The sequence below is a fragment of the Nyctereutes procyonoides genome, unplaced genomic scaffold, assembly GCF_905146905.1.
Source record: "Nyctereutes procyonoides isolate TBG_1078 unplaced genomic scaffold, NYPRO_anot_genome, whole genome shotgun sequence".
NCBI classification, from domain to species: Eukaryota; Metazoa; Chordata; class Mammalia; order Carnivora; family Canidae; genus Nyctereutes; species Nyctereutes procyonoides.
In genome coordinates this window covers 25,601,317-25,673,405 of record NW_026575125.1, presented here as the reverse complement: position 1 = coordinate 25,673,405, position 72,089 = coordinate 25,601,317, and the positions used below count along the sequence as shown (strand labels likewise).

Here is a 72,089-nt window from a genome sequence, read left to right as displayed (position 1 = left end):
TGGTGGGATTAAAATTATATTTTTTAAAGGTTGGAATGTTCCTAGAAGCATGAGGTGGATATGGGGAGGCAATAAGAGGCCAGAATCAGACCTGGCCAAATCTCTGTGTGTTGAAACAGTATCCTGTTATGTGAAGTAAATAAAACAGAAAATACAAAGACCTTGATCATCCTTGCCTGTTATCTGAAATGAGTTCATTACTGGTTATCATTTACACAAATTAATTCACATCCTTAACTTTTTCTGGATACTGAAGGTTATTCCACACTTAACTACACTTCTGCTGAGATCTGGCAACACAAAGAAAGTTTTATGTTATTTTCCATTAGAAGACAATCATGAGCTTTGTAGATCCTTCTCTGTTTATAATTTATATTCTTTTAAAAGTTAACCTTAGCCTTGTACATGTTGTTTTGTTTAGTGTCCTTGTGCCTGGTTTTAATCTTAAATAAAGGGATAAGAAATGCTACTTTTTTTTCCCAACGGGGAAAGAAAATCTGAAAAGCCAATTCAGCAAACCCAAATACTGCAATAGTTTTATCCCACTTCACTAACCTCTCCCACTTGTTAGGAGCTTTGACTGGAGCTAACAAGGTTATCAGATTGTATGTCTATTGTCCTGTTATGACTTCCTTGGCTGGCTTCCTGCGGTAAACAGTGCTGATGTGATGTTTTGTTCAGGCGGCAGCACAAGAGGTAGCGGGAGGAGGAAGGTCTACAGAGGGGGGACTGGGACAGGGACGAGGTCAGAGAGCTGTCAAGGCCTCCCCAGCGGGGGAGCTGTAGCAACTGCTACCTACGGACAATTGTCATCAGTGCCGCAAATGTGCTGACCTTAGGGCCAGGTCCTCTTTGGCAGTCCAGAAATGGGGGAGTGAAACCGTGTGCTTTGTTCTCTTGAAGTGAATACAGAATACAGGCAGCAGTTAACAGAAGAAATAGAAGGAAAGAGGGTGAAGAAGAAGTAAGTGAAAGAAACACTGAATCTGGTTAAGGTAAAAGAGCTCAGCACTGACCTATTTTCTTCTTCTTCTTCTTCTTATTATTATTATTATTATTATTATTATTATTATTATTATCAATTCTCAGTTCACATAATCACTTGCCAAATTGCTCTGGCTAAATCCTCCAAGGGGTGAAGGTGATTGTATTTAGGAAAGGACTTTAAATAAAACATTGTATGAAACCTTATCTAATCAGCTCATGAAAAATAGAAAAGCATATTTGTTCATATCTCCCCAAGGTTCTTTGGTGTCCTATTGTGTCCCTATTGCCTTTGACAAAAATGCAGATGTTGCAGGATGAATAAAACAGTTGATTGAGTAGAAGCTAAGTGCTTTAGATTCCTTTTTATGCATCGATGTGAGTTTCAGCTAACAATGCTAAATGACATCTGTCACATACATTATGTGTCAATTTCAACTGCTGCTATAATGAATTACCACAAACATTGTTTTAGATCCACACAAATTTATTCTCTTCCAGGTCTGGAGGTCACAAGTCCAAAATGGGTGTCAGTGGACTAAAATCAAGGTGTTGGCAGGGCTGCATTCCTTTTGGAGCCCCCAGGGGAGAATCTAATTTCTCCCTTTTTTCCAGATTCTACAGATCACCTGCCTACCTTAACTGGTGGTACCTTTCCATCTTTAAAGCCCCTTGTGATCGTCTACCCAGATAGTCCAGGATAATCTCTTTATCTTAAAGTCAGATGAATGGAAACCTTATTTTCACCTGCAAACTTACGTTGCTCTTGTCATGTAACATAACACACTCACAGGTTCTAAGGATTAGCATCTTTGGGAGGCCAGCAATCTGCCTACCGTGCATGATATCAACAGAAGAAGTAATGAGCACTAATGGGCAGTTTATGTAGGATAAAGGTTAAATTAATGCTACTAAATACATTTCTTAGAGTAGATGTGGACAAGCCAAGTCAGGTACACTTCAAACACCCACGTATTATTCTAGGCATTCTCACTGTGCCTCCTGTTTTGTCCTTCAGTTTAGGATCCTCATAAGATGCAGTTTCTCACACAATTTTGGGGCTGTTGTTAAGCCAAATGTGTCAGTTGCTTATCAAGTTAAATAGCTACTATTTTCAGAAATCAGTTTTAAAATAGACACATAAAACCCACCATGTACCACTGAAGTGCTAGGTGTAAGGTATGTGATATGATCATGGCACACGCATACATGCCCTCACAAGATTGATGCGTCTATTCATAACTAGAAAGGTAACTTTTACATAAGCCTGTGCTACTTTAATCTTTACTCAAAATATCTAAGGAGGAGGAGGCAGCCGTTGTCCAAAGGTAGTCAGTCTTCTTTCTAGGACATATTATATAACTAAAGGGTTTGGTTGCATAACCAATGGGGCTGGTAAGCAGGCTTAAATTCTCCTTTTATGCCATCAGCTATTCCAAAGTATAATGCCATTTCTTTGTTCATATTTATCAATTATTGAATTGTTGGTGCAAAATTTTATCTCAAATTAAAGTTTAAATTCCAAAACAATGTGTTTATCCTCATTTTTGAGACAGCTCATTACATATGTTAATGAAATATTCTGAGACAGATTTATGCTGACAATTTTGAGGTAGAAGCATTTACCTGACTTCTAAGAAACACCCTGATTCTTGTCCTATGTCCCTCAAACTTATCTTCTATACTAAGCGACTTAACAAAACACAGCTTTTTAGCATGATATACACCTGCAGGATCTGATCTGTGCTAGAAATTTCTCTATGAACTTAGTTCTCATCACTTCCCACTTCCCACTTAATGCTTCTTGAATGCATACCAGACTTCTCATGATTTTCTGCACTAGCCATGTCGTGTCAAGCCTCAGAGCTTTTCCTTTCATTTCTTCTGTTTGGAAGACTTTCTCTAGTTTCTTTACTTAGCTCAATCCCAAACATATATCAAGACTTTTCTTAGGTATGGCTTCTCCTAACATTTCCCCTAACCCTACACTTAACCCATCCTGGGTGATGACTCCCCTCACCTTTTTAAATGTTCATCCCCTTCTCTTTTTTTAAAGGATTTTATTTATTTATTTTATAGTGAGTGAGAGCTTAAGCGGAAAGGGCAGATGGAAAGAATCCCAAGATGACTCTAAACTGAGCATGGAGCCCAATGTGGGGCTTGATTCCAGGACCATGAGATCATGACCTGAGCCGAAACCAAGAGTTGGACACTTAACTGGTGAGCCCCCCATGTGCCCCAGTGCTCATCCCCTTTTTGATGTCGGAAATGGTGTCTTAATCTCTTACTTTCCCATCAATTAGGAAGGAAGTTTAAGAGAAAATAGTCAAGACATCAGGGATGATTTAACAGAGCAAACACTATACCCTTGACCGGAGAGAAAATAAGTAAGAGTGAACTTCTGCAGTTAGATCAGTCATGAGTATCCAGTCTAGTCTCCAGGCTCTGAAGAACCAATGAGATGAAGCACGATCAGAAAGGTCAGAAATCCAATCTTCAGATTTCCAGGGGGTACTTCTTTAAGATTGTTATGGACCTTTATTATCAGTGAACTATATCTTTCAACTTTCAACTGGGTTCTACTATATTAGAATTAGGTCAGTAAATTCATCCTCACAGTTACTTAAAAACTGGGTTATATCTTCTTCTCTTAGCCTTACATTTTTTTTTAAAGTTGGCAATACTCGTTGTTTTAGTCTATCTAAAGTTTCCCCTGTAATTTATAGAATACAGGCTTCCTGACAAGGTATAAGTGGAAGTAGTTTCTAAATTCTTCTATCTAAACTCACCTCTTTTAGTAACTGGAGAAAATCCCCGAACATCTCTGTGGTCTTTGATTTTCTCCATGGCCATTAACATCAATTTTATAATGAGACTCCCTTTATGTGGTCACCCGACTACCAGCTAAATGAGATGAAAACTTAAATGCATGCTTGAAGGTTGGGACTTAGTGGAAAGTGGCTAAGCTAGACCTAATTGGTCACCATTATTCTTAGCTTCATTAAAATTCTCTTTTTTTGGCTTAACAGACACTCCCACACTTGTTGAAGCCAACTGAAGCAATTTCAGTCTCATGGCCATAGAGAACATACCAGCTTCCCAGAGAAACCAATGTACTGGGAGGAATACTTATTCACTTCTGTTAGTATGCACCAACCAGACTAGCAAGACTGTGCAGCAAAATTAGAGCCAGGATCTTCCTTTCTCTTGCTTTGTCAGCCAATTAGTGGGAGGAATAGCTATAAAGCTAGTGTGTGCGTTCACGCACGTGCACACGTGTGAATTCTTCTGTTTCACAAAAGCATGACCTGACATAAAAGAGTATGAAAGAGATCTATAACCAGCACCATAACCCAAATAATAGTTTTTAGTTCTATAAGACATAGGAAATAAAATAATAAAAACTGGTTTATGAAAACTGATTTATGTTAGGAGTGATATACAGAAAAATGCTTTGTGTTGAAAGAAACAAGTAAAAAGTGTGTGAAGTTGAAACTACTTTTATGAAATGGAGTTTTGTACAACTTTTCATCAAGCTTAGATGTGTGTGGGGATGAAGGTTGTAAGAAATCTCTTCCATTATTAAAAAGTATAATTCATGTATTTTTCTCATTCAAACATACCTTGTCTTTGCTGCAACTGTATGAGGTATTTTACAGTCTTTCAGCATACTCATGAGTGATGGGAACATTTCCCCTAAATCCAAAATAAAAGATTTTATTTAGTGGAAGCATTAAACCCTGCAGGACAGCTGAATGTTACAAAGCTCTTTTTTAGCCCCTGGCAGTGAAATAGAAGATCTTTAGAAGGATTGAGATTGTCACTGTGGACCTAAGAGATGTCTCTTTTATTCAAGCCTGCAGGTCAACTTCAGTCATCTTGGGAGAGCTTGAAAACTTTTTTTCCTCTTCACAGAATGGACTATGGGGAGCAGGATGAAGCAAGGACTTTTGAACACCAAGAACTAACTTTATGTAATAAGATTAGAGACTTTTAAGTATAAAGGTCAACAGGCCACATTCCAGTTACTTCAATGAGAACCAACCATAATAAAATAAAGTCTACTTTTTTTGATATTTTATCAACTAGAAATTCCTTTTAATGCTTTCTCTCACACGGATAATTGAAAACTGATATTCTCACTAGTGACCCTGAGGCCCTAAAACATCTTGAAAGCTTTCTCAAATTATCAAAGAAAGATGGAATGACTTCAGTATCATTTCAATATTAGGCATATTTCATACAGTGTAAGGATTCAATATTTGTATATACTGCAGAATGATCACAACAATAATTACAGTTAACATCTTTAAATGCTTTTAAGATTGAGGATCCAAAAAAAAAAAAAAAAGATTGAGGATCCAAGTGTGGCACAGAAGTATAGTACTTTCTTTTTTTTTTTTTTTTGGATTCAAATAGTTTATTACATATAGACAGCAAAAGCAAATCATTAATGGTGTCAGCTTTCAGGGCAACCTTGAAACCAGAGGGCCAAAATGACATGCAGCATACATACACAGCATACTATTAAGTAAGGTGCCTTGTTGTCAAGGATTCAGTTCCACACTTCATCTAAACAGTTACATAGATTACAGCTGTACATTGAAAGGAGTAAGTGGAAACTCCATATCTTACTTGAATGAGGGATGCTGATGAGAAAATGTCTCCTAGCAGTCAACAGAAGGTGAGAATTCTAGAAACTCTTTGCAAGATTCCCTCCCTGTCTTTTCATGTTCTAAGAGAGTCACAGGATGTTCTCCCAAGGCTTAGGTCTGCTATGATTGCATCTTGCTTTTGTGGTCTATATGGATTTGTTTAAGATTGTCAGGGTGCTGGCACAGAGCTGTTCCCTTACAGTACTACCTACCTCTTAAAATCATTTTTTAAAAAATTAATTTTTTTTATTTATGATAGTCACAGAGAGAGAGAGAGAGAGAGAGAGAGAGAGAGAGAGAGAGAGAGAGGTAGAGACATAGGCAGAGGGAGAAGCAGGCTCCATGCACCGGGAGCCTGACATGGGATTCGATCCCGGGTCTCCAGGATCGCGCCCTGGGTCAAAGTCAGGCGCCAAACCGCTGCGCCACCCAGGGATCCCAATAAATTAATTTTTATTGGTGTTCAATTTACCAACATACAGAATAACACCCAGTGCTCATCCCGTCAAGTGTCCCCCTCAGTGCCCGTCACCCTTTCACCCCCACCCCCCGCCCTCCTCCCCCTCCACCACCCCTAGTTCATTTCCCAGAGTTAGAAGTCTTTATGTTCTGTCTCCCTTTCTGATATTTCCCACACATTTAGTATAGTACTTTCAATTCAACAAATTGACTAACAACAAATAGAATTTTTCCTTTCAGCATTTGATATAGATTTTCTGAGCAGCTACAATATACAAAAAAGTGTACGAGTTCATGTAAAAACTACAGAAACAATAAGACAAAGCCTTTAAGGTCTTCACAATCTGATGGGGCAGAAAGGTATACATATAAGCAAGTATAATGAAAATATGGGCAGCCGGGTGGCTCAGCTGTTTAACGTCTGCCTTCAGCCCAGGGCATGATCCTGCAGACCCGGGATCGAGTCCCATGTCAGGCTCCCTGCATGGAGCCTGTTTCTCCCTCTGCCTGTATCTCTGCTTCTCTCTCTCTCTCTCTGTGTCTCTCATGAATAAATAAATAAAATCTTAAAAAAAAGTATAATGAAAATATTTTTAAACAAATGTCTTCACGTTATGTGTAAACCACTGCTGCAGAGTCTCAGAGATGAATGATGAGAAACATTTTAATTTTTAAAATTTTTTTTAAAGATTTAATTTATTTATTTGAGAGAGAGAGAGAGAGAGAGAGAGTGCAAGCAGGGGGGATGAGCAGAGGGAGAGGGACAAGAAGAGTCTGTGATGAACTTGGAGCCCAGTGCAGGGCTCGATCCCACGATCCTGAGGTCATGACCTGAGTGGATATCAAGAGTTGGATGCTTAATGGATTGAGCCACCCAGGCACCCTTGATGAGGAACATTTTTAAATATCAACAGTCAGTATACACAATAGTAATGATGCAATTCTTCATATGAAGGATCCAGTCTCACCCACCCCAGTGGCTCAGTTTTACCCTGACTTGTAGGCTAATAAAAAGATTGAATTTATAATTTAACATTTGATAATTGAAGAAGGGTGGAGTGAGGGAAAATAGTAGTCTGGTTCATGGGAAGAGGGTTCCTGTTTTATTGCCCGGGGATGTGTTGTTGTCAGTCTACCATGATTTTCCTTAGGCATCTACTGAATATTGGAGGGAGGTCATATCTAAGATCTTTTTGCTATGAAATCATGTTCATCCACAGGCTTGTTCTTCTCCATTGGCCTTTGGATGCATTCTCTGTCCTTTTCTGACCTTCGTGATGCTCCCAGGAGTCTGACCACTCTGAATGAAATAACCTGTGCTTTCTTATGAATGGCTTCAAGTTGGGTTTGGCCAATGGGAGTCATTGGTAGGTCAGAGGTTGGGGGAAGAAAGAGAACAAGGTCCACACCTGCTGGCAGCGTCTCTTCCTCAATTCTGGTTCTCACTAGTGTCTGCTTCGCCCTCTTCCCCTTGAGCCTTTGAAGTGGCAATGACTTTCCACTGCTGCTAGACTCTGGGTGCCTCAGCATGCCTCATTTTCCCCTCAACTCTGTATTAAGATCTCTTAGTTTTGAACTACATGGGGATAAGTTATACTTCCTATTGGGATCCTTGCTGATCCCCAGGAACAAAGCATTAGGCTTCGAAAAGAATTTTGTTTCTGAAAAACAGAAGAAAGCTTTACCATGACTGGCAAGAATTCAAGTGCAAGATATTGTGATAACCACGAATCTCTAGGAGACTTCTTCGGGAGTCAGAAAGAGTCATGCTTGCTCTCTTGCAGTTTTGTTAGAGACTTGGGTCTCGCCTTGCTGCATCTGGTCTCCCCAGGCTCTTAAATCCACATCGACACCAGAGACAAGTGAGTTAGACACAGAGGTAATTGCGTCATTAACCTGCTCAAAACTTTTCAAGGGCTGCCCATCATTCTCAATACCGACGAGATCCTTTAGGACCTGCCTGCTGCCTACATACCCAGCATTATCTCCAAACAGTTTAACCACCTGGAGTTTTGAAACACTCTATGCTCTCCTATGCTTCTACAACTGGAATGCTCACCTCATTTGTCTGCCTGCCTTACTCTCTGAAATGTTTGTCCTGACTTTTCAAGACAGAGTAAAGGGTTCCTTTTCCTGTGCTTCTCTACAGTTTTTTTGTAGAGTCCTCCATTATAATATTTATTTTAGGTTCCCCAAACTGTTCCTTCATTTGTCTATCCCTCCACAAGAATTAAGGTTCTTGGGGCATTCTACATCTTCTTGTCATTTCTATGCCAAGCAATGTCAGGTACATCATAGAAATCTGATGAATCAGTGTTTTTTCAATCTTGATTGTACATTAGAGTTATCTAGGAAGAATACTTAAAAAAAATCTTGATGCCGTGGCATCTTGGTGGCTCAGTTGGTTAAGTGTCTGATTCCTGATTGCAGCACAGGTCATGATCTGAGGGTCCTGAAATTGAGCTCCACATCAGGCTCTGTGCTCACAGGGAGTCTGTTGGGATTCTCTCCTTCTGTCCCTCCCCAGTCTCAAATAAAAAAAATCTTTTATAAAAATCTTGATGCTGGGACACCTGGATGGCTCAGTAATTGAGCGTCTGCCTTTGGTTCAGGGCGTGGTCCTGGAGTTGGGGATCGAGTCCCACATCGGGCTCCCTGCGAGGAGCCTGCTTCTCCCTCTGCCTGTGTCTCTGTCTTCTGTGTCTTTCATGAATAAATAAATAAAATCTTTTAAAAAATCTTGATGCCTAGGGGTGTCTGGGTGGCTCAGTCAGTTAAGCATCCAACTCTTGATCTCAGCTCAGTTCTTGATCTCAGGGTCATGAGTCCAAGTCCCATGTAGAGTTCTATGCTGGGCTAAGAGCTTACTTAAAAAAATCTTGAAGCTCATGCCCTATCCCAAGCAACTGAATTAGAATCAGGAGAGTGGACCCCCCACATCAGCATTTTTCAAATTCCCCAGGTGATCCAAATGTGTAGCTCAGGTTGAAAACTGTGATAGTTGATGAATGAATGAATTAACGTGTTAAAGGAAATTTAGAACAACAACAACAAAAGGAATATGCTAGAATATTAAAGGTGATTTTCTGTGGTTAAATGGATAATATGCTAGCTTCGCATTCTCTGTATGTTTCCGAATTTCCCAGATTTCCTGGAACAAATATATATCATTTTACCATTAGAAAAAATAAAAATACTGGTAGGTGACCTTTACCTGCTAGCAGTGTGAAAACTAAATGTTTTATAAATCATGGCACACAGAACATAAAGACTTCTAACTCTGGGAAATGAACTAGGGGTGGGGGAAGGGGAGGAGGGCGGGGGGTGGGGGTGAATGGGTGACGGGCACGGAGGGGGACACTTGACGGGATGAGCACTGGGTGTTATTCTGTATGTTGGTAAATTGAACACCAATAAAAATTAATTTATAAAAAAATAAATAAATCATGGCAGTTGAGGATTAAACCAAAGATTTTACTTCTAAACCTCAAGCACATCACCCACTGTGTGTCTGTGTGTTCAAGAGGTTAAAGGGACAAGTCCCTGCAGTCAGTGACATGGTATTGCTCCATTCACCGTATTTACAGTTTGGGTTCTGTCAATCCTTTACAAAAGAAACTTATTCCAGGGTGAGGAGACAGTTGTTAAGTAATGGACACCATCTCACTACTTTCACATATTATTTCACAAATAGGAGACTTTAAACATAGGTCTTCTGCTAGACAGGACTGTGGGGTTTGGGCACAAGTACTGAGCCAGAGAGCAAAACAGTTTAGCAGCAACAACAAAGTTTCACCCACATTTAGATCACAGGTAACTACAAATACCACTTTCTTCTAATCTGAGGAAGAGGGGAGACGTAGTAAGAAGTGTTGAGGGTGAAGGTTGCTGTGACTTTATGGGATAAGGATTGCTGGTCTTTGTGCCAGGCTCTAGGGCCTGGGTACAGCTGCTGCTCAACTTCCGGAGGAGGGGTATGGTCTGGTTCACAGAACCCACTCTTTGCACATAGGATACAGTTGCAGAATGAGGGCCACCATTACTTTCTTAAATCTGCCTGCATTTGTAGGGCTATAGTGTCTTAGTTTCTTTTCTGACTGGAATCACCTTAGAGGTTATGGTGTTAGTAGTGATGATATATTTAGTGAAACAATTTCTCAGAGTTTTGTTCATGGATTGTTTAGTTTGAAGAGAAGCCTAGATGAATCCTTCCATTTTTAAAAAGATTTTATTTATTTGAGAGAGAGAGAGAGACAGAGAGAGAGAGAGAGCGAGAAAGCGAGAGAGAGCAAGAGCACTAGCAGGGGGGAGGAGCAGAGGGAGAAGCAGAGAGCCTGATATGGGGCTCCATCCCAGGACCCTGAGATCGTGACCTGAGCTGAAGGCAGGTGCTTAACCCACTTAACCCACTGAGCCACCCAGGCACCCTGCATCCCTTTGTTTTTATGTATTGCCAAATAGTGGCCCCCTAAAAGGGAGCCAACATCCCGAGGTGACCCAGTACATTTGTGGCAGTACTCTGGGTGCTAAAGCACTAGACCAGGCAATCTCAACAACACCAACATTCTTTCCAGGAAGGAAGTGATCCCACTGGGGTTCACATGCCCCTTGCAATGCTATGGCACATACACGGGCGGTATGTGACCATACCCTCTGTCACATAGTGAACTGTGTAAGGAAGGAAGACATCCACTGAGGCTCCATCTATTCCTTCCCTGGGGCAGGGATTTACTAAACAATAACCCCTTCTCGACTTTCAATATTACAATCTTTATAACCTTCCCTAGGGGTCCATCTTAGAGCTAGAATAAAGAATAAAACTGAGGCCTCAGGCCACTGGTGACAGCACACATGAGGCTTTTCTTTCCATAGTTGTGAAATGTGTGTGTCCTGGTCTGTGGATGGAGGAGCAAACAAAACCAGTTACAAAGCTGTGAAATCTTAACCTCAAGTATTTACGGATTCTTACATGTTGGGCCAGATAACCTACTGCAGAACAAAGGTGTACATACTTCTACTGAATAAAATGACTGCTCTCTATCATTAAGAAACATGTATAGAATGCCTACTACTGTACTAGAACAAATTAGGCATGCAATAATGGTAGCTACTCTTACTATTTTACAATTGATCAGCTGGCTTCTGAAGAGTTCTTCAAGAGTAGAAGTGAGCTGGTTTCTCTTAATAAACTTCATATTGGCAATATGATGACTTGTAGGCATTCACAGAAGAATCTAGAAATTTGGGGAGAGGGCAACCAAATGACCAGGCATCAATAAGGAAAAGTTCTAATAAAGGGCTTTGCCAGAACGTGAATACAAAGTATTTAAAGTTCCAAGACAAAATGTCAGCTAGACTCCCTCAGGGATCAAAAATTCAAGGATGGACCTGGGAGCACCCTTGTCAAAGACAAGGGTTTTTTTTTTTCTCTGGAGCTCTTGAGTTGAACATGTTGGTTAAGCAGTTTTGTTTCCCCCCAGAATCTTAAGTAATCACAGTTGCCTTTTTTTCCTATTACCATTTCAACTGATCAGAACTAGACAACTAACATTTTCCCCTCCCTCCTGTGCTTATCTTTCTTGAAATTTTTAAATGCTTTATGAGTAAAAGGGTATATTGTCCCAAATAAGCAGTCAAAACTGACATGATGAACTTTATTGTGCAACTGGCCAACTAAAGAGTGCAATTTTCCCCCCTGAGGACACATTCCACATTTTGTCCACATTTTAAGACTCACTTTAATCTCCAATTCACATATCTGTACACCTATTTCCTTTGTGCTGATTTCACTTAAATGCATGGTTTGTCAAATGAAGACTGTAAACCAATATTTACGCTATTACATGTAACACAAAGGAATGGCTTTTAACAGAAATTCATCAACCTCCTCCACAACATTTTTTCTTATAAAATACAGGCATCAAAACAATTCTGAACATATTTATGATACTACTAGTAGTCAGCACTCATACCGCTTCAAACATTCACAATTTGTGGCAATATTCATTGTACCTGCTACTTTAGACAATCTCAACTGAAGCTCTTTCACAAAGCAAGATGGATAAAGCATGCCTATTTTCCCTTCTTGAGATTTTTTTTTTTACTTTTCTATAGTAATCTGACTCTTCTCCCAGGCTTTCATTTTGTAAACCTGAATTCTATTTTGAGTACTCCGAGTTTATGCTTAAGTGATGGTGTCTCAACAAGAGGAAGGAAAATTGTGCTGCATTTTTCCTCCTGTAAACTGAAAACATAATGGTGTATATATTTTAAATATATTCTTACCAATGTCCAGGTCATGTTTACCAGCTGGAATTCTTTTACTTAATGTGTGGGTACTCTGCACTGTGAAATATATATATATTTAAATATTTTATTTATTTATTCATGAGACACACACACACAGAGGCAGAGACACAGGCAGAGAGAGAAGCAGGCTCCATGCAGGGAGCCTGACGTGAGACTCAATCCCGGGTCTCCAGGATCACGCCCTGGGCCAAAGGTGGTGCTAAACCGCTGAGCCACCCAGGCTGCCCTGCACTGTGATATTTAATCAAGACATTAACACAAGTAGAAGATTGTTGGTTTAAGACAAGTTTGAGATCCACTAAAATTAGTTGTTCTGTGTTTGTCCTTCTGGTGGCTGTGGAAACTTCCTATATTTGGACATCACTAGACATCTTATCTCCTGAAGTACAACTTTAATGTTATATTTTGCTTTTTTGCCAACACTGGTATGCTCTGTGCATCCACCATTCTATTGGAATTATTAATTCCATTCATATTAATTTTGGTTACAAATCTAACTGATAGAGGGGCTCCTGGATATTTAGGTCCACATTCTACTTTCAGGCTATGTATTCTGTTTTCATAATTTGTCTGTGGAGATTGCCATCTTCTCCTACCCCCAACACCAAGAGTGCAATTTTCAAAAAATAATTTGAACCAAGAATCTTGATTACTGTAACTAACGTTAAAAGTGGCTGGCTTCCGGGATGCCTGGGTGGCTCAGTGGTTGAGCGCCTGCCTTCAGCCAAGCATGTGATCCTGGGGTCCCGGGATCAAGTCTCACATTGGGCTCCCTGCAAGGAGCCTGCTTCTCTCTCTGCCTATCTCTCTCTCTCTCTCTCTCCCTCCCTCTCTCTCTCTCTCTCTCATGAATAAATAAATAAAATCTTAAAAAAAAGTGGCTGGCTTCCAAGGGTGGAAAGGAACTAGAAAGTGCTTTTATAGATTCAGAATATTTTCATAACAATGGTTTTGAAGGAAACAATGCATATGTATGGGTCTTCATTAAAGCACACAAAAGCCACAAAAGGCTAGAAAATCATGAGAGGTCACCACATGAGTAAGATAACTTTTTTTTTTTAACAGAAAACAGCTGAGAGTCAGTCTCTTCTGTTTTATGTAGAGGAATTTAGCTGATTATAAGGGATAGAAGGGACAAGCAGGGCAGTTTAGAGAAATCATAATCATGGGAGTCTTTCTTACCAGGATTTACACTAAATTGTCAAGAAGAAAAAGTCTGTTTTTTGTTCCTTCATCTGTTCACATTCTGAATCCAGGATTCAGTGATACCAGTTATGAAGAATAAGGAGTTGAATAAGAACCAATCCCAGATCCTAAGTAGTTTATAGTTTAGAAGGAAAGATTAAGCATGATTATGTCATCAATATATCCTGCTTGACTAGCCTACTTACAAAATAAGGTTACATTTCCTTTAAATGTCTAATAATTGCCTTGTACTCATCAACTTCTGCCACAGTGCTAGGCTTTGAGTAAATGATAAAGTATTTGTGATTCAGTTATTATCTGCTTCCCTGATAGTATAACTGGCCATATACGACTAGGTTTTCTCAGACTGGATGAATTGACTTTAAGGGTTTATCCCATTCCTTCTAATATATTACAGTGTTTGCTCTTCTTGAGTAAAGCAACGGTAGTGAAATATTTAAGGGAAAGTTTCTTAATTTGAAAAGAATCAGACCAAGATATGGAAACAACTAAATGCCTACCTATCCTATCCTAAATGGATAAAAAAAATGTGGTATCTATACACAATGGGATATTATTCAGCCACGAGAAAGGAGGATACTCTGCCATTTGTGACAACATGGATGGACAGAGAGCTCATTATGCTAAATGAGGTAAGTCAGACAGAGAAAAACAAATACTGTATGATATCACTTATACGTGGAATCTAAAAAACTCAAACTTGTAAAAACAGAGTAGAATAATAGTTACCCTAAGGAGAGGGGTGGGGGATATGACTGATATTATTTAAGGATACAAACATGGAATGAATAGTAAATAAGCTACAGAGATCTAATGCACACTATCATGAATATAAACAATATTTTACTGTTATTATATAATGTGATAAATGTCACTACAATAGCAATCATATTACAATCTATAAATGTATGAAAGTAACACATACCTTAAATTTAGTGTTACATGTTAAATATATTCAGTGAAAATATAAAGAATCAAAAGTTATATACAGCTCAAAAACAGAGATAACAAACTCTCAGTGTATCACCTCTTCAATAAAACCTGACAAGGCAAAGGCTATTTATTATCTTTTCAGTATGTGAAAACACAATTTCAATTATATTATCAGATTATTTCTTACATTTTAGAACTTTTCCAAGCATTGCTCCTTTCCAAATGTTTTTACATTTTCCTATGTCACAGTTAATATTTTTATTCTATTTAAGGCAGCTTTATTTGACAACAATCTATGTGATCTTAATTGAATTTTGAACCTAGTTTTAAAAAACCGAAGGGTTAGGTGATGAAATAAAGCTTCATGACATTTGGCTGCCCTTTTAGAATTTCATTAACATAAGTGAGACAAAACAAACTACAAATAAGCAGAAAAAAAACCCCCAGCTAAAATGGGGAAACACCAAAGAAGTTATTTTTACCTAGACAAACCTGAATATGCAACTATGAAAAAATGCACTCAATTCTTTGTCTTACAGCTTTTTATTCTGTTGATTCTGTTTTCAAACTTTACATTGTTCACAGTGGACTTCAACAAACAAAATATTTCTTTTTGCCGGCTTTATTAATGAGATGCAACTGACATATAGCATTGTGTAAGCTTAAGGTAGACAATGTGTTGATTTGATACACTTACATATTGCAAAATGATTATTACCATGGCATTAGCTAACACCTCCATGTGTCACATAATTACTAATTCTTTTTTTGTGGTAAGAACATTTAAGATTTATTCTCTTAGCAACTTTCAAGTACATAATACAGGATTATTAGCTACAAAATGTTTCTTGAAAAGTATTATGACTTAAAGTAACCTCCAACTTCTAATCTTACACTGTTCATTAGTTATCCTAAAGTGCCATGCAAATTGGTATTCTTATAATCATGAATACAGAAATGGGGTATTCACTAACATTGAATTTTCAATGACAAGCTTTTCTGCAGTAAGCAAAACATTCATTTGTTTTTCAACACTTTTAAATCAACTACAACATAACTGGATGTTAATAATCTAGTACAAAATATGCATAGGGTGGATAATTTCTCCACTCTTCAAAGTTTAGATTGCCACAGGGAAATAATAAAAGTTAGTTTTAATAAAGCAAACTTTAAATGAGAAGTTACATAAGTAAATAAATCACTGAATTGACTATAGTGCTAGTTTAGCATTTTAACTATTACAGGGCTAAACTGGAAAGCACACTATCGCTTTAGAGAAAATATTTTATTCGGAGTCATTTTATTAACCCCTTTGATGAATTCAATATGAACTTGATATAACTGGCAAGAATCAGAAATATTTTTAAAATAGAATCTAAGTAAATAAGGTCAAGTTTAAGGATACCTGAAGTTCACTAAACTGAAAGTAAATAAATTAAAAACAAATTTTTTTAAGTCATCTCTAACCCAATGTGGGGCTTGAACTCACAAACTCAAGGTCAAAACTCACATGCTCTGCTGACTGAGCCAGCCAGATGCCCCTGAAAGTAAATACATTTCAGAGCTCCCAAGAACTACTTAATCTCCAAGAACAAGAAGAACTTTAGAAGAAGAAGGAATTCACCACCACAAATATCAAGATTTATGTGTTTGGGCGGCGGGTGGCAGAGGAGGGGGTTTGCAAATGGTTGAACACTACCATGATTTTAGATACTGGCATTTTCTTGGATCAGATTTATTATATGTACATTATCTCAAATGTTTCTTAAGTATATACATTGTTAAACAGAGAGATCATCTGCTGTCAGTATATTAGATTTTGTTAATATTTAATTTATCTGCTCAAATTTACATTTGTCTTACTATTAATTTGGGTTCTTTGGAAAAGACTAACTCTCTTCACCGTATTTTTTTTTCCTTTCAGTGAGTGCCGTGAGTAAATTTGACTAGTAGCTGATTCTTAGACACACCAGGTAGCACATCTGCCTTCCCACTGTAATGATGGGTATGAGAGGAATACACTAGATTCCTGGCTACAACTTCTCATTCTCAACATGAGGACAGAAAATTCTACTTTGCACATGTGAATTTATACACCATGATTAATGGCAAAAAAGGCAAAAAGACTGTCCATTTCTATCCTCAAGACATCCTCTTTGCCTTGATTTATACCCGGGATATTCTTTTTTTAAAAGATTTTATTTATTTATTCATGAGAGACAGAGAGAGAGACAGAGACATGGGAAGAGGGAAGAGAAGCAGGCTCCATGCAGAGAGCCCAATGTGGGACTCGATCCCCGGCCTCCAGGATCACGCCCTGAGCCAAAGGCAGATACTCAACCACTGAGCCACCCAGGCGTCCCTACACCAGGAATATCTTTGTGGGGCTGTCTGGGTAAATGAAAGGATGTCCTCTCTTTTGAGCACCATTTGGATGACTACACAGATTCTGACTCAGGCTGTGAGTATCTGGCAAAAGGGGCAAATGAGTGGTTTACTGCAGGCATCAATAAAGATATCTGACTTGTACTATTATGTTATTCTAAAAACAGAATCAATGATACCTGAGCTGAAGGGAAGTGCAGCAAAAAGCTCCTTTAAAAAAAAAAAACAAAAAATAAAATGGTAACAGATTCATTCAAACAACCATTGTTCTTTTGGGAAAAGGCCAAGTTTGAGGTTAATGTGACATTATCTGTGAAATACTGAAAAATCTGTTGGCCTTGAAAGGTATGTCAACATATTGCCAGCTTTGAGTTACCTTAGTAACTAATAGACTAAGACCTTGCGAGTATTTAGTGACCAAGGAAAGTGGAAAGCCATTTAGATGTTCTAAGTGCACCCGAAATTTTTTTTCATTGCATTAAACTGGTTTGTGTTCTTTCTTTTCCTCATTTCTGAGCTTTCAGAACAGGTAAATGAAAAACAGCCTGAAAATAATTTAGTTAAAGAATAAGAACAAAATTGGGATTAGGAAAACTAAGGCAAATAATTGGGCTTCCGATCTAAGTGGTAGTTTGCATGAAATCCTGATCTCACATTAGCATTAAACTTAAGACAAGTAACACAGAAAAGGTACTGTGAAATGTTTGAGGTCATTCTCGGTCACACTTTTGGATTAAATGAATTCTTTCATTTAAAGAAGATAAGAACATTTTTCAGTGATATCTTGGCATACTTGGATACTTCAAATGTCATTTTAGTGATTATCTTTGTATAAATCATTAGGCTGAACAGAACATTTAGAATTGTGAGTGACTGGGAATTTATCCAGTCCAAGTCAGAGAGGTTCCCAAGCTAGTGAGAAAATGGGCAAAGATAAGCAAACTCACTGTTTCATGAGTGTGGCTTCTCCCTCTGCCGTGCTGCCTTTCCAACACCATCAGAAAGCATATAAAATCTGGTCACTGACTTATGCCTATCACGGGACTGGCTTTTTTTTCCCTTTTTTTGGGTTTCATTATTATAGAACCCTTGCTCTCCTAGCATGACCCCAGCAAAACAAAGGAGAAACTAGCCTCAATAAAAACAGCTTAGTGAAATATAATGTACATGCCATAAAATTCATTTAAGTGTACAGCTCAACAATTTTTACTATATTTACAGAGATAAGCAATCATCATGACAATCTAATTTTAGAATATTTCCATTTTTCTCAAAAGAATCTCTATACTTTTAATAGCCATGCCCCTTTCCCATCCCTCACCCCAACTAAACAATGATGTATTTTCTATTTATATAGATTTGCCTCTTCTGGACTTTTCATATAAACAGAATCATAAAATATGTGGTCTTTTTTATTTTCTATTTTTTTAAGTGGGCTCCAGGCCCAGAGTGGAACCCAACATGGGGCTCAAACACATGACCCTGAGATCAAGACTTGAGCTGGGATCAAGAGTCGGATGCTTAACTGCCTGAGTCACCCAGGTGCCCCAATATGTGATATTTATTTATTTATTTTTAGAGTGGGAGTGGGAGTGGGTAGGGTGGGGGAGGGGCAGAGACAGAGAGGGGGAAACTTAAGCAGGCTCCACACTCAGCACAGAGCCCCACTCAGGGCTTGATCCCATGACCTTGAGATCATGACCTGAGATGAAACCAAGAGTCAGATGCTTAGCTGACTGAGACTGAGGTGCCCCAATATATGGCCTTTTGTTTTTTTTAAAGGTGTTATTTATTTATTCATGAGAGACACACAGAGAGAGAGGCAGAGACATAGGCAGAAGGAGAAGCAGGCTCCATGCAGGGAGCCCGATGGGGGACTCGATCCTGGAACTCCAGGATCACGCCCTGAACCAAAGGCAGACACTCAACCGCTGAGCCACCCAGGTGTCCCTATGTGGCCTTTTATGATAGGCTTCTTTCACTTAGCATGTTGTAGCAGGCAGCAGTACTTTATTCCTTTTTATTGCTAAATACTAGTTCATTGTATGGATAGACCCCAATTTACTCATCAGCTGATGGATATTTGGACTGTTTCCATTTTTTGTTATTATGAATAATGCTGCTATGAACATGCATGTACTAGTTTTTGTGTGGACAGGTTTTCATCTGTCTTGTGTAGATTCCTCGGAGTGGGATTTCTGAGGGCCTACCAGACTGTTTGCCAAAACGGCTGCACCATTTTACACGTTCACCAGCAGTATAGGAGGGTTCAAATGTCTCTGTCCTCTTTTTATTAGAGGTCTCCCAGCAGATAGTGAAGTCTCATTGTGTTTTTGATTTGCATCTTCCTGATGATTAATAATGTCATGCAGCATTTCGTTTACTTACTGGCCTTCCGTCTATCTTCTTTGGAATAATATCTCTTCAGACTCTGCACATTTTTTATTGGGTTACTGGGCTTTTTATTATTGAAGTGTTCTAGAGTTCTTTAAATCTTCTGGGTACAAGTCCCTTTGAGTCATATGATTTGCAAATATTTCCCCCCTCAGTTTGTAGGTTGTCTTTTCATTCTCTTGATGGTGTCTTTTGAGGTGCAAAAAATTTATGCAGGGGATTACAGGCCTTTAATATAATAGACTGACCCTGGAAATCAATTTCAAAGGAAATTTTGTGCATTGGTTATATATTGCTACTTAACAAATGACCTCAAACTTGGCAGCTTAAAGTAGCACACATTTATTACCTCCTAGTTTCCCCAGGTCAGGAATCGGGCACATTTTAGCTGGGGTCCTCTGCTCAGGGTCTTCAAAGGCTGAGACCAGGACGTTGGCGAGCTATGTCCCCATGTGAAAGCTTGATGGGGGAAGGTTTCTCTTTGAATCTTTGCCAAGTTGTTGGAAAAATTCATTTCTTTACTGAGATCTCTGTTTTCTTGCTTTCTGTCAGCCAGGGATGGTTCTCAGGTTCTACAGACCACTCAGGTTCTTATCACGTCACCTCCTCCACAGGCCACTTCACAACAGGACTCGTAGCTTCTTTGAGGGCAGAAGAACAATCTTTCTCACACTTTAAATCTCTAGGACTTCAGGAAGGACCAGATCTTTCCTGTAAAGACTCACCTGATTAGGTCAGGCCCACCAGAGATAATTTCCCTTTTGATTAATTCAAAGTCAACTGAATCATGGGGGTTCAGTCTCCTAACCAGGGGAGTCACATCCCATTATATTCACAGATTCCACGCACACTCAAGGATTATAAAGCTGTATACACCAACAGGTGGGACTCTTGGAAGCCATTTTAGGGTTCTGCTTACCACATCTCGAAATGGTAACTTTTCTACTCTATTTATACATGGAGAGATTTATGTGGGGAGCATTTTAATAATTTAATTTGTGATTTTCCCTTCTATTTAGAAGTTTAAAAATAACATGGAGTTTTTTGTACCTAAATTATATTTGCCTGATTTTTCATTTTTGAGGAAAGGTTAAGAGTGAACAAGTAAATGAGAGGCTTTCAAATCGACCATGTTTCAAATAATTACACTATATGAAATTACACATATGAAAACACATATGAAAAAACACATATAAAAACTACCAAGGCTATGGGTATTGAAAGAATAGTGTTCTCCTGAAATGTCTTTATTTGAAAGTCCATTTTTTTAAAGATTTTATTTATTCATGAGAGACAGAGAGAGAGAGAGAGAGAGAGAGAGAGAGGCAGAGACACAGGCAGAGGGAGGAGAAGCAGGCTCCACACAGAGAGCCCGATGTGGGACTGGATCCTGGGACTCCAGGATCACACCCTGGGCTGAAGGTAGGCGCTAAACTGCTGAGCCACCCAGGGATCCCCCACAAAAGTCCATTTTTAAGGTAAAATACTTTTCATTTTTCAAATATTTATTTGAAAATCAAACCTCTCTCATTCCTAAAACCCCTATCTAATGCCCAGTAAGCAAGCAAGGAACAAAGTTTACTTACATGGGATCAGAATAAATAGTCAAGAGAAAAATATTTGTGGAAATCATAATTTTGGATAATGACTATTTCTATCATTGCTGCCTTCCATAGTACATTATTTTCACTTCTCAATGCTCTGGGGCTTTGAACAACTATAGAAGATCCTAATAACTGAATTGTCATTGCAAACTAAAAATCCTTTTGTTACTTCTTGCTTAAAGCAATTTGATTGATAACACCATTGTGTAAATGAAATTTGCTAAGAGAGTAGAACTTAAATATTTTCTTCAAAATGAAAATAGATCAATCTATGAGGCAATGGATGAGCTACTTAATGAGATGGGGGGGGAGATCCTTGCACAATAGTTACATATATCAAAATCACCACGACGTGCACTTTAAATACCTTCCAATTTTGTCAGTTATATTTCAATAAAGCCAAAATTTAATAAAAAGCAATTTGGGCTGCAGTATAGGTAAAGGAGGATGAGTTATGGCTTGAGTTGAGGAAGAATTCAATCATGACTGGTGAACTGGTGGGGTCATCCTGCCATGGAAGTGTCCTGGGAAGGATCTCAGTGTGTGCCTACTGTTGTGGCACAGACATATCTGAATGCTTCTAATGAGTTGGGATGACCAAAGAGTCATTTATTTGTAGGAGTTGCTAGAAACTTCTTGGGAGAGAATTTATTTGAAGATTCTTGTCTCAGTATTTTTCCAGATTCAGGACCTGAGGGAAGGATCCAAATTCAAGGAGCTTAATTGGGAGGTACAGATAACGTTGGTAGAAGAATGGGGTCATGAGACAGGGCAGGGAAGGTAACCAATACATGAAGCCAACTGCCCCAGGGGAATTCCGGAGCAGAATTCCTCTGGAAAATAGTACACAACACATGAAGTATGAGAGCTAAGAAGTTTACACACCTATCTTGAGAATCAAGGGCTGAGGGCTGCTCCCAGGAGGTGTGCATTCCTTAGCACTGGGCACATCCTTAGGCACAGGGATATGGATTTGGGTAGCTGGACGTCTACAGCAACATACAGAAAGTTCCAGGGACACTAAAAGACAGGGCACTGACAGTATCTGTTACAAGCTTATTCTCATCTTATGTCCTCTGAGGGAAGAGAAACATTCTGCCTTTTGCTTGAATCCATTTCTCCAGTCACTTGGACACTTAGGTAAATGCTGAAGTGAAAGAACGCTCTAAGTAAAAGCTGAGAAAGCTATTTCATTAAACTCAAAACATATGGACCGGGAATAACCCTGCTGCAGAACCCAATTCAACAGAGGGGAAGGAGCCCCATGCTCTTTTCCACCCAGAATATCATGTTCCTGGCAAAGCTTTGTGATAACCTGGGAATGAACTTGCTCTTGAGTACATTACTCTCCTGGGTTTTCCTAAACGTCCTGGAAAAGTGGGTCAGGGCTAGAAAATCCATTATTATTGTCAAGGCAACCACATTTCTGCAGACTAGTGAGGCGTGGGAAGATGACGTAGGCCATGAAATTCCCAGCAGCCTCCCTCCTCACCTAGTTCTCTTCCGTGTTCATTGTGCTCTGTTTATCATCTTTCATCTTCTTGTGGATCAGATCAGAAATAATTGGACAAGAAGCAGCTCTCAAGTTGTATTGTAAGATTCGTGATCAGAAACCATCTGAGAGTGAAGAGACTCTCCATCTGCCCACTTATAGACTCATCCTTTCAAGAACACAAAGAACTGGGTTTAACCACTCTATATTTTCTGTTTCTTTGGAGTTTTTGGTTTCCTGGGGCTCAAATGGAGAGAACCGGGTAGATCTCCGTCTTGCTGTTCATTTGTCTGCAATGGTCTATCAGGATGTCCTCCATGCTATGTGACAAATACATTGTCTCCATGTGTTCTTTCTCCTGCCTCAGATGAGCTCTTTTCTGACTGGTCCTTTTGTCCTCCATTCCCACATTTTCCATTATTAGAGGCTTTCCAACAGATTGCAGCCCTTCTACTGCAATGTCCCTCCCAACAGGCTCTACCACTCAAGGTCCTTGATGATGCTCATGTCCTTGGCATTTACCGTCTAGCTTCCATAGATTACGAGAGTCATCCTCTCCAGCAGGGCCCCTGTGGAGAACAACCCAGGTGGCTGGCATTCTGAAGATCCATGCCTGTTACTCTCAGCTGGGTGAGGAGAACCCACACTTCCAGGAGCTTGGACTTCACTGCTCTCTTTAGGGTGGGGTAGACTAGAAAAGGAAAAACCTTATTTGCTTATCCATGATGACTCTGTTGTGGGAATGAGACTCAGGTTATCCTTCAGCAAAGTCAATCTGTCTCACATGCTCCATATCCTTGGATTTTCACTGAGGCAAGTTTTAATCTTTCCCCTTCACAGATTAGGCAATAAGGCCAAGTGTGGTGAGACAGGTACCCCAGTGTGCCCATCTAGGAAGTAGCAGTGCTCAGCTGAGAAATGGACTGCAACTAGGGCACACATTCTCTGCACTGCTGCACCCTATCTTTCCCAGAACAAGACCTAGCTATCACCTTAAAAAGTTTGGTTTTTAGGAGAAATAGGTAAAAATGACCTGTATAAGAAATAAAGCCAAAAAAAAAAAAAAAACCAAAATGAAAGGAAACCCGAATAAATATCTGTACTGCTATGAGTAGGAAACAGATCAACAAGGATCCACATTCATGAGGTTTTGGATCTGAGGCACTGCTGGTCAACTGCTATTGAAAGTCAGATCATTTGTTGACAATATCTTTCAGCCCACAAGAAAGATTACATTGACAATGACTGCTTTTGGGACACAGAGTAAAATGAACTTCTAGGTTATCCCCGTCAAGGACCATTAAGTCCTGAACTATGAGGGACACTGTGAACGAGTCATATTTTAACCTCCCATGAGCACGCGGCCGGCAGGCTTCGCCCCCTCTCCTCCCTTCAACAAATCTGACCTTCACTGAAATTTATGTGAAAATGAAAAGGGAAAGGAAAGCTGTGGCCCTGCCAAATTCTGACGATGTTACTCATTTTAATTACTGGTATTTGGAAATTAAATGGCCTAGGGCTTGTTCGGCAATTTGTTTCTGGAAAAAAAATGATTTAAGCAAGCCACAGAGTTCCAGCATCTTTTTACAGCAGGTGTTGAACAAGGCGTTCATTCATTTTTCTTTTTTACAGAATGTCCTTGTAAGCATAATAACAATTAGGAAGCAAGGCCTTCACATGGAAACCTCAGGCTCGTTCTGACATTCTTCCTCCGGCTACTTCATTGCCTATAGTTCCCTCGGCCAGCTTTGCCAACGCCTGCACTTGAAAATTCCTTTTAAATAACATTCCACTTTGAAGACTTTTTTCTTCCTTGTAGAAGTAAAGATTTTAAAGGATAATACGAAGAGTACTTTAAAGTTAATTCAACTGCTTTTCCTGTCCTCCGGTTCTATTCTTTAGCTTTGGCTTTAGTTACAATGCCATTAATACAACAAGTTGAGGCAGTTTAAAGGAAAAGAAGGAGGGGCTATAAATGAAGTTGACTTTGAATCTGGGTTTCCAGCCATTGAAGTTGGTCATCTGCTCATAGTTTCATGAGCAGGACTATAATTTAAAACCTGCTTTTTTTTTTTAGCAACTTGGAAAGTTGCATGGGAAATCCCCTGAACACCAATTGGTTTTAGGTCCTTTTTAAAAAATACCTTTCAATCAATTTTTCTCATTTGTTCTAAAAAGGTGCTCAATCAAACTCAAAACTGGGTTTGTCGCTATCCTGTTTGCTTTAAGATCCACTAATAGACAACAGTGTGTTTCTGAAATGAAACATGACCATGAGCTAAAACAGAATCTTATCTGTATATGCTATACTAGCATATATCTGCTCATAGAAATTCCCCAGGCAACATGAAAATAGTTTACTTTTGTGCATGCAGTGTATATGGTACAGTGAAGCCATTAGATATTATACTCTAATTCATGTTATGTAGTCTAATATAAAATTATGATAAGTGGTGGTTGTTGATGATAACCAGCCAGGAAAAAGTATTAGGACAAAATGGCATCCGATCAGATGATAAGAGACTAGCTCAATTGACTGAAATGGGGAAGAAACTCAGTATAAAACTGTATGAGGGGGCTCCTATGTTCTGGATTGACTTTTCTAACCACAAACTGAAATTATGGTGTCATGTCTCAGATCCTATAGTTGTATCTTTGCAATTCTAAAAGCAGAAACTGAAATTAAAACAATAATAGTATCACTTTGTGTTAAGTTTAGGATTACCTTTTGCCAGTTCAGTTATTATCACTTTTTAAGATGGTTAACACATTTCAAAGAAGCTGATGTGCTAGAGAATTTGGCATGTGAAATGATTTGATTTGAAATGGTTAATCAACATTAGACTTGTGACTTTGACTTGAGAGGTATAAAGGAATCTTAAAGTTGATAAAAGTATTTAAATGTGTAAGTGGACCTGATTTACTTTATTAATGTTTCTGCTCTATTAGATTCACAGGAGCTGCTTAAGTGAAGAAGATTGCGTCATACTGGGAGCTGTGTAAAGAATTTTAATAATCAGATATATTAAATTGGTAGATATGTTGAAATTCTTTTTTTTAAATTTTTATTTATTTATGATAGTCACACAGAGAGAGAGAGAGGCAGAGACACAGGCAGAGGGAGAAGCAGGCTCCATGCACCGGGAGCCCGATGTGGGATTCGATCCGGGGTCTCCAGGATCACGCCCTGGGCCAAAGGCAGGCGCTAAACCGCTGCGCCACCCAGGGATCCCGATATGTTGAAATTCTTAAGGGAATTTAAGTATTTGAGGTTAATTGTTTAGGGGAATTTAACCCGCTAAATGTGAGCTAATGAACACCAATCAAAGAGTAAGTATAAATGATCCTTTATAATTTTAGAACTGTAAGGAGTATAAGATTTGTAATTGAACTTAAATGCTTGAGAAAATCTGGGTTTTAAATTTCTTTAATTTTACCAAAATACTCATTTAAAAATACATAGTAGCAAAAATTTTCTTTGGAAACAAAAAAATAATACGCTTAGATGTTTTAAAAACTCAAGTAAGATTGCTTGTTTGATGAGCACTGATTTTTATATGCATAATTATATTCTGAGTTTTGGTAAAGACACAGGCTATAATCTAAACTTTATTGGCAACCTCTGCTTTTACTCTCAGTACGTACCACCTGTGAGGATGTAAGAGCTGGTCTGTGTAGATATTTGTTGAGGCTTGAAATTAGTCAAATAATCAAATGACAATTGTCACTTTTTGTAGTGTATGATAGAGAAAATCAGTTGAAGAGCTGTTTCACTGAAAAGCTGATGTGAGGGGCACCTGGGCGGCTCAGTTGGTTGTCTGCCTTTGGCTCAGGTCATGATCCCGGGGTCCTGGGATCGAGTCCCACATCAGGCTCGGGGCTTCTCCTTGTCCCTCTGCCTGCCACTCTGCCTACTTGTGTTCTCTCTCTCCCTCTGTCAAATAAATAAATAAAATCTTTTTTAAAAAAAGGAAAGAAAAGCAGATGTGAGGTGAAATTAAGATCACTGAGATTTTCTACCTAAGAGTCTCATAAAAAGGACATACACAAGATGGCGAAAAGCTCTGAAGGTGATTCTTCCTCCTCGCCCTTCTGAGACTGAGTAATAAGAAACAGATAAAATTAAGAGAGAAGAGGAGATGCAGGAGAAGAAGAGAGGAGCAAATATTATTTTCTTTGACAGAAAGTTGGAGTAAATAGTCTCTCAAGTGCTTTCTCCGTAGGCCATATCTTCATGCCAAGGAAGATGGGGCAGCAGCACTCTGAAGGAGATACAATGAAATGTTAAGCAACTGCCGAAGGTCGCCAGGTAGGAAGGCACAGCACTGGACTCAAGCCCAGGTTGCCCACCCTTAACCATCTCAATATGTTATTGATAAAGACTTTATTGGATAAGTACTCCAACACATAGCAGGGGGCAGTAAGCTCTCTGAAGAGAAGTAGAGCTGGCTCAAGGCTATGGAGAATGACAGAATGGGGGAGAGGGAAGCACATGTTTAGATATGTTGGCCTTAGAGAGACCTCCCTGAGGAGATGAATTGAGGTCTGAAAGGAGAAAAGGCAGGGTTAAGTGAGGATCAGGAGGAACGCGTCCTGGCAGATGGATCTACTGGGCAGGGTCCCTCCAGTGGGAGCAAACTGGCAGTAATTACAAGGCGGCCGGGGCACAAAAGGGAAAGCAAAGAGCTAAGGAGTAGGAAATCGTCTCAGAGCTGGCTAGGGACCAAGGCACACCGAACCCACAGGACCTAATACAGAGGTTATGGCGAAACAGTGACGGCATTTGTAGCTATTAGTTCGTGACTGTTTTTTTAAAAATATTTTATTTATTTATTCATGAGACACACAGAGAGAGAGAGAGAAAGAGAGGCAGAGACACAGGCAGAGGAAGAAGTAGGCTCCATGCAGGATGCTGGATGTGGGACTCGATCCTGGGTCTCCAGGATCACGCCCTGAGCCAAAGGCAGATGCTTAATGGCAGAGCCACCCAGGCTGCCCGTGACTGTGTGTTTTAAGGAAAGGGTGAGACATTTCTTAGCTAGTCTATAAATATGTGGAGAAGAATCCAACAGGAAACTTCCTTGAGTCCAAGCCATGTGAGGACAGGGTGATGTGTATTAGGAGCTGCAGCACCAGAGCCGGGGCTCTTGGGGGAATTCAAACAAATTGTATTTACTGAGAAAATTTAAGTCAATGGTAGAAAACTGTCAATTTACAAATAAAATTGATGATTGCTTTGTGGAGTAAAGGGCATTTTATCATCAATAACTGAAAGGGGCAAAGTGATTAACAAGAATTATGCAAAGGTTGGTTTCAACAAAAGCTACTCATCTCTAAGTGATAAAGTACTATTAAAATTGCTTTCTTCTGAAAGAAATTGAGGAAGACACAAAAGATGGAAAAATATTCCATGCTCATTGATTGGCAGAATTAATATTGTGAAAATGTCAATGTTACCCAGGGCAAGTTACACGTTTAATGCAATCCCTATCAAAATATCATGGACTTTCTTCAGAGAGTTAGAACAAATTATTTTAAGATTTGTGTGGAATCAGAAAAGACCCCGAATAGCCAGGGGAACTTTAAAAAAGAAAACTGTATCTGGGGGCATCACAATGCCAGATTTCAGGTTGTACTACAAAGCTGTGGTCATCAAGACAGTGTGGTACTGGCACAAAAACAGACACATAGATCAATGGAACAGAACAGAGAACCCAGAAGTGGACCCTGAACTTTATGGTCAACTAATATTTGACAAAGGAGTAAAGACTATCTATCCATTGGAAGAAAGAGTCTCTTCAATAGATGGTGCTGGGAACATTGGACATCCACATGCAGAAGAATGAAGCTAGACCACTCTCTTGCACCATACACAAAGATAAATTCAAAATGGATGAAAGATCTAAATGTGAGACAAGATTCCATCAAAATCCTAGAGAAGAACACAGGCAACACCCTTTTTGAACTTGGCCACAGTAACTTCTTGCAAGATACATCATGAAGGCAAAAGAAACAAAAGCAAAAATGAACTGTTGGGACTTTGTCAAGATAAGAAGCTTCTGCATAGCAAAGGATACAGTCAACAAAACTAAAAGACAACCTACAGAATGGGAGAAGATATTTGCAAATGACGTATCAGATAAAGGGCTAGTTTCCGAGATCTATAAAGAACTTATTAAACTCAACACCCAAGAAACAAACAATCCAATCATGAAATGGGCAAAAGACATGAACAGAAATCTCACAGAGGAAGACATAGACGTGGCCAACAAGCAGGAGAAAATGCTCCGCATCACTTGCCATCAGGGAAATACAAATCAAAACCACAATGAGATACCACCTCACACCAGTGAGAATGGGGAAAATTAACAAGGCAGGAAACCACAAATGTTGGAGAGGATGCGGAGAAAAGGAAACCCTCTTGCACTGTTGGTGGGAATGTGAACTGGTGCAGCCACTCTGGAAAACTGTGGAGGTTCCTCAAAGAGTTAAAAATAGACCTGCCCTACGACCCAGCAATTGCACTGTTAGGGATTTACCCCGAAGATTCAGATGCAATGAAACGCCGGGACACCTGCACCCCAATGTTTCTAGCAGCAATGTCCACAATAGCCAAACTGTGGAAGGAGCCTCGGTGTCCATGGAAAGATGAATGGATAAAGAAGATGTGGTTTATGTATACAATGGAATATTACTCAGCCATTAGAAATGACAAATACCCACCATTTGCTTCGACGTGGATGAAACTGGAGGGTATTATGCTGAATGAAATAAGTCAATCGGAAAAGGACAAACATTATATGGTCTCATTCATTTGGGGAATATAAATAATAGTGAAAGGGAATATAGGGAAGGGAGAAGAAATGTGTGGGAAACATCAGAAAGGGAGACAGAACATGAAGACTCCTAACTCTGGGAAACGAACTAGGGGTGGTGGAAGGGGAGGAGGGCGGGGGTTGGGGGTGAATGGGTGACAGGCACTGAGGGGGGCACTTGACGGGATGAGCACTGGGTGTTATTCTGTATGTTGGCAAATTGAACATCAATAAAAATAAATTTATTATTAAAAATTGCTTTCTTCACAATTGTTAATTAAAATTATCTTCAAAATTTCATTTGTCATTTTTAATCATTCTTTCTCTGTGCTTCTAGGCTCTACTCTCTGACAAAAGTTTAGTTTTCTGTCTGTCCTACCTTAACATGTAGAATTTTCCTTCCAGTGGAATTTTCCTTCCAGTAGCTCTCGATAGTGGGATATTTATCACCCTAACAGCCTTTTGTCACAATGACTATGGGTAAGGTCATTACAGAGCAAGAGCCTGACTGCTAAATGTCCTGCCCTCTGAGGGATGGGCCCCCTCGATGAACTGTTCTTTCCCAAATGACAATACTACCCTGGTTGAAAGCACTGCACATATTTGAGTGCAGTGCTTTATGAATACGGAAATTAAATTTATTGATTTTTAAATGATATATAAATTTAAAATTTTTTATGAATTTTAAAAGAATAAAGAATTTATAAATAACTTATAAATAAATAATTTATAGAAAAATAATTTATAGATTTTAAATTTATAATGAATATGGATTTTCCCACCTAATGAATTTCTAAAGATGAAGATTTCCTGCCCAACATCTTAATAATTTCCCCACAGTCCACTTTAAGTGGACTCACATCAGTAGCTACTTTTAGTTTTCTATTTTATCAGTTAGACAATGGAGTAGTTTTTCTTGACCAGATTATAGGGACAGTATTATAGGAACTATTTGATCTGATTGAACAGCCATTTTTATGTATGCATATATTACACAGCTCCATACAGAAAGGGGAATCCATTCTATATACAAAAGTGAAGTAAATATTCACAATGTTATTTCATTACAGGCAATATGTTTTTATCAAAAATGAAGGATTCAGGCATATGGGTAGCTACATATGTGTGGCCATTTGTTTTCTAATGGCTGGGTTCTGTGTTTTCTGCCTGATTGATTAGTAGTTGGAACAGACTGGCAGGTAAGAAATGGATGATTAGACAAATTCTATATAGGAATTAATATTCAACATCCTCCAGCATCTAACCATTAACATAATTAGCCAACTTGGCTCCCCCAGGTTTTACAACTTATAGGGCCATAATGGGTACCATTTTCACTTATTAACATGCAGAAGAATAACTCATAGGCATATTTTTCTTGACCTTGATTCTTTTTTTCTTTCCCAAGTTTACAATGGCAGACAAAGTAATTTATAGAGAGACATTTCATGCCAAGGAAAGTAGCAAGGCCGAGCTGCAGCTATATTCTCATTTGGTATATGATATTTGTTTGGGGTTTTAGACTTTAGAAAGCACTTTTGCCTACATTGCCTGCATTGATTCTCACTATAGCTCTATAGGTAGGCAGGGCAAATATCACTGCTACTAAATAGTGTTTCGAGGGGGTGATATATAACTAATGTACTAGCAGGTTAAGCGATTTTCCAGAGGTCACTTGGCTGGTAAAGATGAGCTCAAAATAAAGTGTTTTGATTCTCAATTTATTCCCTCTGTACTTTTTAATCCCATCATTGAAAGAAAGAAAACTGGGAGAGGAAGCTCTATACCCTGTATTTGGACACAATGTGGATGAGATCGGATGTATCCAAGCCTACAGATTACTGGTAATTTCCCCCAAGTGTATGAAAAATATTTAAGTAAACTTTCCCACTCTTGGAACTTTTAATACCTTTGTCTCTGTCTTAAATAAAAATCAAAGCCCATTTGGATATATTTCAGAAAATACAAAGGACTATTTTAAGTTTCTGTATCTGAAGAGATTTAAAAATTAAAAGCCATACAAAGAATTAGTGATTTCAGAGGGGGTGACAAATTAAACCAAAAGGCCAATAAAAGTCCACGGAAGGTTTCTTTGGATGAAAAAGTAAGGTCTGCAGGAAGATGGTCTTATATTCAGCCTGCCTCAGTCAAATCATTAAACACCACAGAAACAACAAAATTATGTTATTTTTCCCAGCTGATGGTTAAGTGTCTTTTTTCCCCTAAGTTTTTAGCTGGATTTGGCAACCTAGTAATCCTAGTAGACCCATCAGATATAAATATATAGTTTGACTAAAGCTATCAGTTACAGACACTCCATTTCAGAATACCACGCTTGATTCCTTTAGTTAAGGGAATTATATAAATGTGTCACTTGAAAATGAGTATTAGTTTCTAAGCGTGGGACTCAATATATAAAAAGAAAGTAAAATTTAAGTTTTAAAGATATATATATAAAAAAGCATACCAACATATATGAGGAATGAAGACACAGCAAAAAGGCAAGGACAGGTTTAATTTTAAGAATGAGCAACTTACAATGATGTTTAATTTTTCTGAACATTATAACATGGGTTTTATTAGCAATAAAATCTCAGAAGAGGGCATTACCCAGGGAAATTATTGACCATGTGAAGTTAATGGACCTCTCCCTTGCCTTGGGCTATGAAACCTTTTAGCTAGTCGTCCATCAATCTTGGAAAATGCCTATACCAGGATCATTAATGCACAAGAAAGTTGAGAAAAGGGTGATGCGGGAATAAAAAAGATACAAGAAGGATACAAACTTTACATCTAAGGAATCATCACAAAAAATGTTTATAGAAATGGGCTACCAAGCTAGTATGGGGATATTCTCCACCCCACTCTCTCCATACACACACACATGCCCGCTTGCACAAACATGTTTATGTATATATGGATATATATAGCTTTCTTCTTTTATACCTTTGATATACATAACTTATGTACTTATTTATCAAGCTAGTATGGGGGATATTCTCTCTCTACACACATGTATATACTTCTTTTATACCTTTGAGACCTATACCAATTAAGAGAAAGATTTATCCAAAGAACCATAACTTCTGAATGTCACTTTACCAAAATTCAAATGAAATTACTTAGACTAAATTAGTCCTACAAAATGTTTCAACACTTGGCTGGGCAGGGAGGGAGGGAGGGAGGGAGGGGTGCAAAACAGAGGTGAAGGGCCTGGGAGAGAAATACAGCTCTCCATAAAGAAAGAAGCAGCAAGCTGGTGTGCACGCACTAGCCAGTACTGTATTAGAGTGGTCTCCCCACCTGTACATTGTTTAGACAGTATTATGTGACACTAGCAACTAAAGGGGTTAATCTTACTTTGCCTACTACATTTTTCTGGGTCTAAATGATCTGTTTGTTTTTAATAAATGATTAAACATCTCACTTCATAGACCATTTTAGAAGCATAAAAATGCAGGACACACCCTCATTTTCAAATTATTTATTCAGGTCAGTCTGAGAACTCCAAATGGTGCTCAGAATACTCCTTAAAGTAATTTGTTATTTCCCATGTTTCACATTTACTATTTTATGTTGAATGGAAAAAAAATGAGCCCAATAACAATTACTGTTATTATATTACAAAACTAAAATGCAGAATGGCTGATAGCTAAAGTTCAATTACAGGCTTTAACAAATCCTTTTTATTCTCATTGAGAAAAGGCCAAAAAAGGAAAGGCTCATTTAAAGCAAAATAACAGTTAAACAGCCAGCATTTATTATCATTTACAATGGGCTTATGACTGTGCCAAGAAATACTAAAGGCATGTAAAACATGGTCTTGCCCTCGGGCAGCTCACAATATGTTTTGGTAGGAATGATTAATGTCCACAAAATAATGATGACAGTATGCTAATACTGGGAATTTTTAATATGCTATAGAAGGGAAATGAGGGGTGCCTGGCTGGCCCAGTTGGAAGAGTGACCGGCTCTTGAGTTTGGCTCAGGTAGTGATCTTAAGGTCCTGGGATCAAGGCTTGCATTGGGGTCTACGCTCAGTGCAGGAGTCTGCTCCTCCCCCTCCTTCTGCTCCTCTCCTTGCTCTCTCTCTCTCTCCCTAAAATGGGCAAATAAAATCTTAAAAAAAAAAAAGAAAGTGAAAGGAGACGGAGGTCAATGAAGACAGAGGAGCTGGGGCTTGTGTTGCCCTGGAAGATGCGTAGAATTTGAGTCTCTAAAGGGAAGAGAAAGGGCATTCCAATAAAAGATCAGGATGAACAAAAGTACAAGCATACTGTATTTGTGGAGAGCGTGTGGACAGCAGAATAACCACTGCTAATTTTATGTATAGCAAAGTAAGGAGGAATAATGTTAGAAAGGTAAATTGAGGCAACAGGACTTAGCTGAAGTCACATCCAGACTCTGCCAAATACAGGTTGGTTGCGATTATATTCAAGTCATCTCCCACTCTAAACCTCAGTTTCCCTATATGTAAAATTACCTGTTTGCTGAGGATTAAATATAAACAGGTAAGCTTTTTTTTTATTTTTTTTTATTTTTTTTATTTATTTATGACAGTCACAGAGAGAGAGAGAGAGGCAGAGACACAGGCAGAGGGAGAAGCAGGCTCCATGCACCGGGAGCCTGACGTGGGATTCGATCCCGGGTCTCCAGGATCGCGCCCTGGGCCAAAGACCGGCGCTAAACCACTGCGCCACCCAGGGATCCCCCTTTTTTTTTTTTTTTTTATTTATTTATTTATTTATTTTTTATTTTTTTTAAGCTTTTTTTTTTTAAAGATTTATTTATTTATGATAGACATAGAGAGAGAGAGAGGCAGAGACACAGGAGGAGGGAGAAGCAGGCTCCATGCCGGGAGCCCGACGTGGGACTCGATCCGGGGACTCCAGGATCGCGCCCTGGGCCAAAGGCAGGCGCTAAACCGCTGCGCCACCCAAGGATCCCAACAGGTAAGCTTTTTAGCACAATAACGATGATTATGGAAAACTGGCATTAGGGCAGAAGTATTGAGACTCTATGGGATAAGACATGTTGAGCAATAAAGTAGCATAATTACAATAGCCTCTAAGAAAATTTACTCCTATTTTATTTTTAATTGCTCCTATTAATGACAGTCAAGGCAACCTGGCTGGCTGAAGATCAGATTCAAGAAAGCTAGCCATGAAGCCACTGTAGAAGTCTCAGGTTGACATTGTAAACTGTGGATTAGAGTGATAACAAAGGAATTGTGAGGAAGGGTTGGACTCATTATATATGTTTTAATCACATATGACACCTACCTTGTGCAAAGATTGTACACTTGACACTAACATAATACTGTATGTTCATTATACTGCAGTAAAAAAAGATTATACTTAAAAGTAGATGGATAGGTACCTTCTCTGGTGCTATAAATTGATGATACTATTTATTCTTAAATTGTCAATAATAATTCAAATTACAAAAAAACCCCAAAAAACAAAAAAATAATTCAAATTAAATAAATGTGTTTCATTGGGTCTGTATATATAGGACAGGATCATAGGCACTAACTTACACAGAATACAGGGAAGATAATATTTTCCAATCTCAGGGTAAGCAATCAGCATTTAGTTCATGTTAACATACACGAACCACAATATATATATATATATATATATATATATATATATATATATATATATATATATACACTACCCGGTATATAATAGTATTGACAGTTCTAAAGCCTAGTTGTAGATATGAAATGCAGAATTCTCACTCAGACAGGAAACAAAAAATGGTGTGCTGTAATACATATTAGTAATAGCCATGAATAATTTTCCTTTGTTTTGTTGAACCAACAGCTGAAATCGTTTTACTAATTATCAATGGTCAACCAGTACATCAATTACTGCCCAGTGAAATGACAGAATGTGACAATCATCTGCCTTCTTGGAAATGCACAGTTGTGAAGAATGCTTAGAGCAACATCTAATATTGTGAGTAGTGAAATCCCTTTAGATATTTAAAAACAACTAGCTACATTGAAGAATATTTATGTCATAATTCCCCGTTAGCACTCCCAATTTAGGTCACTAGTAATAAAGTGTAATGGATAATGGTGGCTTATTTTGGAATTCTGAGTCTTAAAAAACATTAGATGTGGAATCATAAGACTCACATTCAAGTCCTTGTTCCACCACTTACTGGCTCTGTGACTGCTCTGTTTTTGCAGTTGAGAGTTTTACATTTGCCACAAAGCAAGTATTATTATATATTTTTTAAGATTTTACTTATATGAGAGAAAAAGAGAGAGAGAACATGAGCAGAAGGAGGGGAGAGGGAGAGGGAGAGGGAGAAGCAGACTCCCCACTGATCAGGGAGCCAAATGTGAACCTCGATCCCAGGTCCCTGGGATCATAACCTGAGCTGAAGGTAGACCCTTAACCAACTGAGTCACTCAGGCACCCCTGGGATTACATCTTGATAAGCTGCCTAGTATTATTATATTTAATAGCTCTGGGTATACTTCATGAAAATTATCCACACACATGATATATCCCTTATTTTCCTTATTTTAGTTTATAGGTATTTACTCCAATTTCCCTAAAACAGATTCCACAGATAAATGGAGTAGGAATAACCTCAAAGAGGATTAGAAAGGTCTTTTAAGAAATTTGCTTTGGTGACTGTCATCACCAGTGACTCACAATCCTTTTTATATAAAGCATCTCAGAATAGACATATTTCCAAAGACAATATACACTTGGCCAAAAAAATAAATGAAAAGGTTCTTAACATCACTAACTGTCAGGGAAATGCAAATCAAAACCACAATGAGATAGGATATCACCCATGTTAGGATGAACTTCACCAAAAAGACAAGAAATAACGAGTACTGGTGAGAGTGTAGAGAAAAGGGGAACCCTTGTACACTGTTGGTGGGAATGCAAACTGGTACAACCACTATGGAAAATAGTATGAAGGTTGCCCAAAAAATTAAAAATGGAAATACCATGTGATCCAGCAGTTCCATCTCTGGGTATATGACCAGAGGAAATAAAATCAGTATCTCAAAGAGGTATGTGCACTCCCATGCTCAGTGTAGCATTACTCACAAGAGCCAAGATATGAAAACAACATAAATGAGTGGATAAGAAAAATGTGGTGTATATATACAATGAAATATTTTTCAGCCATGAAAAAGGAGGAAATTCTGCCATTTGTGATAACATGAATAAACCTGGAGCACTGTTAAGTGATGTAGGACAAAAACTGTATGATCCCACTCATACATGGAATCTAAAAAAACTGAACTCACTGAAACAGAGGGTAGAATGGTGGGACTGGGGGCAGACTGGAGGAAATGGGGAGATGTTGCTTAATGGGTACAAACTTTTAGTTATAAGATGTATAAGTTCTCAGAATGTAATGTACAGCATGATGACCATAGTTAATAATACTGTATTATATACCTGAAACATGCTGAGAGTAGATCTCAAGTGTTCTCATCACACACAAAGAATGGTAAGTATGTGGGGGTGATGGATGTGTTAATTAACTTCATTCTAAGGAGCTTGGGAAGATGGCAGAGTAGGAGGACCCTGAGCTCACCCTGTCCCAGTTTACAACTAGATAGCATCCACATCCAAGTCAGTGACCAGGAAAGCGATCAGAAGACTGGCAAAACAAACTTCACAACTAAATATAGAGAAGAAGCTGCATATGAAGGGTTAGGAAGGTCAGAATGGTGGAAAGAGGCTATCCCCAGGAGGGAGGGAGCTGCGTGCACGCACCGTAGGTGGGCAAACAGGCCCTCACACTAAGGATTTCACATGGGGAAGACTAATCCACATAACATTTGGCCTTAAAAACCAGAGTGGCTGAATTCCACGAGTTTGTAAAACCAGTAGGGCTTGGAACCTGGAGCTTGCAAAGTCAGCTGACTCAGCACTGGGCCAGCCAAGAAGATGAGTGATAGCTGGGTTGTCATCCTTAAAGACACAGTGGCCTGCATGGAGAAACCACATAAAAATGGCACTTTACATAAGACATGGGACAAACCGGAGACTCTGTTCATACTGGTTTCAGTATGTTGGGGGACCGCTTTAGAAATGAAGGAGCTGGCAGGCATCATTTTCTTCTTTCACTCCCAGCATAAACACAGAGCCACCTGAAGAAGATGGGGCTACACAGACATTTGTAACTTAACCTGCTAGTAGTGCACCACACTCACAAGATTTCCTGAGGACCCACCCACTCCAAGACTGCTGGCCTTGGGCCTGGGCTTAGGGCAAATTTTGTTAAAGCCCCACATATGCCCCACCTAGCTTCCACAAGTCTCAAGCCCCCATCACCGTGTCGTGACAGCCACCAGGTGCACAGCCACTGCCATGTGCACAGCTGCACATCTCCAGCCACCATCACATGCCAGGCCCAGCCACACCCAGCCATCATCAGTGCTGTGCCCATCCATGTGCCCCCAGCTGCCCCAGGGCAGAGCCCCAGCCACCATAGTGCTTTGGGGGATCTGGTACAGGACTAGTGGCCCAGCACAAATTTTCCTAGCACCACACTTTCTGGCTCTCAAATTCACTGGCAGGCAATCCCCCTCAGAGCTGGCCTGTCTGGGTCCCACTAACACCACAGACAGCAAGGATAGCCCATAGCAGGCAGAGAGTCAGTAGAGACATCTCTAAAGAAAGGAAAAGTGACTTAGACACAACAGTAGAGCAATAAATAACACATATGGGAGACTCTCCTAAAGTGTCAGGCTCTGGTGAACAGGGGATACTGCATTGCAGGGCACTCCAGGACCTACTCTCACAAAGACACTACTTCCAAGAGCAGAAGACAGTTGACTCTCATCACAGAAGCAGACAGAGAGGCAGAAAAGATGAGTAGACAGAGAAATTTACCCCAAATGAAAGAACAGGACAAGGCCATGGCCAGAAATCTAAGCAAAACAGATAAAAGTAACATGCCTGATAAAGAATTTAAAGCAATGATTATAAGGATACTCACTGGACGTGAGAAAAGAGGGGAAGACATGAGTGAGACCCTTACCACAGAGATAAGAAATAACATAGCAGAGATAAAGGGCTCAATACATGAAATGAGAAACACACTTGATGGAATGAACAGGATGGAAGAAGCAGAGGAACAAATTAGTAACCTAGAAGACAGAGTAATGGAAAGTAAGCTGAACAGAAGAGAGGAAAAAGAATTATGCAACACAAGAATAGACTTAGGGAACTCAGTGACTCCGTTAAACATAATAACATTCATATTGCAGAAGTCCCAGAAGAAGATAAGAGACAAAAGGGGGCAGAAAATTTATTTGAAGAAATAATGGCTGAAAACTTCCCTAATCTGGGGAAGGAAACAGACATCCAGATCCAGGAGGCACAGAGAACTTCCATCAAAATCAACAAAAGCAGACCCGCACCAAGACATACTATAATTAAATTCACAAACTATAGTGATGAAGAAAAAAAATCTTAAAAGCAACAAGAAAAAAGAAGTCATTAACTTACACGGGAAGACCCATCAGGCTAGCAAGATTTTTCAACAGAAACTTGACAAGCCAGAAGGCAGTGCAATGGTATATTCAACATGCTAAATGGGAAAAATGTTCAGCCAAAAATATTCTAACCAGCAAGCCTATTGTTCAGAATAGAAGGAGAGATATTTTCCCAGACAAACAAAAAATAAAGGAGTTTGTGACCACTCAACCAGCAAGAAATAGTAAAGAGGAGTCTTTGAATGGAAAGAAGTCAAAAGTGACAGTATAAAGGTAGGGAACACAAAAGAAGTAAAAATGACTATTTCTACAAAAAAATCAGTGAAGGAATTCACAAATAAAAGGATATAAAAATATAATAACATATACCTAAAATGTGGGGAGGAAAGGAGGAAAAAATAGGTTCAAACTTAAACGACTATCAACTTAATATTGACAGCTATATGCAGAACAGGTTATATGCAAACTGAATGGCAATTATATATGAAAAGCCACTAATAATTATGCAGAAAATAAAGAGAAAGAAATCCAGCAAACCATGAAAGAGAGAAAAAGAAGAATTAGAGAAGAACTTCAGAAACAACAATAATAAAATGGCAATAAATTAATATCTATTAATAGCTACTTTGAACGTAAATGGCCTAAATGCCCCAATCAAAAGACACAGCATGACACAATGGATTAAAACAAAACAAAACAAAACTTATCTATATGCTGTCTACAAGGGACTCGCTTTGGACCTAAAGACACTTGCAGATTCAAAGTGAGGGGATAGAGAAACATCAATCATGCAAATAAATGTCAAAAGAAAGCTGGAGTAGTAATACTTTTTTTTAATTTGTCTATGTTTATTTATTTATTTTTTTACATATTTTTTTTAAAAATTGGAGTTCAATTTGCCAACATATAGCATAACACCCAGTGCTCATCCCATCAAGTGCCCCCCTCAGTGCCCATCACCCAGTCACCCCCCCCACCTCCCTTTCCACCACCCCTTGTTCGTTTTCCAGAGTTAGGAGTCTTCCATGTTCTGTTTCCCTTTCTGATAATTCCCACTCATTTTTTCTCCTTTCCCCCTTTTTCCCTTTCACTGTTTTTTATATTCCCCAAATGAATGAGACCATATAATGTTTGTCCTTCTCTGATTGACTTATTTACTCAGCATAATACCCTCCAGTTCCATCCTCGTTGAAGCAAATGGTGGGTATTTGTCATTTCTAATGGCTGACTAATATTCCATTGTATACATAGACCACATCTTCTTTATCCATTCATCTTTCGATGGACACCGAGGCTCCTTCCACAGTTTGGCTATTGTGGACATTGCTGCTAGAAACATTGGGGTGCAGGTGTCCTGGCATTTCACTGCATCTGAATCTTTGGGGTAAATCCCCAGCAGTGCAATTGCTGGGTGGTAGGGTAGATCTATTTTTAACTCTGAGGAACCTCCACGCAGTTTTCCAGAGTGGCTGCACCAGTTCACATTTCACCAACAGTGCAAGAGGGTTCCCCTTTCTCCACATCCTCTCCAACATCTGTTCTTTCCTGTCTTGTTAATTTTCCCCATTCTCACTGGTGTGAGGTGGGATCTCATTGTGGTTTGGATTTGTATTTCCCTGATGGCAAGTGATGCGGAGCATTTTCTCATGTGCTTGTTGGCCATGTCTATGTCTTCCTCTGTGAGATTTCTGTTCATGTCTTTTGCCCATTTCATGATTGGATTGTTTGTTTCTTTGCTGTTGAGTAGTAATACTTAATATCAGACAAAACAGACATTAAACCAAAGACTGCAACAAGAGACAAAAGAAGGACACTATATCATACTAAAGGGGACAATCCAACAGGAAAACATAACAATTTTAAGTATTTATGCACCCAACATGGAAGCAAACACATATAACAATTAATATTGAACATAAAGTAACTAATTGATAATTATACAGTAATAGTAGGGGACTTTAACACCCCACTTACATCAACGGAGAGAGCATCTAAGCAGATAATCAACAAGGAAACAATGGTTTTGGATGTCATTCTGGAATAGATGGACTTAACATATATATTCAGAATGTTCCATCCTAAAAGAGTGGAATACACATTCTTTTCAAGTACACACAAAACATTCTTCAGAACAGATAATGTATTTTCCCATAAAACGAGCCTCAACAAATTCAAGATTTTTTCTGACCACAACTCTATGAAACCTGAAGTCAACCACAAGAAAAAATCTGGCAAGATCACAACACATGAAGATTAAAGCTACTAAACAATGAATGGGTCAACCAGGAAATCAAAGAAGAAATAAAAAGGTACATAGAAAAAATGAAAATGGAAACACAACAGTCCAAAACCTTTGGGATGCAGTAAAAGCAGTCCTAAGAGGGAAGTTTATAGCAATACTGGCTTATCTCCAAAAGCAAGGAAAATCTCAAATTAGCAACCTAAGCTTGCTAAAAAGAACAACAAACAAAACCTAAAACCAGCAGAAGGAAGGAAATAATAAAGATGAGAATACAAATAAATTATATAGAAACTAAATATATATATAATAGATCAATGAAACCAGGAGCTGGTTCTTCTTTTTTTTTAAAGTTTTATTTTACTTTACTTTATTTTATTTTATTTTAGAGAGAGAAAGGGAAAGAGAATGATTGTGTGCACAAGCAGGTGGAGGTGCAGGCAGAGGGAGAGGGAGAGAATTCTCAAGCAGACGCCCTGCTGATCATGGAGCCCAACAAGAGGCTGGATCCCTGGACCTTGAGATCATAACTTTAGCTGAAATAAAAGAGTTGACACTTAATCGACTAAGCCACTGGACATCCCAGGAGCTTGTTCTTTGAAAAAAAAATCATAAGCCTCTAGCCAGACTTCTCAATAAAAAAAAGAATAGGACTCAAATAAATGAAATCACAAATTAGAGGAGACAAATAACAACCATCACTCCAGAAATACAAACAATTATGAGAGAATATTATGAAAACCTATATGCCAACAAATTGGACAACCTAGAAGAAATGGGTAAATTTTTAGAAACATAAATTACCAAAACTGAAACAAGAAAAGATAGAAAATTTGAACAGACTGATAACCAGCAAAGAAACTGAATCAGTAATAAAAAACTCCCAAAGTTCAGGACCAGATGGCTTCATGGGTAAATTCTACCAAACATTTAAAGATGCATTACTACCTATTCTCCTCAAATTATTCCAAAAAATAGAAGAGAAAGGAAAACTTCCAAATTCTTCCTATGAGGCCAACATTATCCTGCTACCCAGATTGACATCACAAAAAAAGAGAACTACAGGTCAATATCCCTGATGAACATGAATGCAAAAATCCTCAAGAAAATACTAGCAAACCAAATTCAAGAATACATTTTAAAAAATCATTCACAATCAACTGGGATTTGTTCCCAGGATGCAACTGTAATTCAATATTTGCAAATCAATCAATGTGATACATCATGTTAATGGTTAAGAACCATATGATCATTTCAATAGATGAAGAAAAAGCATTTGACAAAGTACAACATCCATTCATGATAAAAGAGCTCAACAAAGTAGGTTTAGAGGGAACGTACTTTTAAAAAAAAGATTTTATTTATTTATTCATGAAAGAGAGAGAGGGAGAGAGAGAGAGAGAGGCAGAGACATAGGCAGAGGGAGAAGCAGGCTCCATGCAGGGAGCCTGATGTGGGACTTGAACCCAGGTCTCCAGGATCAGGCCCTGGGCTGAAAGCAGCACTAAACCGCTGAGCCACCTGGGCTGCCTGAGAACATGCTTTAATATAACAAAGGGAAGGGCATAGAGTATAGAAAACTCATAAGTTACATAAAATAAAATCTTCTTTTAATAACAGGAATTCCTAACCTGATATGTTTTTCCTTTAGTCTTTTAAACATTTCCTTTTACTTTTAGTTGCAATTCTCATTTTACCAGTTCTTACTTTTTTCAGACTAATAGTGACATTAAATAGTGATTATATAATTCACAATTCCCACTACTGTCTTCAAATTGCATTTAAAACCTGAATGTCCAGCTTTGTCTGATCTGCAGTTTAGACACAAACCCAGACACACAAAAACAATAGCAAAAGAGCAACCTTTCGATCACAGCAGTTTGTCCATTTGCCATGAATGAATGTAAAGGCAACACTAGAAATAAAATTGCCCCCTCCCCCGATAAAAGGTGCCTGACTTGTGAGAAAATACCACGAAAGTCACATTAGAATAGGTGCGAGTTCAAAATTTATCTATTTAAAGGAAGACACTGCAGTCTGATGCCTTGATTGGATCATTTATAAAGAGGGTGACTGAGTGAGGGAGAGAGGAGTCCTGTCATACTTGCCTCCTATATTACACATTGCCATTCTGTCAAGTCAAATCTAATATAAATGAATCACATTAATCAGAAAATGTGAATTTTTACATGACAAGCTAAAGGGGCATGCCATTTCCAATTAGAATAGTGATCTAAAATTAGCTACTGACACAAGCAAGTATACATGGTCAATTTGCCTGCCTGAAACTGAAAATTAAATAAGACATATTGGATAATAGATAGCCCTAGAGGGGACATGCAGCTGTAATTCACTCATGTTGCTCAGCTGATGTCACAAGCCACCAAAGGATATTCAATCTTGTGCTCATTTTGAGATGGTTGGATTTAACTCAAGAAAATACTTGGATCAATTGTCCATTGATTTGCTTCTGTGAATACTAGGGGGTGTGCACAAGAGAAGATATTCACTATTGTTCCAAAAGAGGAGTAAATTGAGATGGCAAAGGAGAACCGTACATTGGAAGATCAGTATCTCATTATTAATATGTATCAGTACTTTTGAAATGGAGAAACATGTTTTCATACAAACACATTTAAGCTTTCTGTCCATTACTTTGCTCAATTTCACACTGTAAATAAGATAACCTTCACCCTTTTCACCAGTCACTGCCAATCTTGGTGAAAACAATGTACATAAATGGGTTTTGAAGAATTAAAAATCTTTTTCATGCTGTAAGTACCATTATTATTACTTCACAATGTAAGATTCATTTTTGTAAAGTTTACTTTGTAAATTTTATATATTTCTATCTTCTACATATCTGCTCAGGCAAGAATGCACCATTAATAGGCATGTGGCAGTGTTTCTGTTAGTTGCTCTAATTTGAATAATGATTATTTACCAAATTAAGGTTTTATTTTCTTAATTTTTAAAAATTTAAATTCAATTTGCCAACATATAGTATAACACCCATCAAGTGCTCATCCCATCAAGCACCCTCCTTAGTGCCTGTCACAAGGTTTTATGTCTTGATCACAGACTCTAAAGTAAATTACAGAAGGCAGGAAGTTATGGGGAAATTTGGATATTTTTTTAAGACTATTTGTAAGAGCAGTTTTAGGTTTACAACAAAATTAAGAGGAAGTCACAGAGATTTCCTATATATCCTCTGCCCCCACACATGCACACATGCATGGGCTCCGCTATCATCATCACCAACAGAATGGTACCTTTTTCTTTTTAAGCTAAGTAAGAATCTACACTGACACATCATAATCACCCACAGTCCAGTTTATCTTAGGGTTCACTCTAGGTGTTGTATATTCTATGTGTTTGAACAAAACTATATTGATATGTATCCACCACTGTATATTATACAGAATATTTTCACTGCCCCCCAAAATTCCATTCTCTCTCTAGTCACCTCTCCCCACACCTCCCCACTCCTGGCAATTGCTAATCTTTTGTTAAGTAGGCTCTACGCCCAGAATGGAACCCAATGTAGGACCCAAACTCATGACCATGAGATCATGATCTGAGCTAAGATCAAGAGTCGGATGCTTAACTGACTGGGTCACACAGATACCCCATGGCAACTGCTAATCTTTCTATTGTCTCCATAGTTTTACCTTTTCTTTCTTTTTTTTTTCTTTTTCTTTTTTTTTTTTTTAGTTTTACCTTTTCCAGAATGCCATACAGTTGAAACCACAGAGTATATAGCCTTTTCAGATTGGCTCCTTCCACTTAATAGTATGCACTTAAGTTCCTTCCATGTCTTCTCATGGTTTAATAGTTCATTTCTTTTTTTTAGCACAGAGTAATATTCCATTATCTGGATGTACCACAGTTTACTTACTTTACTTTACTTACTTACTTTACTTTACTTACTTACTTACTTACTTACTTACTGAGGAAGATCTTGGTTGCTTCCGAGTTTTGGCAATTATCAATAAAGCCATTATAAACATTAGTTTGTGGGTTTTTGTTTGGACTTAAGTTTTCAACTCCTTTTGGTAAATCCAGCATGATTGCTGGATCATATGTTAAGAAGATGTTAAGTTTTGTAAGAAACTGCTAAACTGTCTTCCAAAATGGCTCTCCCATTATGCATGCCCACCAGTGATGTATAAGCATTTCTGTGCTCCATATCCTCACCAGCATTTGATGTTGTCAGTGAATATGGTTCATTTTCACAATGGTAGAATAGGCTTTCAGGTAAGAGGAACAAATAATTACAGTTGATAATGCAAGTTCTTTTCTTTCTAATAATAAATTTATTTTTTATTGGTGTTCAATTTGCCAACATACAGAATAACACCCAGTGCTCATCCCGTCAAGTGCCCCCCTCAGTGCCTGCCACCCAGTCACCCCCACCCCCCGCCTTCCTCCCCTTCCACCACCCCTAGTTCGTTTCCCAGAGTTAGAAGTCTTTATGTTCTGTCTCCCTTTCTGATATTTCCTACCCATTTCTTCTCCCTTCCCCTCTATTCCCTTTCACTATTATTTATATTCCACAAATGAATGAGAACATATAATGTTTGTCCTTCTCCAATTGACTTATTTCACTCAGCATAATACCCTCCAGTTTCATCCACGTCGAAGCAAATGGTGGGTATTTGTCATTTCTAATGGCTGAGTAATATTCCGTTGTATACATAAACCACATCTTCTTTATCCATTCATCTTTCGATGGACACCGAGGCTCCTTCCACAGTTTGGCTATTGTGGACATTGCTGCTAGAAACATCGGGGTGCAGGTGTCCAGGCGTTTCATTGCATCTGTATCTTTGGGGGTAAATCCCCAACAGTGCAATTGCTGGGTCGTAGGGCAGGTCTATTTTTAACTCTTTGAGGAACCTCCACACAGTTTTCCAGAGTGGCTGTGCCAGTTCACATTCCCACCAACAGTGCAAGAGGGTTCCCTTTTCTCCGCATCCTCTCCAACATTTGTGGTTTTCTGCCTTGTTAATTTTCCCCATTCTCACTGGTGTGAGGTGGTATCTCATTGTGGTTTTGATTTGTATTTCCCTGATGGCAAGTGATGCGGAGCATTTTCTCATGTGCATGTTGGCCACGTCTATGTCTTCCTCTGTGAGATTTCTGTTCATGTCTTTTGCCCATTACATGATTGGATTGTTTGTTTCTTGGGTGTTGAGTTTAAGAAGTTCTTTATAGATCTCAGAAACTAGCCCTTTATCTGATACGTCATTTGCAAATACCTTCTCCCATTCTGTAGGTTGTCTTTTAGTTCTGTTGACTGTATCCTTTGCTGTGCAAAAGCTTCTTATCTTGATGAAGTCACAACAGTTCATTTTTGCTTTTGTTTCTTTTGCCTTTGTGATGTATCTTGCAAGAAGTTACTGTGGCCGAGTTCAAAAAGGGTGTTGCCTGTGTTCTCCTCTAGGATTTTGATGGAATCTTGTCTCACATTTAGATCTTTCATCCATTTTGAGTTTATCTTTGTGTATGGTGCAAGAGAGTGGTCTAGTTTCATTCTTCTGCATGTGGATGTCCAATTTTCCCAGCACCATCTATTGAAGAGACTGTCTTTCTTCCAGTGGATAGTCTTTCCTCCTTTGTCGAATATTAGTTGACCATAAAGTTGAGGGTCCACTTCTGGGTTCTCTATTCTGTTCCATTGATCTATGTGTCTGTTTTTGTGCCAGTACCACACTGTCTTGATGACCACAGCTTTGTAGTACAACCTAAAATCTGGCATTGTGATGCCCCCAGATACAGTTTTCTTTTTTAAAATTCCCCTGGCTATTCGGGGTCTTTTCTGATTCCACACAAATCTTAAAATAATTTGTTCTAACTCTCTGAAGAAAGTCCATGATATTTTGATAGGGACTGCATTAAACGTGTAACTTGCCCTGGGTAACATTGACATTTTCACAATATTAATTCTGCCAATCAATGAGCATGGAATATTTTTCCATCTTTTGTGTCTTCCTCAATTTCTTTCAGAAGTGTTCTATAGTTTTTAGGGTATAGATCCTTTACCTCTTTGGTTAGGTTTATTCCTAGGTATCTTATGCTTTTGGGTGCAATTGTAAATGGGATTGACTCCTTAATTTCTCTTTCTTCAGTCTCATTGTTAGTGTATAGAAATGTCACTGACTTCTGGGCATTGATTTTGTATCCTGCCACACTGCTGAATTGCTGTATGAGTTCTAGCAATCTTGGGGTGGAGGCTTTTGGGTTTTCTTAGTAGAGTATCATGTCATCGGTGAAGAGGGAGAGTTTGACTTCTTCTTTGCCAATTTGAATGCCTTTTATTTCTTTTGGTTGTCTGATTGCTGAGGCTAGGACTTCTAGTACTATGTTGAATAGCAGTGGTGACAATGGACATAATGCAAGTTCTTTAACATTTCTTTTAAGTGGTATACATTCTCTCATGTTATTATCTCACACATATACATAGAAATACTTTATAAGAGAAATTGAGGTAGTTGACCACATTTGCCATAAAGAGAATGTATTTCAAATTTAATTTGTTTTCTAATTGACTTCTATACTTTTGAGGGAAACCAACTGGATCACAAAGGCAATAAAGCACAGTAAAAAAGTATCAAGTCAGAAAATAGGCAATGGATTCGAGTTATTACTTCACAAAAAGGGGATACTCAAGCAGGCAATAAGCATATATAAATATTCTGAACATTACTACTCAGAGAAATGTAAATTAAAACCTCAATGAGATACTATTAAACACCTACCTAAAATGAAAGACATCGACAACACCCAGTATTGGTGAAGATACGGAACTGGAACTCTCATACATAAGCTGCCAGGAGTGTAAAATGATATGACCACTTTGGAAAGATACTTGCCAGTATCTACTGAAGCTAAACATAATGCTGACCCTATAACCTAGCCATCACACACCTAGATTTACACCCACAAGAATGAGTGCAGAAGTCAGGTATGAGAATGTTCTTAGAGGCTTATTAAAAAAGATTTATTTACTTATTTTAGGGGTGTGCAGGGGCAGAGGGAGAGAGAGTCATAAGCAGACTCCACACTGAATGTGGAGCCCAACATGGTGTTTGACTTTGAGACCCTGAGATTATGGCCTGAGTCAAAACCAAGAGTAGGATGCCTAATGGACTGAGCCACCCAGGTGTCTCTTAGCAGCTTTATAATAGCCACAAACTAAAACCAACTCAAATGCCCATCAACAGTACAATGAATAAACAAATTGTGGTATAATCAGTGGAATACTATTTTGCTATAAAAAAGAATCAACTACTGCTACACTCTACAATGTGGCTTTCTTTCACAGATGTCATGATAAGCCAAAAAATTCAGATACAGAAGAATAGGTTCCATTTATATGAGCTCCATTAATAGTATATGATTCCACTTATATGAATTTCAATAATGGGCAAACCAAATGTATTGTGATAGAGGTCAGAAGAGTGGTTCCCTCTGGGAGTATGTTACAAGCAGCAAGGTCATGAGGGAAGCCTCTGGGGTATTGGAAATGCCCTTTATCTTCAACTGAGTGGTAGTTACCCTGCTGTGTGTAGGTGTGTGTGTGTGTGTGTGTGTGTGTGTGTGTGCGTGCACATGCACAAAAGTTCATGGAGTTGTAGATATATGATTTGTGTGCTTTACTCTATGTATTTTAGACCTCAATACAAATTTTTAAATGAATGAACAAATCTTTAAAACTATCTAAAGAAGAAAGTTCATTTTTGACAAAGTGCTAGTATTAACAAATAATTGAAATTACCAGCAGTAACAAGGCACCTGGGTGGCTCAGTCAGTTAAGCATGTGCCTTCAGCTCAGGTCATGATCTCAGGGTTCTGGGATTGAGTCCTGCATCGGGCTCCCTGCTCAGCAGGGAGTCTGCTTCTCCCTCTCCCTCTGCCCCTCCTCCTCGTTTGTGCTTGCTCTCTCACTTGCTCTTTCGCTCAAGTAAATAAATAAAATCTTTTTTTAAAAACAGAAATTACCATCAGTGTCACTGAGCCACACTTAAAAGTATCAAAGGAATACTGAAAATAAGGTAGTATAGTTCTTAAAATTCTGCCAGTGTAACTGTTCCATCTTGACATATATTTTCCTACAAAAAGCTTCACCTATTTAAGTAGGCTTTCCAACTGCCTCTTTTCTTTTTCTTTTTTTTTAAATTTTATTTATTTATTTATTTGACAGACTGAGAGTGAGACCCCGGGATCATGACCTGAGCTGAAGGCAGACTCTTAACCGACTAAGCCACCCAGGTGCCCCTTGCCAACTGCTTTGATGTCCTTGAAAAATTTCACTTCCCATTCAACATCATTTAAAAATTATCTTCGGGATCCCTGGGTGGCTCAGTGGTTTAGTGCCTGCCTTCGGCCCAGGGCATGATCCTGGGTCCCGGGATCGAGTCCCACATCAGGCTCCCTGCATGGAGCTTGCTTCTCTCTCTGCCTGTGTCTCTGCCCCTCTCTCTCTCTCATGAATAAATAAATAAAATCTTTAAAAAAATAAAAATTATTTTCATGTACATTTTATTGATGAGTATGCTGATTCCCCTCCAAATGTATTTTTATGTGTGTGTACTATACTCGTGTAAACCTAAGCAACTACTTGCGGGATGGTCAATGGAAAAAGAGAGGTTTAACAGATATACAAGGTAGAGAATTTTCTTGGTACACAGGAGGCCTGATACAATTAGGGCATACGACAACTAGTTCATGCCCAAATGATCAATAAGAATGATTAACTTATAGATGGTATTGTTTGCTTCCATATATATTGTTGTATCAACAGATGTCTTTTTAAAAAAAGATTTTAGGGATCCCTGGGTGGCGCGGCAGTTTAGCGCCTGCCTTTGGCCCAGGGCGCAGTCCTGGAGACCCGGGATCGAGTTCCACGTCGGGCTCCCGGTGCATGGAGCCTGCTTCTCCCTCTGCCTGTGTCTCTGCCTCTCTCTCTCTCTCTCTCTCTCTGTGTGTGTGTGTGTGTGTGACTATCATAAATAAATAAACATTTAAAAAAATAAATAAAAAAAGATTTTATTCATATATTCATGAGAGACATAGAGAGTGAGGCAGAGACAGAGGGAGAAGCAGGCTCCCCACACAGCATGTAATCCCATGCAGGATTTGATCCCAGGACCCTGAGATCATGACCCAAGCCAAAGGCAGACCCTTAAACCAACGGAGCCACCCAGGTGTCCCTCAAATAATGTCTTGAAAAAAAATGAAAATCATGCGCACTGAGCTTTCTAACGTGCAGGCCATTCCTTGAGTTCCATAATAAAATGGTGGTCAAGACATTAACTCGCTCTGATAGCACCAGGCACTGGATGTCAGAACAAAATAAAGGCAAGAGTCCTTCCAAATATTTATGGGCAGGGTTCCTTATTTCACCCACTTCATTCATTCATTATGTTTAGAATTCTGTTAAGGAATTTCTCTGAAGAAGGGATTCCTGCACTTCCCATAATTTATTATTCTAATTATCAACATATGAAGGTCCCATTGTCCACTCTCTAAATGTTTTAAAATTTGGTCACACAAAATTTTAGGCCTAAGACTATACACCCTGAGAGCAGCAGAGGCTTTTCAAACTGTGGGTAACTGGTGTTTGTGAGGATTGGAGTGAGGAGGGATAATACATGGAAAATCAGTGGACACATTTAAATAGGAAGTGAGAAAAAGAAAGGGAGAAGAGGGTCATGTTCTAGTGATATGCCACAAGTGCTGCTAATCGTAAAAAAAAAAAATCTTACCTTTTTTTACTCATCTATTATGCCATTGACTTTCCAGAAGTACCAAGAAGGAGCTAAGAAATATCTTACTTCATTATAAGATTAAGAACCTGAAACACAAGGAAAATAAGTGTTTGCTCATATTGAACACATCCTCTAAGTCCCTGAAAATCCTGAATTCTTCACCTCTAAACACTGCTCATATGGTACCTGGGGGAGATCCACTTTTGGTTGTAGGTAGAACGAAGACTTTTAAATGTATTTAAAAATACACAACACATTTCCATGCTTCAAAATTTAAATGATTTAAAGGGTCTACAGTAACATTTTCTCTTCTATCTCTGTCCCTCAGCTAACCTGCTCACTTTCTTTTTTTTTTTTATAAATTAATTTTTATTGGTGTTCAATTTACCAACATACAGAATAACACCCAGTGCTCATCCCGTCAAGTGTCCCCCTCCGTGCCCGTCACCCATTCACGCCCACCCCCCGCCCTCCTCCCCTTCCACCACCCCTAGTTCATTTCCCAGAGTTAGAAGTCTTTATGTTCTGTGTCCCTTTCTGATATCTCCCACACATTTCTTCTCCCTTCCCTTATATTCCCCTTCACTATTATTCATATTCCCCAAATGAGTGAGAACATGCACTGTTTGTCCTTCTCCGATTGACTTACTTCACTCAGCATAATACCCTCCAGTTCCATCCACGTTGAAGCAAATGGTGGGTATTTGTCGTTTCTAATGGCTGAGTAATATTCCATTGTATACATAAACCACATCTTCTTTATCCATTCATCTTTCGATGGGCACCGAGGCTCCTTCCACAGTTTGGCTATTGTGGACATGGCTGCTAGAAACATCGGGGTGCAGATGCCCCGGCGTTTCATTGCATCTGAATCTTCGGGGTAAATCCCTAACAGTGCAATTGCTGGGTCGTAGGGCAGGTCTATTTTTAACTCTTTGAGGAACCTCCACACAGTTTTCCAGAGTGGCTGTGCCAGTTCACATTCCCACCAACAGTGCAAGAGGGTTCCCTTTTCTCCGCATCCTCTCCAACATTTGTGGTTTTCTGCCTTGTTAATTTTCCCCATTCTCACTGGTGTGAGGTGGTATCTCATTGTGGTTTTGATTTGTATTTCCCTGATGGCAAGTGATGCGGAGCATTTTCTCATGTGCATGTTGGCCACGTCTATGTCTTCCTCTGTGAGATTTCTGTTCATGTCTTTTGCCCATTACATGATTGGATTGTTTGTTTCTTGGGTGTTGAGTTTAAGAAGTTCTTTATAGATCTCAGAAACTAGCCCTTTATCTGATACGTCATTTGCAAATACCTTCTCCCATTCTGTAGGTTGTCTTTTAGTTCTGTTGACTGTATCCTTTGCTGTGCAAAAGCTTCTTATCTTGATGAAGTCCCAATAGTTCATTTTTGCTTTTGTTTCTTTTGTTTTCGTGGATGTATCTTGCAAGAAGTTACTGTGGCCAAGTTCAAAAAGGGTGTTGCCTGTGTTCTCCTCTAGGATTTTGATGGAATCTTGTCTCACATTTAAATCTTTCATCCATTTTGAGTTTATCTTTGTGTATGGTGCAAGAGAGTGGTCTAGTTTCATTCTTCTGCATGTGGATGACCAATTTTACCAGCACCATTTATTGAAGAGACTGTCTTTCTTCCAGTGGATCGTCTTTCCTCCTTTGTCGAATATTAGTTGACCATAAAGTTCAGGGTCCATTTCTGGGTTCTCTATTCTGTTCCATTGGTCTATGTGTCTGTTTTTGTGCCAGTACCACACTGTCTTGATGACCACAGCTTTGTAGTACAACCTGAAATCTGGCATTGTGATGCCCCCAGCTATGGTTTTCTTTTTTAAAATTCCCCTGGCTATTCGGGGTCTTTTCTGATTCCACACAAATCTTAAAATAATTTGTTCTAAGTCTCTGAAAAAAGTCCATGGTATTTTGATAGGGATTGCATTGAACGTGTAAATTGCCCTGGGTAGCATTGACATTTTCACAATATTAATTCTGCCAATCCATGAGCATGGAATATTTTTCCATCTCTTTGTGTCTTCCTCAATTTCTTTCAGAAGTGTTCTAGAGTTTTTAGGGTATAGATCCTTTACCTCTTTGGTTAGGTTTATTCCTAGGTATCTTATGCTTTTGGGTGCAATTGTAAATGGGATTGACTCCTTAATTTCTCTTTCTTCAGTCTCATTGTTAGTGTATAGGAATGCCATTGATTTCTGGGCATTGATTTTGTATCCTGCCATGCTACCAAATTGCTGTATGAGTTCTAGCAATCTTGGGGTGGAGGCTTTTGGGTTTTCTATGTAGAGTATCATGTCATCGGCGAAGAGGGAGAGTTTGACTTCTTCTTTGCCAATTTGAATGCCTTTAATGTCTTTTTGTTGTCTGATTGCTGAGGCTAGGACTTCCAATACTATGTTGAATAGCAGTGGTGAGAGTGGACATCCCTGTCTGGTTCCTGATCTTAGGGGAAAGGCTCCCAGTGCTTCCCCATTGAGAATGATATTTGCTGTGGGCTTTTCGTAGATGGCTTTTAAGATATCGAGGAAAGTTCCCTCTATCCCTACACTCTGAAGAGTTTTGATCAGGAATGGATGCTGTATTTTGTCAAATGCTTTCTCTGCATCTAATGAGAGGATCATATGGTTCTTGGTTTTTCTCTTGCTGATATGATGAATCACATTGATTGTTTTATGAGTGTTGAACCAGCCTTGTGTCCCGGGGATAAATCCTACTTGGTCATGGTGAATAATTTTCTTAATGTGTTGTTGGATCCTATTGGCTAGTATCTTGTTGAGAATTTTTGCATCCATGTTCATCAGGGATATTGGTCTGTAATTCTCCTTTTTGGTGGGGTCTTTGTCTGGTTTTGGAATTAAGGTGATGCTGGCCTCATAGAATGAATTTGGAAGTACTCCATCTCTTTCTATCTTTCCAAACAGCTTTAGTAGAATAGGTATGGTTTCTTCTTTAAACGTTTGATAGAATTCCCCTGGGAAGCCATCTGGCCCTGGACTCTTGTGTCTTGGGAGGTTTTTGATGACTGCTTCAATTTCCTCCCTGGTTATTGGCCTGTTCAGGTTTTCTATTTCTTCCTGCTCCAGTTTTGGTAGTTTGTGGCTTTCCAGGAATGCGTCCATTTCTTCTAGATTGCCTAATTTATTGGCGTAGAGCTGTTCATAATATGTTTTTAAAATCGTTTGTATTTCCTTGGTGTTGGTAGTGATCTCTCCTTTCTCATTCATGATTTTATTAATTTGAGTCTTCTCTCTCTTCTTTTTAATAAGGTTGGCTAAACCTGCTCACTTTCTCAGAAGCAATCAATGTTACCAGTTTCTTGGGGATCCTTCCAGAAATATTTATTTATTTATTTATTTATTTATTTATTTATTTATTTATTTCAGAAATATTTAATACTTAAGAGAAAATACACAAATGCACCTGTACGCATGCATGCAGGCGCACACAAAGGTTTTCAATTTTTACACAAATGGTAGCATACCACACATATTAATCTGTACCCTGGTTGTTTCCTTTCATGGATACCATTTCCTAACAACAGTAGATAAAGTTTTTATATATGCTGTTTGTATGCTGCCAGTATGATCAATCTTTTCACTTTCAGAAGAACTATGCAGTGAAATGAAAACACATAGAAACCGGCTTTACAGAGATTATGGCTCCAGCACCTACACACTAGCTTTGAGATTTGGGCAAGATGCTTAAAACTCTGAACCTTACGTAGTCCCTCAACAATGCTTGTAAGGCCTTCCTGCCAAGACTGTTGGGGGCAATTTTAAGAGCTTGGGAGTGGGAGTCAGGCAGCCTGGTTAACTGAACATTTATATAATCCTGGGCAGCTATTTGATCTCTCTGAGCCTTGGTTTGGCCTGCTCCCTATGCACTGTCACTGATAACCACAAATGGAAAACTTCACTCGAACTTAAGAGTACGGTCAGAATTACCAAAAAGGAAGCACATCCACAAAATCATCATGCAGGTCCAGTGATAGAACATGACCTGAGACCCAGAAGTCCCCACTTAGTGCTCCTTCCTAGTAACCTTTTCCTCTTTTGTAGAGGAAACGAAAGAATGCTACGAAATGCTACAGAATGCTACGAAAGTAACATTACTCTGACTTCGAATATCCTAATATCATCCTGCAAGTTTTTGCATTTCACATAAATTGAATTAATAGGTATGTATTTTTTGTCATCTGGCTTCTTTCGCTCAGCATTTGGTTTGAGATTCATCTACATTGTTGAGATAGCAGTAATTCATCACTGCCGTTGCTGTTCTGTATTAAGAATTTGCCACAACATGTATTCATTTTACATAATGAACAAATGTTGATGTACTTTTGCATCGTTCCCAGTTTTTGTCTTTTATTATAATGCTGCTCTGGATATTCTAGTGCACATATGCATTTCTGCGTGGTTTAAACCTACGAGTAGAATTGCTGGGTCACAGGGTAAGTTTATGTTTGGAATTCTCAGTAATTGGTGGTGACTATAGTAAGCTGTCTACACGTTTCAATCAGGGTTTATAGTTGCAAGCACCAGAAACCAACTCTGGTAGATTTCAGAAAAAAAGGAATTTACTGAGAGACCATTTAGTGGGTCATAAAATCACTGGGAGGATTTGAGAAATAGGCTCAGGAAAAGGCGAGGAGCGAGGGCCCCAGGGCCTGGAACCCAGCCAACATCACACCATGGTACTAGCGTCAGGAAAGCTACGTTTTAGTCATGCTATATTCCAGATCTCATAGCTGGCATAGTCAGCATTGAACTCTCGCCACTAATACCGCATTCCTCTGGCTGTTGCTGCCAGAAAAAAAGAATGCCTCTGTCCCAGCTTCTTTGCCTTTCGAGTCACTGATTCAAAGTCTGATGTGTACACAGCAGATAGGTCAGGCTCAGGTCCCATACCCGGGCCACAGATATAAGGAAGTTTGATGTAGGCACTTTCCCAACAGAGGAATGAATAGATGAGTATTCGGATATCAGGCATAAAAAATCTGTTTCTAAGATTGACTGTTTCCTCCCAAGTTAAATAACTGGGGGGAAAAACAGATATGGATCTCCTTCCATAAAGAAACAAAACAAAACAACCTAAATTGAACTCCTCTAAAATCAGAGTTTTCCCCTCAACTACATGTTTAATAAATGTGACAAGCATGTTAGTTCTGAACACTAGTCTGAGGTTCCTCAAATCATTTACAAAAGACTTCATAGCTTTTAGAAAGTAGAAACAGAGTAATCAAACAACTAAAGAATATTTTTTCTAATGAAGAAAAAAAAATGCTGTCTTCTTCCATAGTTTACCATGGTTTTTTGAGTATGTGCATAGGAGGCCTTCCTCATACCTTGTTAAGGCAGACGCTGCCTTGGAGGCATCTTGTTCTGGCCCCAAAACCAAGTACTACAAATTTAGGGCATCTAAGGCCCCTCTATGTTCCTTGGCTAACTTCCGAATATCAAGCCTGTTTTACTTTCTTAGATCTTTACCCTCTTACCATCCCATGTTTTTGTTTCCAGATTCCTCTCACAACTGGCCCCACTCAACTGGGGAGTCTGTTGGAAACTTCAGTCCATTGCTACCAATCTCCTCTCTGCCTTAAGTATTGAGGCCAGAAAGCTTCCTCTCTGCTTGCCTTAACTAGCTCCTTCCTCAGTCACCCACTTCCTTTCCGTTAGCCTATTTTCATAGAGGCTGCCAGGTTTCCCACTCGGGGAGCCATGAATCCCACAGGTGAGGTGGCATATATCAGGGTTGCCTCTGGACGGGATTCTGCCATTGCTTGCAAGGTCCCATTCTCCTGGCCGACTCGCTACCGTTATGGCTGCACTCTTCATCCGTCCTAATCCACTTGCCACCTGGTTATCTGTCCCCTCACGGAAGAAGGCCGGCTCCCAGTCCTACTCTCCTGGAATAACTTAAGATACATGGAGATACCTTTACCCAGCTTAAAGGGCCTTGTCATTCCTTTAGCTCTCTACTCAAAATCTCATGCCCTGCATCTCATCGTGGTGGACACACTCTCCACTTTTCGCTTCCCACTCACTGCTCCCAACTTCCTACTTTTTCTTTTTCTCACCACTTGATTCCTCCCTGGTAGCCTCATTCCGTGAAAGGAATTTAAAAATATTCACATGCAACGGTTCCCCACGTTTATCGTGTCCGAATTCCGTTCACCCCCCAGCACAACCCGGCCATCTCTGTCCTTGGTCTGGGTCAGCTCTTTTCCGTCCCCCTCAACGATGAGCCCAGAACTGAAAAAGTTACCCCCGGTCCTTCCTCCCAACAACTGCCAATTTCATTCTCAGCAGACGACCTTGCCTTTAGATCAGTGAAAAAATTGAGGTCATCAGGGAGGTCTTGCTCAATTTCGCTGTAAACATATCTATATTCATTGGTTTTGACTTTCCTTCCTTCACTCCGAAGTCTGTGGTGTCCCTTCCCAGCTCAAGGCCAATTCATGCTGGTGGTCCAACTCCATCTCCTGTATCTGCCCTGACCTTGCTCTGTCAGTCATCTCTTTCTCAAACTCTTTACTGGATCCTCTCCTTGTCTATAAACACCTGAAGACTTTTTCATTTGAAAAGGCCCTCCCACCTGCATCCTATTCAGCTACCATCTGGCTCTTCTCCGTCGCTCCACTTTCAGATCTTGTGAAAGCACAGAAAAACTGGCTGGGGCTTTCACTTCCATTTTACTCCTTGAGCCTTGCAACCAGCCTTCGTCTCGTTCCTCTACTGAAAGTGTTTTTTCCAAGATCCATCATGACCTAATTGCCATGTCTGATATACATTTCCAGTATTATGTAACCAGACTTCACTCTTTGACACTGCTAATTGCTTTCTCCTTTCAAAATGTAATCTTTTTTCCTGATTATAAAATCAGCACTTCCTGTTCATTACCATCTTAGTCCACTCAGATGCCTATAAGCAAAATACTACAGACTGAGTGGCTTAGAGACAACAGAACTTTATTTCTTACCATTCTGTGGACTGGGAGCTCAGGATTCAGGTGCCAGCATGGCCAGCCAAGGCCCTCTTCCAGGCTGCAGACTTCTCATGGAACTCTCACATGGCAGATGGGGAAGGGAGCTCTCTGAAGCCTCATTTAGAAAGCACTAATCTGATTCATGAGGGCTCCACCTTAAGTACTGAGGCACTTCCCCAAGGGTACCCCTTCGCCCCCCCCCCCCCCCCCCCCCCACCCCACAAAAAGGGGGGAGGGGAAAAAAAGAAAATTATTGGGGGGGGGGGGTGGGGTAATGGAATGATAAAGATGTTTGGATGAGTTTTGGGGGTGAGAGTATGGATTAATGTTGATTGGTGGGGTGGGTTTTGTTTTTTATATTTTTTTGGTTAGGAAAAGTTTTTAGAATTGGTGTTTAATGGGGTGAGGGGGGTATGTGAATATGTGTAAAGATGGAGTGTGATTGGTTTTGTAAAAGTGAGGGTTGTGGGGTTATAGGAGTTAGGATGTGGGATATTTTGTTTAGGAAGTGTTATGGAAGGTAGTAGAGTGGGAGAATTTTGGTTTAGGGGTTTGGTATTTGTTTGGTTTGGTGGTTTGTTATGAAGGTTAATTTTATTGAATTGTGACTGGATTCTTTTTAATAAGTATTTAAAAGGAATTATCAGGTCCTATGGTGTAACTGTTCTTTGGGTTGTGCTGTACACTACCGGACTGACTCCTAGGAAAGCAGGAGTTATTCATGGTCTCAGCTGAAGTAAGTAGGAGTACCTGGTTTCTTTTTCTTTTTGTCTTAAACTTTCTAATCCATTTCCATTATAATGTCTTCTGCTCTATTTGTATAATGATAACCTCTTCTAGTTCTTGTATTTCTCTGTTTTTTCCTGTCCCCTCTTTTGGGAGTTTATCTTGCTATAACTACCCCTTATGATTGATGTTTCCCATACTTACATCCATAGTCCACTATTCTTCTCTCTTATTCCCTAGGATTATTTCTTCTATTCCAGTACTTTGAACTGCTTCCACTAGGCTGAAGATTCCCACATATAAGACACAAGACCTGGCCTCTCTCCTGAATTTTAGACTTGTGTGTAGAACCATCTGTGGGGCATCTCCTTTTTGTTATCTTACAAATAACCAAAAACTCAACATGTCAAAAAGTGAGTTGGTAGTACAACTAGCCAAGCCAGGAAGTCACCCACACTTAAAACCTGAGAGACATATTTGCCTTTTCTTTCTTGACCAACCACCCTCCCCAACACCGTATCATCCCCTATCATAGGGAAAAAAAGACCTTAACTTTAATGGCTATCTATCGGAATAGAGAACACATTCAAGATGGGAATTTCCCAAGTTCCTTACCCTTTTTTTTTTTGATTAGTAGCATCATTTTATTCAGAATCTGACACTATATTCTACATTATAAAAAAGTAACTTTAAAGTCATAATTACATGTATCTAAGACTTAAACAATCTTTAAACCACAAGAATAGCAAGAATATAGTTATATAAATTTTTTTAAAATTTATTTATTTATGATAGTCACACACACAGAGAGAGAGAGGCAGAGACACAGGCAGAGGGAGAAGCAGGCTCCATGCACTGGGAGCCCAATATGGGATTCGATCCCGGGTCTCCAGGATCGCGCCCTGAGCCAAAGGCAGGCGCCAAACCGCTGCGCCACCCAGGGATCCCAAGAATATAGTTATATAATCTCTCTCCCTTCATAATAGAATTTTTTGGGGGCAGTATTAGTGCTTATATGAAAATACTAGTTTCTCTTTCAAACTGTGGCTTCTCTATCTTTTGTATTTATCTAAATGTGGAGCCCCAAGCTTCGTTAGGATACATTTTTTTAATCTCAGATTTACATCTATCTTTTGTTTGTTTATTTATTTATTTATTTATTTATTTATTTTAATAAATTTATTTTTTATTGGTACGACCCAGCAATTGCACTGCTGGGGATTTACCCCAAAGATACAGATGCAATGAAATGCCGGGACACCTGCACCCTGATGTTTCTAGCAGCAATGTCCACAATATTCTTACCCTTTTTTTTAAAAAAAGATTTCATTTTATTTATTCATGAGAGACAGAGAGAGAGAGGCAGAGACATAGGCAGAGGGAGAAGCAGGCTCCCTGTTGTGAGCCAGATGCAAGACTCCATCCCAAGACCCTGGGATCATGACCTGAGCCAAAGGCAAGACACTCAACCACTGAGCCATCCAGGTGCCCCAATTTCTTACTCTTTTTTCCTGTTTGAGAGATAAACATTTGGCATATTTTCTTATTGGAAGAAGGTAGGTAAGGCTGAAAGCAGGCATAAAACTTGTATTTCTGACTTTCGCTCAGAATTCATGTTCTAACCTATGCGTATAAACTTAAAAAAATCAGCAAACCAAGCAAGGATAGTCAAAATATGAAATAACATTACCTTTAAGATGGAAAGCATATTTTAAGACATCCAGTTGAATACCATCATTTTTTCTTAACAGTCTGGGAGCCAGGGATGTTGCATGGCTTACTCAAAGATGCATGGTTAGTTAGTAGCAGATATCACTAAAATCTAATTCTTATAACTCTTATTCTAGTGTTCATTTCAATTTATAAATATTCCCACATGTTCTTAGCTCTGGTCCTCTGAGAAACTGTATGAAACGATACTCATGCACAAGTAATTTCTGGAAAATCCTGCATATCACACTTTTTAGAGAATTATAACCAGGATTGCATTATAATACCCAAGGGCTCTAGACACTTTTGCTTGTGGGCTACTTCCTCCATAAAAAACTATGAAAATATGTTTTATGATTACATTGGTATAAAGATTAATATAATCCAGGCTGGATTCATTATTATATATTCATTTATTCTTCTCATTTTGAAAGAAACGAAGATATTTTTGTGGGTTCCTCTAAGCATTACGGGCCCTGGCACCATGCCTACTGGATAAATGAGTCCCATTCTTAAGGCAAGGGCAAGACTCGCAGAAGTCTTACAAAGAGAAAACCTGTTTACTTTTGGTTTACCTAGCACTTCCAAAATTTGTACTCACAGAGTCCTACTAACATCTCAAAGCTTACCACTGTTCTATAAAACATAGTTTGGATACAATGTTCTCTGTTCTCAAACTGCAATAATAACCACTTTGCAGAAAGGTAGATAGTAATGCAAAATCATGTTACTCTGACTTGGCCATGGTTGAGATCTCTGAATTAGCTGTAAAATACCCATAAAGACCTCTTCAAGATGTTTTATAGAGCAAGCAAGCATATCGGATTCTCACATGTAGTTCCCATTAACATATGGAATAGTTGACAATTATATTTCATTAACACATCTTTCTAGTACATGGGAATGGTAATACACCATTAACTCGTGCTTTTGCTTCTTAAACTAATCAAATAAAATTAGATGTCTATAAAACTAGATTCCCAACTCATTTCCAGAAGATGGATGATAAAAACTTCATGAATTAGAAATCAGCCAGTATTCATTGCATATGGTGACTACTTTAAAAAGTGGCCACATCCTCTAGGCCTGTATGATTCTTTTGACACATCATATGGAACAAACAGCTAGTATTCCATGTTTTTAATAACTGTTAATATTCCTTTTAAGCATAAGAGCTTCGGTCCAAGTCCCTGCTCTGCTGGTCGGGTACACTTGGACCCAGGAAAAAAAAAAGCATAAGAGCTTCTTACAACTATCACAGAGACAACTGGCCTGGAGGAAGTTGGAGGCCTGGAGGAAGAGCACCCCTGAGAATCCATCCTGCTATCTGCAGAGCTACATACAGGCTTGACATGTGTGACTCAAGTGGTCAGGTTCAGTGCAACAACATTCACTGAATATCTTCTATGTTCTAGGTCCTAGGTACAAATGAGATACAATCCCTGTGGGTGAAGAGCTTAAGCCTAATACAGAGACAGCAGACTTTGATATTATGTGGTGAGAGGGAGACAGGGAATATTACAGAAGCCTGTGAGGGCGGCAAAGAGAGATGTTGGGTAGGCACCTAGCCTGGCCTCTGTAAAAAGGAAAATGAGAAAGATGAGCTTGTGATCTTGCCTATTGGGGGGTAGGATAAGAACAAAGGACAGGAAACAACTAAAGGAAGCAGTGTTTGAAAAATAGGATGCACTCTGTTTCAGTTTCCTAATATAAATATCAAAATAGAGTAAGTAGAATAATCCAGAACATGCAGGCAGCAAAGTTTCATGTTACATTTAGCAAACAATATGAAATTGTAGACATAAGAGAGAGTAAGAGTTGTTATGTGAGAGGTGATCTGATTGTTTTTATATATAGCAAGGAAACATTTCAATATGTGGGATGAAGTCTGAAAATGAGTTACAAACTTAAAATAATCAAATCTCTTCCAGGTCTACATTTTTATAGTTATCTTATGATATATTGGCAGGTGACAGCGTCAGGTTATGATAGGCTTATGACACAGTAACAAATAAACCAGTAAAAATTTCGGTGGCTCCACACAAAATATATTTTTCACTCACAAAGTCTGCTATGAATCCAGAGACTCACCAAGGTGAACATCACCATCAGATGACTAGAGATATGGACTGTTTTGATCTTCCATATCCATCAACTCAACATGAGGCCTCCTCTACAATTGCTCTGGCAAAGGAAGAAACTACTGGAAGGTCAAATACTGACTCTGAAATACTTTGGTCTGGAAGGTCTAATATTTCTAATATTTCTGCTCACAATCCATTGACCAGAACCAATGACATGCCCCTCTCCCCCGCCAAGGTTTAATACTCCTCTATAACTGGAAGGAGAGCAAAACCTGGATATGGAAGATCACAAATGTCCCTATAACAGTGGTCTTCAGATAGAAATGCCTTTTTGCATGCTTAGAACTTAACTCTCTGAATCAATAATAGTTGATTGGTACTCTTTCCAAAAATTTTTTTTTTATATAAATTAATTTTTATTGGTGTTCAATTTACCAACATACAGAATAACACCCAGTGCTCATCCCGTCAAGTGTCCCCCTCAGTGCCCGTCACCCATTCACCCCCACCCCCCGCCCTCCTCCCCCTCCACCACCCCTAGTTCATTTCCCAGAGTTAGACGTCTTTATGTTTTGTCTCCCTTTCTGATATTTCTCACACATTTCTTCTCCCTTCCCTTATATTCCCCTTCACTATTAGTCATATTCCCCAAATGAATGAGAACATACACTGTTTGTCCTTCTCCGGTTACTGTGGCCAAGTTCAAAAAGGGTGTTGCCTGAGTTCTCCTCTGGGATTTTGATGGAATCTTGTCTCACATTTAGATCTTTCATCTATTTTGAGTTTATCTTTGTGTATGGTGCAAGAGAGTGGTCCAGTTTCATTCTTCTGCATGTGGATGTCCAATTTTCCCAGCACCATTTATTGAAGAGACTGTCTTTCTTCCAGTGGATCGTCTTTCCTCCTTTATCGTATATTAGTTGACCATAAAGTTCAGGGTCCACTTCTGGGTTCTCTATTCTGTTCCATTGATCTATATGTCTGTTTTTGTGCCAGTACCACACTGTCTTGATGACCACAGCTTTGTAGTACAACCTGAAATCTGGCATTGTGATGCCCCCAGATATGGTTTTCTTTTTTAAAATTCCCCTGGCTGTTCGGGGTCTTTTCTGATTCCACACAAATCTTAAAATAACTTGTTCTAAGTCTCTGAAGAAAGTCCATGGTATTTTGATAGGGATTGCATTAAACGTGTAAATTGCCCTGGGTAAAATTGACATTTTCACAATATTAATTCTGCCAATCCATGAGCGTGGAATATTTTTCCATCTCTTTGTGTCTTCCTCAATTTCTTTCAGAAGTGTTCTATAGTTTTTAGGATATATTTTGAGAACCATTTGAATGGTAAATGGTTCTCCAACCTTTTATTTTCAGGTTGTAGGAAATAAATGACACTCTAAGGAAGAAAAACCTACGTTTAATTGGGGTTCCCGAGGGCGCCGAAAGGGACAGAGGGCCAGAATATGTATTTGAACAAATCCTAGCTGAAAACTTTCCCAATCTGGGAAGGGAAACAGGCATTCAGATCCAGGAAATAGAGAGATCCCCCCCTAAAATCAATAAAAACCGTTCAACACCTCGACATCTAATAGTGAAGCTTGCAAATTCCAAAGATAAAGAGAAGATCCTTAAAGCAGCAAGAGACAAGAAGTCCCTGACTTTCATGGGGAGGAATATTAGGGTAACAGCAGACCTCTCCACAGAGACCTGGCAGGCCAGAAAGGGCTGGCAGGATATATTCAGGGTCCTAAATGAGAAGAACATGCAACCAAGAATACTTTATCCAGCAAGGCTCTCATTCAAAATGGAAGGAGAGATAAAGAGCTTCCAAGACAGGCAGGAACTGAAAGAATATGCGACCTCCAAACCAGCTCTGCAAGAAATTTTAAGGGGGACTCTTAAAACTCCCCTTTAAGAAGTTCAGTGGAACAATCCACAAAAACAAGGACTAAATAGATATCATGATGACACTAAACTCATATCTGTCAATAGTAACTCTGAACGTGAATGGCCTTAATGACCCCATCAAAAGGCGCAGGGTTTCAGACTGGATAAAAAAACAGGACCCATCTATTTGCTGTCTACAAGAGACTCATTTTAGACAGAAAGACATCTTTCCAAAAATTTTAAAAAAATAATAGAGTAGGAGTATTTGTTTTCCAAATGTATTTTCAAGCAGCTAAGTAACTGATGATATATGATTTTAAGCTTCAAATCTATGACAGCACTTAGGAAGTAACTACATTATCCTTAGAAAGCTGGAGTTAATAGCCACTATGAGTATTTAAACTTACCTTTCTAGAGTAATAAAGACTTAGTACTCGTTATGATGATCTAGCTTTCTCAAAGTGGAGCACCCTTATCAAGATTAACCAGGGCACTTAGTAAGAATGAAGATTTCCAGCCTCACCTACAGAATTTCTAGCCTCCCTACACTCTCTGGAGGGAGGAAACTACAAACCCTCCTGGGGATTATTACACACACTGATGCTTGAAAACCACCCACCTAGAGGAAACAAAGGTCAAAGTTGGAAGAAAGGAAATAATAGGCTTTCTTGAAGCCCAGCTATGAAGTGGAGCTTGCCTTGAGGTTTGCCACCTCGAAGGCAGAAGAAGATCTTATTTGACTCATGTTAGTCCTGGCTAGAAAGAAATCTAAACAACGGGACCCTCCTGGGATTACCTCAGCCATCTATTCAGCAGTAAATTCCTGTCATGCTCCTAGTAATTTGACCTAGTTTAAGCACAGAGCTGATTCCAGAACCATGCTTTTGACTCTGATGTTTTGGTTTTCACCTCTTTCTTTTCTGGGTACCCTTGTGGCCTAGGTGATCTCATCCAGTCTTACTGCTCTACATGCCGACTATACAATAAGTCCTTGCAAGTGTCTATCTCTAGACTGAACCTCTTTCCTAACTCCAGACTATTGCCTGCTCAACATCTGCATTCAGATGTCTAGAAAGGCTTTTCAAAGTCAACATGTCTAAAACTGGTCCCCTGATATTCCTCCCCCAAATGTGCTCCTCCCACAACCTGACTCCCCCATCTCAGTTTATGGCAACTTCATTCTTTGTTGGTCCAGGCCAAAGTCCTTGGAGTCAGACATGACTTCCCTTTCTGCTACAAATACTATCCAATCACTCAATGAATCCTCTCAGTTTTGCTTTCAAAATATACCCAGGATTTTTTTCTTTTTCTTTTTTTAATTTTTTTTATTGGAGTTCAATTTGCCAACATATAGCATAACACCCAGTGCTCATCCCTTCAAGTGCCCCCCTCAGTGCCCGTCACCCAGTCACCCCATCCCCCTGCCCAACTCCCCTCCACCACCCCTTGTTCGTTTCCCAGAGTTAGGAGTCTCTCATGTTGTCACCCTCACTGATATTTCCCACTCATTTTCTCTCCTTTCCCCTTCATTCCCTTTCACTATTTTTTATATTCCCCAAATGAATGAGACCATATAATGTTTGTCCTTCTCCAATTGACTTATTTCACTCAGCATAATACTCTCCAGTTCCATCCACATCGGAGCAAATGGTGGGTAATTTGTCTTTTCTAATAGCTGAGGAATATTCCATTGTATACATAGACCATAGCTTCTTTATCCATTCATAAGTCAATTGGAGAAGGACAAACATTATGTGGTTTCATTCATTCGGGGAATATAAAAATAGTGAAAGGGATTAAAAGGGAAAGGAGAGAAAATGAGTGGGAAATATCAGTGAGGGTGACAGGACATGAGAGACTCCTAACTCTGGGAAACGAACAAGGGGTAGTGGAAAGGGAGATGGGCGGGGGGGATGGGGTGACTGGGTGACGGGCACTGAGGGGGGCACTTGACAGGATGAGTACTGGGCGTTATATGTTGGCAAATCGAACTCCAATAAAAAATATACAAAAACAGAACAAAACAAAACATAATATACCCAGGATTTTTTTAAAAGATTTATTTATTTATTTATTTATTTATTTATTTATTTATTTATTTATTATAGACATAGAGAGAGAGAAAGAGAGGCAGAGACACAGGAGGAGGGAGAAGCAGGCTCCATGCCAGGAGCCCGACGTGGGACTCGATCCGGGACTCCAAGGATCACGCCCTGGGCCAAAGGCAGGTGCCAAACCGCTGAGCCACTCAGGGATCCCCTAGACCCAGGATTTGATCACTTCTCATGCACCCCCACTGTTGCTACTCTACTTGGAGTGCCTAGCATCTCTAATCTGGCTCATAGCAGTGGCCATGTAAAGGATGTCTCATTCTTTCTTCCCAAGTTCCCATTAGTCTGCTCTCCCATCATGGCAGCCAACATGACCCTGTTAACATATTACAGCAGCTCATGATCAGTCCTGTGCTCAACATCTTCCAAGAAGCTCCCCACATCACTGCCAAGAAAAACCAAATTGTAACAACGATCTGTAGGGCCTTGTATGATCTGACCCCCACTTTCTGACTTCATTTCCTTCTACACTTTCCCCTATTCATTCATTTCAGACACATTGAACTTTTAAATTTTCTGGCATACCTTGGTCCTGGTCTCTCCATTGTACTTGTTATTTCACCTGGCTGGATGACTTCCCCCAGGTTTTTGCAGATCATCCTTCGGGTCTTTGTTCAATGGGCATCTTCTCAATGAGGATATAGTGCTAAGTGCTAAGGAGGACGAGAGGAAATATAAAGTGCTGGATTGGAAGAAGGGTGGTCTACTGCAGCTAAAATGTTACCCTCTCCCAATCTGGCACCTTATATCCCCCCTCATTCTCCTTAGCACTAACACACTGTGTATTTTTATTTATAGCTTATTACCTGCCCTCTATCTACATCAGTTTATAAAGGTTGATGAGAGCAAGCTTTATTTTTCCAGTTTTGTACATTGATGTATCTCAGTATCTAGAACAGTATGTAGCACATTCAGTCATTCAATAAATATTTCTTGAAAGAATGAATGAATATTTGTCTTCTAATGATACTCGGTCCTTGGTACACATAGTTCTGATACCCATGTGTTAGGGAAGTTTTGTAACCTGCTGTTTGTCCCAGCTTCCTACGTACTTTGAACTGAAACTTTTCACTCCAGATGGCTAAGTTGTCAAGAATAACTGGCAAGTGACAGAAAGTGGGCCTGATGACCAGAGCTTTGGCCTTCAAGAACAGAAAATTCCAAGAAAACTAGACAGAGTGAGGGGAGGTACAAACACTAGGCAAACATGGAGGTATTTGTTGTGGCAGGTGGCCTCTGAAATGGCTTCCAATGATCCCTGATTTCCAATACTCGAGAGAAACCTCCTTCCCTTCATTTTGGGCTGGATCTAGTGATTCAATTCCAACAAATAGGACACTGTAAAGGTCATGGTATGTCATTTTCAAGATGTGGCTACAAAATGATTTCATTTCTGTGTGTCTTAGGGCTCTTACTCTCTCTCACTTTCTCACTCTGCCAAAGCAAAATGCCATGTGTTGAGTGGCTATATGGGAAGGTCCACGTGGCAAAGAACTGAAGAAAGCCTCTGCTGATAGCCAGTCTAATTCAGCCTTCTGTGAGACCTCCTGTGAGAAGCTGAATCCTTCCAACAGCCAGAGTGAGTTTAAAAGCATACACTTCCCTTTGGGGGCTGTGAGACAATTGCTGCCCTGGCCAACTCCTTGACTGCAACCCACGAGACCCTGAGGCAGAAGGACTCGGCTCCACCATTCCTAGTTGCCTGACCCACAGAAACTATGAGATCATTAATATTTGCTGTATGTATGTATGTATGTATTTAATTTTTTCCTTTTTAAAAAAATTTAAATTCAATTTGCCAACATATAACACCCAGTGCTCATCCCATCAATATTTGTTGCTTCCAACCACTAAGTTTTGGAGTAAATTGTTATTCAGCCATAAATAATGAATACAGTAGTCATGGGGTGAAATGTATAATTACATACAAGAGTTTTTTTTAAGAAAACATGAATTATTGGTGGTAAATGAGGGTTAATTTTGAGCAAGGACCTATGTCCATAGTGGCATTTATCAAAATGGTTATAGTCATTCATTCATTCTACAAATATTTTATTAAGAACCATTCTGGGGACAGGAGAATTCAAAATGAAAAAGGGCTCCACTTTAATGGAGTTTATAATCGAGTTTAGGGTGAAAGTGATGGGGACAAATGACAAGTCCACCAGTAAATGATTAATAATTTCAGAAAAAATAAAGTTGGCTTATGCCATATAGACAGACTGGCCATGGGCATGGGGCACCTCTTTTGAAAGCTCCTCGGGATTTGTAACCACTAAGTTCAATTCTGACGGGTAAGAAAAATTCAGCAATGGGAGAATCTGTGGGCTGAACACAGCAAGTAGAAGGAATGGCAAATGCTGAGCTGAGAATAAGAAGAGTGTGTAGACAGGGGTTGGATCATGTAGTGTCTTTGGATTTCATTCTAAAGGTAGTAGAAAGCCCTTAGAGAGTTTTGTCAGGGAATAGAACATTTCATTTAAATGTTTAAATGGTCATTAAATGGCTTCTGTATAAAAAATAGGTTGTGGTGGATGGGAGGTTAGGGAAAAATTTGGAAACAGTATTGGGTTAGTCCATTCAACAAGGCTTACCCATAACCCAGGTATGTTCATTGGCAGTAAAGCATTGAGCCACCATGTTCTTGCATGACAGGAGATTGTGAGACTGTGGCAGACTCTCAAGTGGGTCTTACTTCCTTGTCAGTATAAGCTGAATGACTGGAAGATTGGTTCATGCATGGGGGAATGCTGGGGAATCAAAAGACATCACATTTGCAGTCAACTCATTTGTTCTTAGAACAGGGTCGTTTCTTTCTTCTATTACTAAAAAGAACATTTAAAGACATATTAAACTTGGTGTTCTATGTAAGAAACAACTCCTCATTGCTCAAGAATAAAATGCAACTTTGATGTTTTTAAAACAGCTGTTAGCATTTTCTTTTTGCGTTCATAAGTAAGATTTTTATGACCTTGAAGACTAGCTTCACAGCACTATAACCCAATTAAATGTTAAGCATAGTGTCTCTTAACCTTGGTAATAAGTATTCCACATAGAAATTGCTCTTCAACTCCCTTTATGCTAATTAGGACTCTAAGTAAAAAACAAATTACAAGAAGAGATCTACTTTGTTCTTTGGCGTTATCAACTGCCATGACGAAGGAAATGATGAAATGTGTCATGGGATGGGAAAGTTGAAATGCTTATAGCTGTTACTTTGACAAACTGCTAGCTTGGTGCTGACTCAGTCTGTAGGGCTATGGAAAACTGGGACCACAAAGAAGTGACATAGGAAAGGGGTACAAACTTTCCCAATCACCATGGATTTTTCTACTATTATAAAAACAATACAAATCTGGTAACACAACTTTATGGTAAGTTTAATACTCAAGTGGGGCCATTAGTCTAAGTGTACCTTTGTCTGAATGTGCGTATGAGGAGGGATGATGTATTAGTTTCCTAAAGTTGCTCAGATAAAATACCACAAACTTGGTGGACTAAAGCAGCAGAAATTGATTCACAGTACTGGAGGTCCAAAGTCAGAAATCAAAGTGTCAACAAGGTTGGTTCCTTCTGGAGGCTCTAAAGGACAGTGTGTTCCAGGCCTCTCTCATAGCCTCTGGGCACTGACAATCCTTGGTGTTCTCGACCTTGTAGATGCATTACTCCCATCTTCACCTCTGTCTACACATGGCTTTCTTCCTGGTATCTAAGTGTCAAATCTCTCTCCTGTCTCAAATAAAGGCAACCACTTACTGGATTTAGAGCAGGCTCATCTTGAGATCCTTAATTACAGCTGAAAAGACTCTATTCCCAAATAAGGTCACATTCACAGGTACTGGATATTAGGGCAAATATATCTTTTAAGGGGATACAATTCAGTCCACTACAAACTGCATATAAAAATGGTTTAAGTTTGATAAGGGTGATATGGACTCATAATTTTTTTTTTGAAATTGACAAACTAACCTCTTATGATAAGTTAATTTTCAGGTTAGAAAACTCAGAAAATAGAATTATGAAGACAAAAATAAAACGTGGGATTTAATTTTTAAAAATTATTTCTTGTTAAAAATAGAACTAGTCTATGATCCAGCAATTGCACTATTAGGTATTTAACCAAAGGATACAAAAATACAGATTTGAAGGGATACATGCACCTTGATATTTATAGTGGCATTATCAATAATAGCCAAACTATGGAGAGAGCCCAAATGTCCATCAACTGATGAATGGATAAAGAAGAGTGGTATATATATAATGGAATATTACTCAGCCATCAAAAAGAATGAAATCTTGCCCTTTGCAATGACATGGATGGAGCTAGAGTGTATTTTTTTTATAAATTTATTTTTTATTGGTGTTCAATTTGCCAACATATAGAATAACATCCAGTGCTCATCCCATCAAGTGCCCACCTCAGTGCCTGTCACCCAGTCACCCCCACCCCCTGCCCACCTCCTCTTCCACCACCCCTAGTTCGTTTCCCAGAGTTAGGAGTCTTTCATATTCTGTCTCCCTTTCTGATATTTCCCACTTATTTTTTCTCCTTTCCCCTTTATTCCCTTTCACTATTGTTTATATTCCCCAAATGAATGAGAACATACACTGTTTGTCCTTCTCCGATTGACTTACTTCACTCAGCATAATACCCTCCAGTTCCATCCATGTCGAAGCAAATGGTGGGTATTTGTCGTTTCTAATGGCTGAGTAATATTCCATTGTATACATAGACCACATCTTCTTTATCCATTCATCTTTCGATGGACACCGAGGCTCCTTCCACAGTTTGGCTATTGTGGACATTAGAGCTAGAGTGTATTATGCTAAGTGAAATAAGTTAGAGAAAGACAAATACCATATTATCTCACTCACATGTGGAATTTAAGAAAGAAAACAGATGGGGATCCCTGGGTGGCGCAGCGGTTTGGCGCCTGCCTTTGGCCCAGGGCACGATCCTGGAGACCCGGGATCGAACCCCACGTCGGGCTCCCGGCATGGAGCCTGCTTCTCCCTCTGCCAGTGCCTCGCCTCTCTCTCTCTCTCTGTGACTATCGTAAATAAATAAAATTTTTTTTAAAAAAGGAAAGAAAACAGATGGACATATGGGAAGGGGGAAAAGAAAAAAGGGAGGGAGGGAAACAAGACATAAGAGACTCAGTGATAGAGAACAAACTGAGGGTTGATGGAGGGATTCGGGAAGGATGGTCTAGATGGATGATGGGAATTAAAGGGGCCATTTGTGGGCAGCTTGGGTGGCTCAGCGGTTTAGCGCTGCCTTCAGCCCAGGGTGTGATCCTGGAGACCCGGGATTGAGTCCCACATCAGGCTCCCTGCATGGAGCCTGCTTCTCCCTCTGCCTGTGTCTCTGCCTCTCTCTCTCATGAATAGATAAATAAAATCTTTTTTTAAAAAAAGAGGTCACTTGTTGGGATAAGCACAGTGATGAATCACTGAATTCTACTCCAGAAACCAATATTGCACTATATGTTAACTACCTAAAATTTAAATTAAAAAAGTTATTTCTGAGCCCAATAGAAAACAAGCCATTTTTATTTGACCACTAAAAGAACCATTTTAAGGTTAATTTTTAAATAAAAGTATAACATGCATAACAGAAGTCCATAATTTGTAAATGTACTGCTTGATGAATTTTCACAAAGTGAATATATCCACATAAACATCACCTGTATCAAGAAATTTAATATTCTTAGCATTCCAATGTCATTCTTGTGATCCTAGTTACTACCTGCATCTCTGAGGGTAAACACAATCCTGACTTCTAACACTCTATAAAATATTTCTTCTTGTCCCTTAATTCCATACAAAGTAATA

At 39.2% G+C, this 72,089-nt stretch overlaps 1 pseudogene; it reads right to left on the bottom strand.

Annotated features, from left to right (window-relative positions):
- Nucleotides 1-12,711: 12,711 nt before the first annotated feature.
- Nucleotides 12,712-56,586, bottom strand: LOC129517855 (ubiquitin-conjugating enzyme E2 variant 2-like; annotated as a pseudogene).
- Between the last annotated feature and the right edge of the window lie 15,503 nt (nt 56,587-72,089).